The sequence below is a fragment of the Antechinus flavipes genome, chromosome 2 (genome assembly GCF_016432865.1).
Source record: "Antechinus flavipes isolate AdamAnt ecotype Samford, QLD, Australia chromosome 2, AdamAnt_v2, whole genome shotgun sequence".
NCBI lineage: Eukaryota > Metazoa > Chordata > Mammalia > Dasyuromorphia > Dasyuridae > Antechinus > Antechinus flavipes.
This window is the reverse complement of record NC_067399.1, coordinates 23,975,900-24,046,292: the sequence shown is the minus strand read 5'-3', so window position 1 is coordinate 24,046,292 and position 70,393 is coordinate 23,975,900. Positions and strand designations below refer to the sequence as shown.

The 70,393-nt window shown below is 46.6% G+C and overlaps 3 protein-coding genes across 6 annotated transcripts; all 3 read right to left on the bottom strand.

The window, feature by feature from the left end:
- Window positions 1–22,842: 22,842 nt before the first annotated feature.
- LOC127547416 (uncharacterized) lies at window positions 22,843–26,242 on the bottom strand. Of its 3 annotated transcripts, none has more exons than XR_007950172.1 (2): window positions 23,319–24,247; window positions 22,843–23,045 (listed from the first exon to the last, which is right to left on the bottom strand). XR_007950172.1 is itself a non-coding variant. In XM_051974330.1 (2 exons), exons 1-2 carry the CDS (start codon window positions 26,225–26,227, stop codon window positions 22,996–22,998), a joined length of 609 nt encoding a protein of 202 aa, XP_051830290.1. In that variant the 5' UTR covers window positions 26,228–26,242; the 3' UTR covers window positions 22,843–22,995. The 3 variants fall into 3 exon arrangements, 1 of the variants encoding a protein (XP_051830290.1); XR_007950173.1 differs by having other exon boundaries at window positions 23,362–24,247; XM_051974330.1 differs by lacking the exon at window positions 23,319–24,247 and adding an exon at window positions 25,669–26,242.
- A 1,252-nt stretch (window positions 26,243–27,494) lies between these two features.
- MAVS (mitochondrial antiviral signaling protein) lies at window positions 27,495–41,242 on the bottom strand. Of its 2 annotated transcripts, XM_051974327.1 has the most exons (8): window positions 41,139–41,242; window positions 40,238–40,348; window positions 38,703–38,832; window positions 38,321–38,495; window positions 37,288–37,556; window positions 36,294–36,447; window positions 30,599–30,837; window positions 27,495–29,876 (listed from the first exon to the last, which is right to left on the bottom strand). In XM_051974327.1, the coding sequence occupies exons 3-8, from the start codon at window positions 38,817–38,819 to the stop codon at window positions 29,319–29,321; spliced, it is 1,512 nt and encodes a 503-aa protein (XP_051830287.1). In that variant the 5' UTR covers window positions 38,820–38,832; window positions 40,238–40,348; window positions 41,139–41,242; the 3' UTR covers window positions 27,495–29,318. The 2 variants fall into 2 exon arrangements, with proteins under 2 accessions (XP_051830287.1, XP_051830288.1); XM_051974328.1 differs by lacking the exon at window positions 40,238–40,348 and having other exon boundaries at window positions 41,139–41,213.
- Window positions 41,243–45,049: 3,807 nt separating this feature from the next.
- On the bottom strand, window positions 45,050–51,081 carry AP5S1 (adaptor related protein complex 5 subunit sigma 1). The gene is made up of 3 exons (XM_051974329.1): window positions 50,075–51,081; window positions 46,739–46,933; window positions 45,050–46,125 (listed from the first exon to the last, which is right to left on the bottom strand). Exons 2-3 carry the CDS (start codon window positions 46,912–46,914, stop codon window positions 45,699–45,701), a joined length of 603 nt encoding a protein of 200 aa, XP_051830289.1. The 5' UTR covers window positions 46,915–46,933; window positions 50,075–51,081; the 3' UTR covers window positions 45,050–45,698.
- Window positions 51,082–70,393: the final 19,312 nt, after the last annotated feature.

Here is a 70,393-nt window from a genome sequence, read left to right as displayed (position 1 = left end):
AATTCAATACGTGTTTTTTATCTAGCAGTTCTCTATCTCGAGATGGATAGCATGTTTCATTGTGGATTCTCTGGAACCGCAATTGGTTCCATTTATCCAGATCAGAGATCCTAAGTCTTTCAAAGCTGTTTGTCTTTACAGTGTTGTTGTTTTTGCATAAATTGTTCTCTTGGGAATCTCTCTGGTCTGCTCATTTTACTCTGTAAATTTTACTCTGCTCACTTCACTTTGCATCAGTTCATATAAGTCTTCCCAAGTTTTTGCAAAGCTATCGTTTTCATCGATATTATTCCATCACATTCATCTACTATAACTTGTTCAACCATTTCCCAATTGAGGGATATCCTGCTTGTTCATATTTATATTCCTAGTGTTTAGTGCAGTACCCAAATGTTACTCAATTTATATATATATATATATATATGATATATATATATATATGATTTAGGAGTCCAACTAACTCCACAAGGCAATGGGAAGTTGCCATATATTGACTACAAAAAGTTCTGACCTTTCTCAAAGCCTATCTCCCGGAATGGATAATATTTCCATCAGTTGGCATAGCATAGCTTTCCCTTGTTCCACTGTTCTGTGTGTTCCCTATGGTTCTTTTATTCTGAACTTCATAAATAAAACAAACATTTCCATACACAGTAGGATAGAAAACTGCCGTTCTGTTAAATACAACTTGCTATTCCTTTTAACTACATAATAAAGTTATCACGTAACTTTCTCTCATTCCTTCTCCATCCTAGAGCTGGCTACCATTAGACACAAATATGTACAGGGATTTAAAGTTATTCTCCATGCTTCTGGGGATCAGCTCTCTCTCTGGATGCAGATAGCTTCTTCCTTCCTTGGCTGAAGTTCTTGGCAGTGAACTTAAGCATCATACAAAGCCTGCTCCTTCCTTTCCCTTCCCACTGTTGCCTTTTGGGAAGTTAAATAGACTCCCTAGTGAACAGGAAGATGAGAGAGATGGAAAAGGGACCGGGAATCTGCCAGAAGGGGCCCTTTTGGGGCAGCGATGACTGAGTTAACTCAAGGCGCTTCGGGAACAATAGGGATGCATGGAGCCAGATGAAACCGTTGCCGGAGGACCTGAAACAGGGCTTTATATGTAACTACAACATATGGAACGCATTACAAAGTGCGTCTGCGCTCTCCCGTACACTTTCTAGCTGAGTTATTCTTGGGCCTTGTGCTCACCAAGATGCTGATGCGATCCCCGTCTGTGGTGTGTTTTTCCACACGATCTACGCATCTGACACCCTGTAACATGTGTCCCTGTGTTCTATATGGGATGCGTGTTCCTGGGCTGCTGTTTGCAGTATTTTCACGCACGCTCTATGGTCCCAACTCAGCTTTGGCTGAGTTCCTTGGACCTGAATGCTAACATGTGTGCGCATGTTATGTGCTCTCTGTAGCGTAGATAATTTCCTAGGGCCGTTATGTGCTCATTTTTGATGTTTATATTGTACACTCAGTATCCTGTCTTTAAAAGATGTATGTTTTAACATTTCCACTCTTTCTGTTAATGTTTGTTTGCATTTTTGTTTTTTCTTCTCAGGTTATTTTTACCTTCTTTCTAAATCCAATCTTTCCTATGCAACAAGATAACTGTATAAATAGATATTTTATACATACATTGTACACAATATATTGTATTTAACATATACTTTAACATATTTAACATGTATAGGACCTGCCACCTAGGGGAGGGGGTGGGGGGAAGGAGGGGAAAAGTTGGAACAGAAGGTTTTGCAAGGGTCGATGCTGAAAAATTACCCATGCATATGTTTTGTCAATAAAAAGCTATGATAAAAAATAAAATTAAAAAAGATGTATGTTCATAAAATCAACACAGTAGATAGAGAGCTTACTACAAAGTCAGGAAAACCTGGTTCCAGTCTAGTCTTTGATTGATTTTCAGTAAGTTCCTCAACCTCTCAGGGCATCAGGTTCACACAGTCGTAGATTTAGAGCTGGAAAGGATCGTGGAAGTCTTCAATTCCAACCCCCTATTCTACAAAGAAATCACCAGTCTAGCCCAGAAATAAATAATATATGTTCCAGAGATAACATAGTTGTCACTCAGTCGTAACCTTATGGACCACAGCATGGCAATGCTGAATGTAGGGTTTTCTTGCCAGAGATACTCAAGTGGTTGCCATTTCCTTCTCCAGTGATTGACTTGTCCACGTAGCAAGTAAGTGTCTGGGGTTGCAGGGTGCAGGATAAGACATATTTTCCATGTCAATGTGGGAAATTGTTTTTGCTTGAATGTAAATTTTTATTATAAAAGCTTTGTTTTTCTTTTTCCTTTCCCAATGGAGATGAAGGGGATGTGTGAAGGGAGTATCATTAAGTAGCAACACAGACAAGAAAAGAGATTCATTGAGGCACCTTTTGAATATAAACTGGGGTTCAAGAAGCTGGATTCATTTACCATCATTGGTTGAAAGAATGATTGCCTGATAGTGTGAATTGGTGAGAGCTTGAGGAAAGAGAATCTCTTCTTGCTTGTAGATTTGTCAAAAGAGACAGGAGGGGAGGGCACGTAAGTGGTGCAGTAGATAGAGCACCCGCCCTAAAGTCTAAAGGACTTTAAGAGTCTAAAGTCCAAAGCCTAAAGAACTCAGGAGGACTGAGTTCAAATCTGGCTTCAGCTTCCTAACTGTGTGACCCTGGGCAATTCACTTAATCCCAATTGCCTCAACAAAATGAAACAACAACAACAACAAAAAAAAAAAAAAAAAAAAAAAAAACAGGTGGCTCCAGACTTTTTTTCAGGGAGAGAATCCTGGAGAGAGAAAAAACACTTCAAGAAGAAGCAGAGATATAAAGGAGTCAATACCTCAACCTCCCCCTATTTCCAGCTTTCCATACTGGGGAGATTTTGGACATTTCCCTTAGGATGAGATCAGGGCTCCCCTTTCACTCTGTCTCTGTTTCTCAATTCTCAAAAGGAGGTATCATTCAATCTAGGTATTTTTGGATTTGTTATACTCTGTATGATTTCTCTGATTTCTGTTTGCTGCCTTCTTGGATAAATTAAATTTATTTGCTATTCGCTCTTTGTGATTGGTTTTCTGAAACTAAAATTTGGTAGGAAAAGCTTCAAGCTTAGGGAATTCTTTCTCATACTGACCAGGAAATTGGTTTGAACCTAAAAACACTTTTCTCCTAGACCAGCAACATTAGAGGGGAAAGAAAGATATAATTCTAGTCTAGTCTTTTCTGAAAAGAACAGAACAGGTTAGTGATCCAAATCTCCTACTCCCCTCCAAGGCAGTAATCAAAGACTTTCTTGGAGAGGACTAGGGGAGGTTACAGGATTATCTATTAATGTCTCCTATGAACCACATTTAGCCAAACTCATATAGACATATATATATATATATAAAATCTTCACAGGCAACACAAATACATCCTACACGAGTCATCTTTTAAAAGAACAGAGAAGAAAAAGAAGGCTGAAAAGGAGCACAGATACATAGAACATTTTTTAAAACTCCAGGCTGGCATTCTGGAGAGCAATTTGGAACTCTGCCCAAAGGGCTATAAAAGTGCATGTGCTTTGATCCAGAAGTATCTCTGCTGGGTCTGTTTCCCAGAAAAGATCATAAAGGAGAGAAAGGGACCCACTTGTGCAAAAAATGTTTATAGCAGTTCTTTTTGTAGTGGCAAGGAACTGGAAACTGAGGGGAGGCCTATCAGTTGGGGGATGGCTAAGTTATGGTATATGAATGTTATGGAATATTATTGTTCTGTAAGAAACGATCAGCAGGATGGATATAGAGAGGCTTGGAGAGACTTACAGGAACTGATGCTGAGTGAAATGAGCAGAACCAGGAGATCATTGTACATGGCAACAGCAAGATTATGTGATGATCAATTCTGATGGACTTTTTTCAACAGTGAGGTGGTTCAAGGCAAGTCCAATAGATTTGCAAAGGAAAGTGCCATTCACATCCAGAGAAAGAACTATGGAGACTGAATGTGGATCAAAGTATAACATTTTTACCTTTTGTTGTTGTTGTTTCTTTGCTTGTTTTTTTTCTTTCTCGTGTTTTTTTTTCTTTTGATCTGATTTTTCTTTTTCTTTTATTTTATATATATGTGTGTGTGTGTGTGTGTGTGTGTGTGTGTGTGTGTGTGTATATATATATATATATATTTTTTTTTTTTTTGCTGAAGCAATTGGGTTAAGTAACTTGCCCAGAATCACACAGCTAGAAAATGTTAAGTGTCTGAAATCGGATTTGAACTCAGGTCCTCCTGTCTTCAGGACTGGTGCTCTATCCATTGCACCAACCAGCTACCCCTGACCCTATTTTTCTTGTGCAGCATGACTAACATGGAAATATATACAGAAGAATTACACGTTTAGCCTATCTCAAATTGATTGGTGGTTTGGGGGGAGAGAAGAAAAGGAAGAGAGAAAGAAAAATTCTAAACACAAGGTTTTGCAAAGGTGAATGTTGAAAACTATCTATGCATGTATTTGGAAAAATAAAACATTATTAGAAGAAAAAGAATACAATATACATTGGTAATTCAAATATTCTGTTAACTAAAACACAAGCATAAAATTGTTGGTTGATTACTTGTCCCTATAATAGTGGTCTTGGTCATTTAAAAATTCGTGCAATGTATAACACTTATTAACCTAATTTTAGAAGAGGGTCAAATCTAATTTCTAGCAGGTTGATGGGATGAATTAAAATGAAAGATGCTTATTAAAAAGAATTAAAGTTTTTGGTGTTTCTTTTTGGCTGGTGAAGATCAAAATGTCAACATTATATTTTCTGTGATATTTATACTCATAATTTTTAACATATTCTGACATCAGTCAATATTTACAGTTTTTAAAGAAGCCAATCTCTTTGATGCTAAATATTTTTTGCTTAATTTACTAACTATAATTTCACATCAGTGTGGAAAAAAATGTAGGAAAAAAAAGAAAACTACAGGCTGGATTTATTATATACTTGAAAAGAAAAGTAAGCTGTACATAAGAGAAATTACATTTCTCATTTCTGTTCTACTAATATGAAAATGCTCATTTTATTTGGTGTTTTATTACGATAAGAATAAAAATTTTAAAAAATTTTAAAGAAAGATTAAGCAACTTATCCAGCATCACACTGCCTTTGTGTAGATCCTTTTTGATCAGAATATAAGACAATGAAGGACAATTAGGTGGCATAGGAGATGAAATCCTGGTCCTGAAGTCAGGAAAACTCATCTTCCTGAGTCCAAATCCAGCCTCAGACTCATTTTCCTCATTTGTCAAATGAGCTGGAGAAGGGAATGGCAAACCACTTCAGGATATTTGCCAAGAAAACCCTGAACAGGGTCAGGAAGAGTTGGACATGACTGAAAAATAACTAAAGAAAAATGAAACAATTAACTTCTAGGTTAGCTCTCTCTACCATTTCCATGTTTTGAGTAGGAAACTAATGTGGTGGGAGGTGGTATCTGGCCTCAAAATGGTTTATACTCTAGCTTTGGCAATAAGAGTCGAGAAAGAGATTAAAGGAATAAGAATAGGCAATGAGGAAACCAAATTATCACTCTTTGCTGATGATATGATGGTATACCTAGAGAACCCCAGAGATTCTACTAAAAAGTTATTAGAAACAATTCACACCTTTAGCAAAGTTGCAAGATACAAAATGGTTTATATTGTGGAAGGGCCTCTGAAGGGTTACTCCTTCTGCAAGAAGGCAAAGGAATAGAAGAAAGATCATTCCTACGTGAAGTTTGATTCAATGATGCTAGTCGATAAAGTGAAAAACAGGAAATCTAGGTCTAGGTCTCAGTACTATCTTATGGCGTAGACGGAGGAAAATCTCCAAGTTGCCTGAATATCCTAGCTGGGAATGGATCACAGGGAGGGAACTCAAAAGCAGAGTCTAGCCAGGAGAGTCTACCATCCTTTTCCCCTGGAGTCCCCCTAATCCCCTTTTCAGTGTCTTCGAAATATGTCACATCTCAGTATTTAGTTCCCAGTATTACAGGAGGGACTGAACCAACATACAAAACTGTGAGAGGTTAATGGGTATTTTAGTCCTGGTTACATCATCAGGCGCCAAGTCACGCTGATTCTTTTTCCCTTTGATCTCTTCTTATCCATTCCTCCTGACCCTATCCTAATTGGACCTTCATCCCCTCAACCTAAACTATAGTAACAGACTCCAGATTCCCCTTCCTTCAGTGTACTCTCCCCATCCTGGCTGGATTAGATTGTGTCAGCCTCCCCCTCAAAAGCCTTCAGTGAATCCGGAACAAAATCCAAACCTGACAATTAAGACCATCTGGCCACAGTCCACATTTCCCACTGTGCTCTCCCTGCCTCACACACACACTTTGTACTCCAGCTAAAATGGTCCGCTCACTCTCTCCAATCATTCCTTGCACTTTCCCCACTTTTCCCTCTCCCTGGAACTTTCTCTGTAACTCTACCAGTAGAAATCGTATTCAACTTCAAGGCCCAGTTCAATTGGCACCGGTTCCATGGAGCCATCTCTATTTCTCCCTGAGCTCCTAACTTGTTTGTGCCAATTCTTGGCAAGATAGCACTGAACCCCATTCTGAACTCTATTGCACGAATTTCTCTAGCTTTTTGTCTCCAATTAGACTATTAGTTCCTTGAGAGCCGGTACCCTTTTCCATTCATCTTTGGGTAGCACGGGCTCTGGGATGACTACTCCACTTCCCACTTGCACTAACAAATTGAGTAATTTGTGTCTACTACATTTCCACTCAGGGCTCTAGGAATAATCCCAGAGCAGGTGTCTTTTCTAGTTTTATAGTTCATGTGCCCCTACCACGACACTGACTCAGCCATGATTATCACTTAATATCAATTAGTTAGCCAGAATTGATTCATTTTTAAAATTTTAATTTTAATTTAATTTAATTTAAAATTTTTAAAAAATTTAAAAAGGATATTTTTACATATTATATAGTAAGAAAAATTATTAAGAACTCCTCTCCCCCAAAAAATCTGTGATGAATTCTCCACAAATACATATAGATTCCAAGGGGACAAGGTTTCAAACTGTGTGTGGCCAAGGGAAGGAAGGAAATGATCATTAATTAAACAGGCACTATGATAGCTGCTAGTGTGGAATCTATGACCCCCTCTCATGAAAAGATTTGCTTTGGAAATGGAGAAATGAGAATTGGGTAAAGCAGAGAATGTTACTCTGTCAGCTGTTTCCACAACTTAATTAAATTTCTAAATCCCTATATTATGTGTGACTATAACTGTAAGGCATGTGCCCTTTCCCTTGCCTCGACAAGCTTAGCCAAATAACTCATTTAAGCATATGAAGTTTAGCCTAGACATAGTCACGGCCACTGGTTACATCCCAGTGGGCACAAGTTTCAGAAGATAAGCCTACGGGACCTCAGGGCACCGCCTGGGTTCACACTGTATGTGGACCTCGGATAAAACCTCCAACCTTTCCCATTCCACAGAGCTATATCCTTCTAAAACTGTATTTTAAAAATCCATGGGGACATCTAGGTGGCCCAGTGAGTAGGGCATTAGTCCTGAAGTCAGGAGGACCTGAGTTCAAATTTGACCTCAGACACTTAACACGTCCTGGCTGTGTGACCCTGGGCAAGGCACTTAACCCCAACTACCTCAGCAAAAAAAAAAAAAAAAAAAAATCATTTATTCAATGGTTATTCAGCCTTAGCCAGAACTGACCAGTTGGTTTGATCACTACGGCTGACTCTCTAGTGGGATGGATGGCCCAACTGACCCTGCCCAAAGAAAGTCACAATCTGGAGTCCTTAATGGGGTCATCACCAACCCGTGGAACAGGGACAGCTCCAGGCAGTCAGCTTCCATCAGTCTTGCCCCACACCTTCCCCGGCCCTAGGCTTTTACACCTGCTGTTATGTACTGGGCTCACTCGGACTGGACCTGAGTTATTAACACACCTCAGTCAAGTTTTGACTCTAGGGATACAAATGTAGGCAAAAAAGAGACCATCCCTGCCTTCAAGGAGCTTCTATTCTAATTAAGAGGGGCAACAAAAGAGTTGAAAGGTTTTGAAGGAGGAAAATAAATGGAGGCTCCAGGAAGAACTCACTGAGGAAAGGTGGGGTAGATCTTGCAGAAGAATGTTCCACGGCCAGCGGCCACAAGAATTTTCTGGGGAATGGGCCCAAGGCATTGGGAGGAATTCCAGAATGGGCCAGTAAGAGAGGACATGGCTTGGGAGTTCAGAGGGGGCCAAGAATGGCCCCCAGAAATCCTTTTGCTAGACTGTTCAAGATATTCTCTTGGGTATGGTGCAGCTTTTTTGATGGGCTTTTCCTGGAGGCTTAAGTAGTCACTGGCCAGTCTATCCTTGGTTCTTGCTGCAAACATCAACTATTCTCTGGGAATTGATAGGGCACCATGGGAAAAGTGGGAAGGGAAGTCCAAAATCCTCCAGAGCCTTCAAAACTCACACAATCCTCCTGTTCATCCTTCATTGTCCAAGAGCCCCAATGACACAAGGGTGATGTCTTGACTTACAGATGGCTTGGATTTAAGGGAAGTAAAGCTATGCAATTATCTGCCCCACTTTCTGCAGAGTTATTGGAGTCCAGTGACAAGATATTGGTCAAGACAAGTGGTGACAGCCCCAGAATAGTCCTCCTGGAATTGGGGACTAAAGGGAGTTGGGATAAGGGAGAGTGCGATGTTTTTATTCCTGTCCCAACAAGTCGTTCCTCCTTAGAGATTTGGTTATCACTCTTTCTTGATTTGATCGCTTTCTCTAATCCCCGGGGTCTTATTCAGGCCCTAGCAGTGGTGACCAAGTCACCTAGAGGAAAAAAAATGTTCTCATCCAATAAATGTGTGGCGCTAAATGGATAAAGTGATTTCAGTCCTATTTGCATTTGTATCATCTTCACCTTCTTACAGAGATCATCAATGTCTATTGAATGAATCTGATAACAATAATTGTCAATTTTGTTTTGCTGACAGAAAGTTGTATAAATTTTTAGATAAAATAACTATATCTGATGTTCTTTTTTTTTTTTTGTTATAAGAGTTCAAATTCAAGAGTGTGAAGAGGAAAGAAAAGGTATATTCAGGAATTAATGTTATGCAAAAACAAAAGATCTTTGTCAATCAATAAACATTGCTAAGCTCCTACTATGTGCCAGCTTTTTTGATGTTTTTTTCCCAGAGGTTAGGCAAAGATAATCACTTCTGCAGGTTTTTATATGGACAATATAGTAATGATAGGATTTGTGTGGAAAATGTCCAGATTACCTAAAATGAAGGCACTCTATTTCCCTGCGTTTCTCTACATGTCAATGGAAGTATTCTCCTTCAAGTTGCTATATAGCCAGAACAGACTCCTTTTCTCCCACAATAGTATTTTATTTTTCCAAATACATATAAAGATAGTTTCCATCATTCATTTTTGTAAAATTTTGTGTTCCTTATTTTTTCTCCAGACCAAAAGGGAAAATATTGCGAGAAAGAAAAAGTAATCAAACAAATAAGCAACAACAAAGGGTGAAAATATTAAATTTTGATCCATTCAATCTCCATAAGAACAAGGTCTTTTTAACTGGCAGCCTGGGAAAAACATCCTTGTCTTTCTTCCTGCTACATCCACAGGGTAAAGATTGCATCTAATTCATCTACAATTGATGAATTATTATTATTATTATTATTTTGCTGGGTTTTTTTTCATTATCCATTCAATAAGCCTTTGCTAAAAGCCTACTATGAGCCAGATCAGGTGTTAATTCCTAAGACACCATGAACTGAACTGGGAAGTAAGGAATACCTTTCTCTTCTTCTCTCCTTTTACCCTATGGCTCTGAGAAACGGGTCAGGGGTATTTTTGTTTCAGATGAAGGCAGCAATCCCTACCAGAGCAAGAGCTCACGTTGTAACAACCTTGGAGCCAGGATCCTAGGCGAAAGTCGCAGTTGGTCAGCCCAGGAGGAAAGCCCTGAGAAGTCAGGGTATCTGAGACTCCATAGGGGGCTTGGAACTGAGCTAAGCTGGTTGTATATTTATGTCTGTGAAGTAAATATTTCTTTGAAAGAGAATCTCACTGTTTAGTTAAATGAATTGGGGTTCAGGGCCTCCATATCCTTGAGGATTCAGGGCCTCTATATCCTTGAGGGTTCAGGGCCTCCATATCCTGAGGGCACACCATTGGAACCAATAAACAGGGCACTAGGCCACTAGAGAACCCTGGAGGAGGAGTGAAATGTAGCATACCTGGTCTTCAACCTGTGGGAGCCAGGGCAGTTACTGTTACAGCAGTAATATTAGAAAACGAAACATTAACAATAAAAAGCCCACTCATTGTATATTGTTAAAACTTCAAGCCTTCTAAAGGTTTTTTTTGCCTTCAAAGAGAAGAAAATGGGAATTATGTTTTGGTTCCAATTGTTCAGAGAATACTCTTTCTTTTGGACCTTGCTTGGAAATAAAAACAATGTCACTAGTTGCCGATTTTCAAATTCTTTAGAAAAGGATAATGGTTTGGGCCTAGAGAGTTCCCCATGAAATAGAACGCCATAGACATTTTAAGAGGAGTAACTAGAATCAGGGAGAACCCATCAGAAGTGAAATTAGAGAATTTTAGAAAGGATTTTAAAAATCATTTTCAAGTATGTTTGTAGGAGATTGAAATGAGTAGTTTTTAAATATTCATCCAGTAGAGGTTCTTAGGGAAACTGCTTCATTGAACAGACTTTTTTGTCCACTTGATGGTTCTAGGCTGATAGATGGAAAGGATTGAAAGAATTTTGTTCTTTTTAATCAGTCAGGTCCTATCACTTAATTGGTAGCATCCTCATAATTAATTGGTTTAACACAAGTTTAACTTTCTAGTGTGAAGAGAAAAGAAGCTTGGTTCCAAAATGAATTATTTGGAATTTTCAGATGTTCCAAAGTGGTTTCATTTCAACAAATATTTATAAAATACCTACTATGTGTCTTGTTTTCCATCTTTGGACTATACCCTTTCACATCCCTAACTTAGAAAATCCCTCCTCCAGTTTCAATGATCTTGTGATTTAGAGAGCCATTTGCACCCAGAGAGAGCACTATGGGAACTGTGTAGATCGCTACATGTTTTTCTTGTTGTTTGCTTGTATTTTGTTTTCTTTCTCACTTTTTTTTTTCTTTTTGATCTGACATTTCTGGTGTAGCATGATAATTGTGAAAATATGTATAGAAAAAATTGTTTTAACCTATATTAGACTACTTGCTATCTAGGGAGGGAGGGGGAGAAAGGGAGGGAAAAATTTGAAACACAAGGTTTTGCAAGGATGAATGTTGAAAACAATCCATGCATGTTTTGAAAATAAAAAACTTTGATTAAAAAAAAAATCCCTCCTTTCAGGCTCAACTTAAATTGTACTTCCTCTTGGAAGCTCACTCTGATTTCCTCAGTTACGGTTCATCCTCAGAAATTTTACCTTGATTATATTTTGTACTTTCATGTTGCATGTATGTGCTGTTCCCCCCAAAAGGATGAAAGTTCTGGCAGGCTTTTAATTTCATGTTTTGTCTCTATATTCCTAGGAATTAACATCTGATCTGGCTCATAGTAGGCTTTTAGCAAAGGCTTATTGAATGGATAATGAAAAAAAAACAGCAAAATAATAATAATAATAATAAAAATACCTACTGTGTACAAGGCATATCAAACCTGCTATCAGGGTATTTATTGTCTAACAGTGGGGGAAGCCAAGTCCATTCAGAACTATTATATAATGTCAACATGGGAATTTTGTTTGCCTGATATTGCATATTTGGTCTAAGAATTTTTTTTCTTTTTCTTTTTCCAGTGAGGAGGGAGGAGAAGAAGAAATTAATTTTTGTAGCCAAATGAGTAAACATTTATTAAGCACTTTTTACTTGCCAGATACTGTGCAGGGTGCTGAGAATACAAAGTACCTGCTTCCAGTCAGATAGGGGAGATAATGTGCGAACAAATATGTACAAATAAGATATAGTCAGAATAAGTCAGAGATTGTCAATAGAGGGAAGGCTCCCAGTGTGAAGGACTGGGAAGAACTTCTTGCAGAAGGTGAGACTTTCGCTGAAATGTGAAAGAAACCAGGGGATCTGGGAGGAAGAAAAGAGCGGGAACGGAGAGTTCAGGCTTGGGGACAACCAGTAAAAATGCCCCAAAATGGGAGACAGAATTTCTGGTTTAAGGAATATCAAGAAGCCCCATTTCGCTGGAGTGTAGAGTATTTAGAAGGGAGAATAGCGTAAGAAGGTTAGAAAACTAAGAAGAGGGAAAACATAAAGGGTTTTAAAAGTCAAACAGAAGAATTTATATCTGATCTTAGAGGTAATAGGGAGTCATAGGAGTTTATTGAATGAAGGGTATGGGGTTTGATATGACTACATCCGAATTTTAGGAAAATCAGTTTAGCAGCTGAGAGGAGGATGAACTATATAGTAAAGAAGAAAGGCAGAATTTAATTTTTAAAATGAAATAGTATATAAAGGCGTGGAAACAAGGTCTTAGGAAAATACTACAGGGAATTTGAGACGGGAGAGGTGAGCTTTACCTCAAGAGGGATATTGGAGATTGATCAATGATGGACAGAATCAGCTACACCCAGAGAAGGAACACTGGGAAATGAGTGTGAACTGTTTGCATTTTTGTTCCTATTCCCAGGTTATTTTTACCTTCTGAATCTAATTCTTTCTGTTCAATAAGAGAACTGTTTGGTTCTGCACACATATATTGTATCCAAGATATACTATAATCTATTTAACATGTATAGGACTGCTTGCCATCTGGGGGCGGGGGTGGAGGGAAGGAAGGGAAAAGTCGGAACAGAAGTGAGTGCAAGGGATAATGCTGTAAAGAAATTACACAGGCATATGTTCGGTCAATAAAAAATTATAATTAAAAAAAAAAGAGGGATATTGGAGGATGGACCTGTAAGGAAGTCGGTCTCCAGTTTCAAGGGAGACCAAATCAAGTGGTTTCTTCAAATCCCTTTGTGATATTAATAAAGGATCAGACTGAAATCCACTGGACTAAGCATGTGATCAGAATGGTAGAATCATTAAACAGCATTGTGGGAGGAACAGCTAAATTCATCACTGAAAAATACAAGAGTTGTTTTAAAGCTACCCTGAAATATGATGCGAAACAAGGATCTGAGAGGCTTTGGGGAAGATGTCTCTTTGAGTTTTCTCATCCCATTTTCAAAATCTCACTTAAAGATAAAGCAGAAACACCCCTAACAAAGGAAAATTACCCAAAGTCCTAATCAGAAAGTTTACTTCCGACTATGAAACTACAAAAAAGAATGAGCAAATGAAAGAGCCCTGAGAGAATGAAGAAATATAGAATAAAAGAAGAAAAAAATATATTCTTTGTAGAAACAGAGAAGTCTATATAATTACAGAGAAATTAATTCTTCCAAGCCATTTACTAACAATAGTAATACTTCCTAAATTTATTTTCCTATTCAGTGTCATATCAATCAAACTACCAAAGTTACTTTACAGAGCTAGGAAGAATCTCAAAGGAAAGAAAAGGGGGAAAGGGGAAAGGAAAGAGGACCAGGAATACTAGATCTCAAACTATTCTACAAAGCAATAGTTATCAAATACTATTTGGTGACTATTAAAAAGTAGAAAAATTGATCAGATATGATCAGATTAGGAACGTAAGATACAGAAACAAATGAACATAGTAGCATAGTGTTCAACAAACTTTCAAATCCTAATGACTAGGATAAAAACTCATTATTCAACAAAAACTGCTGGGAAAACTGGAAAATAATATGACAGAAATCAGATTTTTAAAAATCTCTTATCATAAGCACAATAAGCACCAAATGGATACATGACCTTGATATTAAAAATTATATAATTGCAGCAGATAAATGGCGAAGTGGATAGAGTACCAGCCCTGAAGTCAGGAGGACCTGAGTTCAAATCTGGTCTCAGACATTTAATACTTTCTAGCAGTGTGACTCTGGGCAAGTCACTTTACCCCAGTTGCTTCAGAGGGAAAAAAAAGTTCTATAATTAACAAATTCAAGGAAGTGGGAAAGATATATCTTTTGCAACTATAGCTGCCAAACTAGCAATAAAGAGAATCATAGAAACTAAAATGGACAGTTTTTACTTCATGAAATTTGAACATATAAGTGAAAAATACAAGGGTAATGTAGCATTTCAGAAAGAAAGCTGGACTTGGAGCCAGGGAAAAAGTGAGTTTAAATTCCACTTCTGGCAATCCCTGGTTGTGAGATAACCTTATGAAACTTCCTTAACATTTCAGTTCTCGGGGCAATTCTCTAAGATTAAATTACAGAGAAGGCATTGATGATTGGTAGAGGGAATTTCCTCTATCAATAAAGACAAATTTTCAGTTCCTCTCTTAAAACTGAAAAATTTTGCACCAAACAAAATCAATGTAGTTAAAACTAGAGGGGAAACAGTTAACTGGGGAAAGGGAGAAAGTTCTCCTGACAAAGGTCTGAAATCCAAAATATATGGGGGTATGATTCAACTATATATGAACAAGATGCAGTGCCCTATAAATAAAAGGTCAAAGGGTAGAAGAAGCATTTTATTTTTCTTTTTGTTGTTTGTTTGTTTGTTTTTAAGGGGTAAAGATTTATTATACAGCTTGACAGCAGGCTAAAGTTCTAAAAGAGTTTAGCAAAGGGACAGAAGCAAGAAGATAACTTTATGGGAAAGAGAAACAAAGATTAGGTTGATATGCTAATATTATGGTTTAGAGGTACAATTGAGGAATGGTAGGAGTGGGGTAATTTCCATCGAGCTCTATGCTTATTATAGACCAGTGGAATCAATATTGAATTATTGCTATTGGCCACCACAAACAAGCATTTTCAAGAAAAGAAATACAAGATATCAACAACAATATTTTAAAAAAACAACCTCAAATCACTAATTATAAGGAAAATGCTCAATTCAACAACACTGGGTTTCTAAAAAGGAAACTCGTATCTGATGAAGAGCATGTGAAAATCGATCATATTAATGGTAAAGCTGTGAGTTTATCCAGTTGTTCTAGAAATTTATGTAGAACTACAACCCAAAAGGTCACTGTTACACATACCTTGTATGAGAAATATCCCTTACAAATAAAAAAGAGAGAGAGAGAAAGGATCCATTTATACAAAAATATTCATTAGAACACTTTTTTGCAGCAAAGTCTTTGGAAACTAAGAGAGTGCCCATTAATTAGGAAATGACAATAAATTATGGCATGAGTGTGATGGAATACAATTCTGCAGTAAGAAATGATGCTGATAATGGGATCAGAGAAACTTGGGAAGAGTCGTATAAACTGATGAAAAGCAAACTCAGCAGAATCAGAATTTACACAATGACTACAACATTGTGAATGACTGAAAGACTTAAGAATTATGGCCGATGCAAGACCAGCTATGACTCCAGAGGACCAGTAACCGACAGACAGAGAAATAAATAAGCATTTAATTATGTACGGACGCTGTGCTAAGCACGTGGGACTACAAATGCCAGCCAAACAAAAGACTATGCTCTTCTTCAAGGACTTTATATTGGAAATGAAAAGGATACAGGGGAGAAGGTACCCTCCAGGAACATGGCGGCAAAATCGGGAGAGTGAGGTGCACAGCAGGAATCAAGGGATGGACTATAAGTCTAGGCGAAGACCCATTTTCTGATAAAGCCAACGTGTGGATTTTTGTTTGTTGATTGGTGGGTTGACTTTGTTTCTTTGGGTTGGGGTTAGGGAATTATATGGGTTTATATCTATAAGGGAGTTAGTCATCATGATGTAAAAATCAACAGGAAAAAGGAGTATAATTGGCACATTTTTTAAAAGCCCAGAATGCTTTGAATACTCTTTAAGGCAACCTCTCCTCAGAGAATGAGAATCCCTTTGGATTTACCAAACTTCCTGGGAAAGGGGAATGAAATACCTAGTGGGTGGTCCACATGCTTCGGCAAGTTACACTCTTATATTGTGCAGGGTTAGATTTCCCATCTTATCCTTTGCTGAGAATTAGTGACTTCACTTCTTGTCAGGAAAATGGGTATTTGATTCAATTCAATGCGCTTTAATTAAATACCCATTAGCCGGGCACTCCTGTACCTACAAAGACAGGACAGAAATCGGCTTGGTCCTCAAGAAGTATAAATTACGCTAGGGGAAAACTTGTGTGCAGATAAATTAATTTTAAAAATAAATGAAAAACAAAGAAAAATAAATGAAGTGATTTTACTATTTGGAGTAGGGAGTCCTGGGGGAGAGGAAGGGGATGAGTGAAGACCTTATGGAAGAGCCGAGTCATGAAGAGACCAAGAGTTTGCAAGGGCTGAAGCTGCCTAAACACTCACTCCCTGTGTGACCCTGGACAGGCCATTTAGCCCAATTTACCTCAGTTTCTCATCTGTGAAATAAGCTGAAGAACCTGACAAACCTCTCCAATATCTTTGCCAAGAAAAGCCCAAATGGGTCATAAAGAGTAAGATGCGATTGATAAATAACGGAATACCAACCGCAACAAGAAGGGCACGACGAGTCGGGGTGATAGTCCGTGAAAAGACCTGACATAGAATGTAATCAGTGTGGAACAGCAGCAAGGAGGCTAGTTGGGCGTGAGTGGGCCTGGGAGGATGTTGAGAAAGGTGAGAAATAAGAATAACTGCTCTACTGACTTAGGGAAGGAAGCCTTTTGAGGTCTCAGTTTCCTATTTTGCACGATGACCTCCAAATCCTTCCTGGTCTGATTTTTATGAGGGGTGTCTCCCCAAGGCAGGAAGGAAAGGAATGGCAACTCCCCCCCCTTCCTCCCACTCCTCTGTCTCACAAACTCTGGACCAAATGACCTTGAAGCAAGAATAGCATCCTTAAAGAGGGGCCCATCACTGGGCCTGACATAGGTGCCCAACCATTGGCTCCCAGGCTGCTGACGTCTCAGACCCAAAGCCAGTCAAATGGGTGACTTTTAAAAGCTATGATTTCAGCAATTACTGTAGTTTCTTTCTTAGTTTCCTCTTGTTTGGTCTCTGAGAAGATGCTGACTTCCAACCAAGCATAATGGGAGGGAGGATTTTTCCCCCTTCCCTTTTTTTCCTTTTTTCTTTTTCTTATGCTCAGTACAAGCAAATTGATTAAATAAAAGCCAGAGTGTGATTGCCAGGAAATTGACAATTCGGACTGCCGGGAGGTGACAGCTGGAGACTGAATGCTCTTCCCAACTCCCCCCTTTCCCCATCTCACAGGTTGAGAGCAGGATGCTGGGGGGGGGGGAGGGAGCTAGAACATCTCCCTGTGCTCAATACTTCACCCCCCACCCCTGAGCTAGTGCATCCGGGAACAGAAGAATCCTAGAACGGTCTCAGTGGCAAAGGACCTTAGGGATGATCGTTATCATTCTCTCACGTTCACCCAGCATTTTAAGGCTTGCAAAGCCCTTTATAAACATGATCTCATTTGATTATCGTGATACTCTCTTGTGAGAAGTGAGGGAGAATAGAAGTTGCCATAGTTACTGTTGCCTTCGTGTCTTCCTTCACTCTCATCAACTTTTTATATGTGACCATTTCATACGGGAAATTTCAGAGCATTTTCTCAGAGTGACTTTGGGGAGGTTTGAACTCCAGACTTGCTAACTCCAAAGTGGGCATTTTCTTCTCTCTGCCACGATGGCAGGAGCCCCGTGGTCCAGCCCCAGCTGGGGTGGGGGTGGGGGGATGCTGCATCAAATCCAGCTGTGTGACCCTGGGCAATGAGAGCGCCCACCTCCCGGCATTGTTGTGATGATCAGATGAGATCATATTTGGAAAGTGCATGAATACAAAGTCTGGCACCTATTATTGCCGGGTTTTTAATAAAATTGATTGAACCGAATCCCATTTGGGAGCATTTTGGGTATAGCGTTCCAGGGTCTTTTTCCCCCCTCAAATTTTGGAGAGAGAGAGAGAGAGGGAGAGAGAGAGAGAGAGAGAAAGAGACAGAGAGAGAGACAGAGACAGACAGACAGACAGAGACAGAGAAAGAGAGACAGAGAGAGAGAGAGAGAGAGAGACAGAGAGAAAGAGACAGAGAGAGAGAGAGAGAAGAGAGAGAGAGAGAGAGAGAGAAGAGACAGAGAGAGAGAGACAGAGAGACAGAGACAGAGACAGAGAGAGACAGAGAGAGACAGAGAGAGAGAGAGAAGAGAGAGAGAGAGAAAGAAAGAGACAGAGACAAAGAGACAGAGAGAGAGAGACAGAGAGACAGAGACAGAGACAGAGAGAGAGAGAGAGAGAGAGAGAGAGAGAAAATGAGGAACGTTTGGAGGATGAGGATTCTGTGTTCTCCTCTGCTTGCCTGTATTGGAAGCCTGGGGACAGACCCTCTTACCTGATCTGTGTCCCTACTCAGCACATAACAAAAGCTTGAGTATTTGGGCTTCAAATGGCACATATGGAAACTGAGGCTCCATAAGGAGCAATGATTTGTTCAGAACCCCTCAGTGATTTAATGCTAAAGGATCCCCCCCCCCAGTGCAAGGCTTCCTTTAGGGAATGGTTTAGGGAAAAGAGGAAGAAACACCTAGTTTTGACTCTGACACTTAGCTGCTGTGTGATCTTGGACCAGCTATGACTCCGTTGAGCCCCAGATCTCTTATTGGTGAGATGGAGATAACGTTTGCATTTATCTGCCTCCCTGCGGCTCCACTGAAAATCTTAAAAGTGTTTTACAACCTGCAATGTGCTTTACATCCGGCAATTCTATGGGGATGATTATCTACAAAGTATTCTTATTTTACAGGGAAAGAAACTGAGTCTGAGGGAGGCTGAGTGGCTCCCCAAGCTACACGACTAGTGTTAGAGATGGGTCTTCCTGATCCCAGAACTAGGGCTCCATCCACTAAGTCATGTTTCCTTTCAGTGAGTTATCATTACCATATTATGGGATATTGAATGAATTTGAGAATGGGAAAGGAAGGTGGGAACAGGGGTGAGCTGATGAATCAGGGAGAGCCGATTGTTAAATTACGAGCTGTGAGCATTCACACTTTGACTGTCTGAACTACATTTATTTTGTTGATTGCCTAGAGAAGAAAGCAATGGGAGGGGGGTGGGGGTACTTTAACAATGCAGACTAACTTTTTAAAATGTCCTGTGCTTTTACTATCCCCAAAAAGCTGATTGTTAAACACTAACCAGCACACAGTTGGAGCTCAGCCTTGCTTGGCAAAGGTGCTGCAGAGGCACTTCCCACCTCTCCTAAAATTCTGTTAATTGTCTAAAGTGGTAAAGAATAGAGATGAAATGCAGGAGGGAGTTAGCTGGGGGTGGGGGGTGCTATGTAGATCTGTTCCCACTCAGTGCTAGGAAGATCACATGATCCTGAAATCAGTTTTTTTTTATTTTTTTTCTAAACCAGTTCTTCCTTCTCCTCCCAGGGAAAGCCAGTCCATCTGTGAGACTCTGGAAATGCACTCCATGCTTAGGGACTCTGAGGAGGCTAGAAAGGAAAGGGGTCTGATGTTCTCTCACTTTTCTAATGCGAGAGACATGATCTTTGTCCTCAGGAAGTCCACTGTCCCTGTCAGGAATCAGAGAGCTGGAAAGAAACTGGGAAACTCTAATCCAATTCCCATTTCGCAGATCGGGAGACTGAATGTCTCATGGGGAAATGGATAGAAAACCTATTTGGCTTTGGGCAAGCTACTTCATGCCAAAAGGTGGATAGAGTGTTGGGCCTGAAGTCGGAGGACCTGAGTTCTAAGGTGAACTCAGACTATTACCAGCTGGGCCATGCCGGACAAGTCATCCTCTGTCTGCCTCAATTTCCTCAGCTAAAAAATTATAATAAAACTCACCTCCCAGGGCTATTGTGGGGATCATATGAGATAATATTTATAAAATGTAGCTCAGTGCCTGGTATGTAGTAGGTGCATAATAATTGTTTGCTCTCTTTTTCCTTCCCTTCATTGGGCCTGTGGTTACACATCTGTAGAATGGGTACGTTGGAAGAAATAACTTGTAAAGTCCTTTCAGCTCTAAATGTGTATGCATCTTGGGGGCTTCTGTGAGGTCTGGATAGAGCTTGTTCTGCATGTAAGAGGCCCCGGAGACGTGGAAGAACCAAAATGCAGAAACATGGGATTGGAAATGCGGTGGGAAAATGCAGGAGTGGATGTTCTTGGGGCTCACCGAGAGGCAGAGAATTGGAGGAAGTGGGTCCCTCTGCACAATGGAGTCTATGGGACTCCCTAAGAGGGCATGAATGGATTGCAATCTGCACCGAAGGGGATTTCCCAGGCCCAGAGAAGATCTTGGCCATCTGTTTCCAATGTTCCAGATGCCACGAGGCACAAATGGACAGAACGAGGGAGTGCGGCTGGCTCAGGGCAGGCCATCTCCACTGCTGGGGACATGAGAGCCCCCGTTCCGGGGCTGCAGGAAGGAGGGTCAAGGATGCCCTGCCTTGAGACAGCAGCCTAGGTGTGGGATCCTGCAGCATTCACCCTGATGAATCACCATGTGATTCCTCTCCCTGATTTCCACGGCCTTGCAGTTTGGAACCCTTATTTCTGTGCCAAATAAACGGAATCCTTCCATTTGGAGTCGTGGAAAAAGGGGAGACTTGATGTCAATCCCAACCCTGATACTTAGAGGCCACAGGACCGTGAGCAATCCCCACCCTCTGGAGCCCTGATTTCCCCAGTCTCTAAATTAGGGGCTGCGAGGCATTCTGAGGATGAAACCAGTTAATAGAAATAAATCTCTCCTACTAACCCTCCCACCACTCTGAGCCAGTGCTTTTATCTGGGAAGAGTGGGCTGTAGGGAGGCAATTCGAGCCACTTCCAAAGGACTTGTGATGGAGAGGGCCATCTGTACCCAGAAAGAGCACCATGGGGACTGAGTGTGGATCACAACGTGGAATTCTCACTTTTTTGTCGTTTGCTTGCATGTTGTTTTCTTTTTTTTCCCTTTTTGACTGGATTTTTCTTGTGCAGCCTGATAAATGTGGAAATGTGTATAGAAGATTGCACATGTTTAACTTATACTGGATTACTTGCTATCTAGGGAGGGAAGAAAAAATTAGGAATACAAGGTTTTGCAAGGGTGAATGCTGAAACCTATGTGTGTATTTTGAAATAAAAAGCTTTTATATATATATATATATATATAGACTGATCATTCAAAAAAGGGTTGGCTGTATCAGATGAAGGTTTTTGACCCATCTCAACTCCGACCTTCCATAGTGATCACCAACGACAGGGATTAGGGAATGCATAAGGTTGAGAGGTTTTTCAGAAGATTCAGCTCATCTTAGCAAAACTATTATTCTCCAACTCAACTCTGGGAAGCAATATCATACCTCCTAATCCTTTTCTGGCATCTGTTTCCCTTCCCTTTCCCCATCTCTGAGAGAGTAACAGCTGACACTGACAGAATATACTAAAGTTCTGAAGCTGTCAAACCATTTGATGCTCACATAAGTACTTACTGGCCTATATTGCAGATATAAAAACCGAGACTCGAGGAGACAGAAGCCCACAGTGCAGTAACCAGCAGGAGCAGGATTGGTCCTTAACTCCAAACCTTGCTTTCTTTTCTCTGGATCACACTGACCCCGTGACTTTTGGGGTTGCTCTCGGCACCCTGGGAATCCAGTGTCAACTTCCTCCTTAGGAATCCAGCCTCTACCTCCTCTCCGTCGCCTTTGTGGTCTCAAGGCCTTTTTATTGTGTTACAATTGTTTGCCACTATTACATCATTATTGCATCTCATTGCCCTATCGTATAACTAGACTGCATTACATGACTTACATTTTATCTCATTTTAGGGTCAGGCGTCAGGAAATACAGAGGAAGAGGTCCTTCTGAGCCCCCACCCCCCCCCATTCCACTGCTAGTGCCTCTTGTTTTTACACATATATACAGTAAACGCAAGCATATAGGATCTAAATCTCCGCTTTTTGCGTATTTTCTCTCATGACAACACAAGAGCTATGAAAACAAGGACTGCCCATTTCCTTCCCTTGCGTCTCTAGCCCTCAGAATCCCATCTGGTGAATAGTAAGTACTTAAAAGCCTTTTCACTGATGCACATTAAGTCATGAGTCCCCTTGGTGACTGGGACAGAGTTTTAATTCCCATCTCCCTCCCTCCAGGTTGCCTGACTAGCAGGTAGAAGAGGGATGGGACTGGCGTCTGGGTGGTTACAGCAAACCTTTGGGCCAACAACATATGGAGGGACAGGAGCAGAGAAGGGGAGGGCCAGCCGGGTCCGGTGTTGAGTGGTTCCCACAGAAAGCGAGGGCCTGTGACCCTTCTCCACCGGGTCAGCCTTTGCCCCTCATATTCTCTAGCTGCTACGTCTTTATTAATTCAACAAACCCTTATTAAATGTCTCTGCCGTGCCAGGCACTGAAGGTAAGACAAAAAAACAAAAATGAGATAATCCCTGTCCTCGAATTTACATTCTATTAGAGAATAAAACAAGCCCCAGGAAAATCAACATGATGTAATGTGTGGAGGGGAAAAGTTGCAGCAGCAAGAGCTCAGCATCTTGCCTGCGTTCACCTAAGTTGGGAATAGGGGCAGTTTCTGGCCACCAGGTGCTCAGAGCCACATGTGAGGATGGAGGCAGGAAAGAACGGGTTTATAACTGGGCGACACTTCTTTCCTCTCCTGGGCCTCCCTTTCATTGTCCTTCCTCCCTCCTAGCTGAGGGTTAGAGACAACAAAGATGGAAACCGTGTAGCGTTCAGATCTTTGCTAGTCCCTCGGGTTGTGTGGTTTTGGAACATGGGGACAAAGAAAGAGGTTATCCTTAAAAAGGGACAATTGTGCATCAAGTATTTATTAATGGTACAAGAAAAAAAAAACACGGCCGAGAAGTGATGGATGTGCTGTTGTGGGGGAAGAAGTGAGGCACAGGAAAAGATGTGGACGGTATTTTATTGGAATTGGCATGGGAAATAAGGCATTGAATGGTTTACCACAGGAACAACCAGCCCACTGAGAACAAGATATTGTCAGGTCCTCCTGAAAGACAATAATTATCAATATAATTATGGAAATTTTACAAAGCACTTTGTAGAATGTCAGTTTTAAAACCCTGTACTACAGATAGTATCATCCCCAATTCTAGATGAGCTGAGATTTAGCAAGGCTAAAAACTAATTTAAAACGAGTCCTAAGTTCCCAATTCCAAATCCACCACGCCAGCTATAACACAGCTCTTCTGACCCACTGACCCCAATTTTGGCCCCCTCTCCCTCCACGCAGTGGGTGGGATAACACATTCAAGCTCCCAACCTGCATCCAGTGCTGAGGAATGAGCAGAGACTAGGGGAAGCACCTTTAGGTGCTGGCCGTAACTTTCCAGGCGAGAGACTGGCCCCTTAGGTGGGATTCTTCCTCTTGCTCCTCCCTGCAGCTTGGAGGACTGTGGACTGCCATTTGCACCAATCAGAAAGCTGGGAGCGTAAGCAGCTTAACCATACTTAAGGGAGGGATTTTTGACCAGACCCCTTAAGGAGTCTATGGTTAGATTTCAGGGAAATCTATGAATTTGGTTCAAATTTTTTTTTAATAATTATTTCCTATCATTGATTTCCCTTGTCCTCCACTAGATTATAAAACACGACTTGGAGGTTCGTAGGCTTCCCTACTGCTAAAGGGGCCCAGTATATAACACAGGTTAAGCCTCCTTGCTTCTAGACTCTCAGGCCAGAAACCCGAGCCTTGTCTCCCGCCCGCCCATCCCAAAGCTTTGCGGTCCATGGTAGCGTAAGGAAGCAGCACAGGACTGGCGCGAGGGCCCCGGCCTCAACTCTCGGTCTCGGTCTCGGCTTCTCCCACAGCCTCAGACCTGGAAGGAGCCGCTCCCCTCAGGCTTCTCCTGCCCTCGAGGACTTAAGGAATCCAATTCTGTTCAGGACTGCTGGTACCGCTTGAAGCGAGAGGGTTGGACCAAATGACCTCTGATCCCTTTCAAACCAGTCACAGAAACTCAGAGTTGGAAGGAACCTCAGAGGCCACCCAGTCCAACCGACACCGGCGGTTATCTTCTTTCCAACGCACCCGAGCAGCGATCCTCCAGGACCTGTCCATTTCACTTTTCGCTAACAGGCTTTTCTCCCTCGGCCCCCCTTTGGGTGCCAGCCTCCTGGTAATTTCCACCCTTGATTGCTCATTCTCTGGGGCCAAGCGGACCAGCTCTATTCTCTTTTCCTCATGGCCCTTCAGGTACCTGGAGATAGCTTGGACGTGCACACGTGCCCCGGGCTGGCCTCTGCTGATCAGTCCCAGTTCCCTCCTGATGCACGTTTGAATGCGCCCATCCTGCAGACCCTACCCCGCTCTCATGGCCGCCCTCCCACCCCCCATGGAACCCAGGGTTGGGGCCAGGATTCCTCACATGGAGGGGGGCGCCAGAAAGCATGTGGGAGAATCTCTCAGTGCCTGAAATCCCACCATTTCCACTTCCCTCCTCCCCAGGGTCGTGTGAAATTCAACCTCCCCCCAGCGGGTCTAACAAAGTGTGAGTCCATCAGCTCTTGTTAGAGTTGGGGCCGGCTGCGAGGCCACATGCTCCGACCGAAGGGAGGGTCCTGGGACCACAGATTGGGGGAGGGGGAGCCCACCCCCCATCCTAGAGAGGCTCTCGCCTGCCGCTTAGGGAGCCCCGAAAGCCCCGGGTTTGAGCCCGGCTCTGCCTCAGGACTGTCCCTGGCCGCTGGTCTTCAGTTTGCTCCCCTGTAAGGTGAAAGGTCTGGCCTATGACCTTAAGAGATCTTTAAATCTAAGATCCTGCTCCAAGGCCCTGACTGGGGAAACCTCTGCGCATGGAGGCGGGGAAACGGGGAACCGGACAGTAATAGCCTTTCCAAGATCAAAGAATTAACGGCTGGAAGGAGCAGATTAGAAACCGAGGCCCGGGGCTAACAGGAACTGCCCCGGGTCCCCCAGGCACAGGAACTAGGCGGATCGGGCCAGCTGTGCTGCATCCAGCCGCTGGGGGCTGCCTGGAGGAGCCGGCAGCAGGCAGGGTGTCCGGAAGGCCCCTGGGCCCGCGTTTCCCCGGTCTCCTCGGCAAGGAGCAAGAAGGGGGCGTTCCGGGGAGCGCAGCTCCAGGGCTTCTATTCCCTGCCCCCCAGAAGGCCAGGTCCGTGGGTCCGGGGACCGGCTTCCTCCATCCTGCTCCTCTTCCTCCCTCTACCTCCCACGGTACCTCCCTCTGCCCAATGGAAAGGCTTGGGAATCATAGACTACGGGGACCGGAAGGTTTAGGGGGATTCATTGCGGTCCCGAGAGCACCAGGGGCTGGAGGCGGGGACCTTCCCTCCGCGGCCCCGGGATTATGTAAGGCAGGCCATCCGCACGCCTCCGGTGGGGGCCACAAAGAGTTAACCACGTGCGTCACCAGTGGCGTCACTAGTTACCAAGGAGGTCTGGCATCTGGTTTTTGCAGCCCCCGGGACCCCGGGGATGGACACCCTAGGGAGCCACAGAGGCGAAGTCCTAAGTCAGGAGGGCCCCTTCCCCCCTCCTTCCCCAAGAAGCTTCTAGAGAGACTGGAAAAGGGGGGAAGGTTCCGCGATTTCCCAAAGTCTTTCCCCCTCCATCTCCCTCTACTTTCCCCGCCCCGATCAACGGGACTTACCATTAGCAGGCACCCCGCAGGGCTGGGATCCAAGCCCCTTTCCCCGGTTCCCACGGAGGGCTCCAGGGAGGCGGCGGCTCGGAAAAAGCGGGTGGGGGTGGGGTGGAGCAGGAAAATTGGAGAAAATCCACGCCGAGGAAGGTGGAAGCGGGGAAGGGAGGAGGCTGGTGAAGAGACAGAGACAGCCAGCCAGAGGACCCCCCTCCCCCATCCCTCGAGACAGATGCAAGGAGGGGAGACGGGGGAGGCCGCGCGAGTGGAGGGGCGGGAGGACAATGAATGGGGAGCCGCGGAGGCAGGGCGGCCACGGGGAAAGGGAGAGAGCGGCTCGGCGGGTGGGAAAGGGAGCGAGACGTGGGCGCAGGCGGCGGCAGCCCACGAGGCAGCGCGCAGGCCGGGCAGGCACCAGAGCGAAGGCAGCAAGATGCCGATGGAGAGGAAGCAGCGAGAAAAAGGGGAGGCGAAGGCGAGAGCGCTGGACAGAGAGGGGGCGGAGGCAGCGCCGACTGCGGGCCAGGGGCGGGGGGCTCCCGTCACTCAGCCGGGCGGCCCCGCTCATTGGCTCAGGCCAGCGCCCGCCTCCGGCCCGCGGAGGGGAGCGGGGGAGGCTCCGGCCCCGCCCCGCCCCGCATCCCCGGAGAGCGCAGCCTCCCGCAGTGCGGGCCAGCCTCGCTTTCCGCAGCCTCGTGCCGCCTGCAGGCCCGGGGCAGCCTCGCTTTCCCAGCGTTCCTTGGCTTAGGGGTGAGCGGCCCGCCTCGGGCTGGCATTTGGACGGAGGGGAACAACTCCCGGGAGTTTTTTTGTAACGCGATCTGCTCCCAAATCCCCACCCCCTCCCGGTCGCCCCCCCCACCAGCTTGAGGAATCCAGCCCCGCCCCCTCAACCTTTGGTGGGGCCCGGGTCAGTTCCCCGGGAGGGCGGGGCCTTCCTCTACACGCAACAGGGCGGAGGAGGCGGAGCGGCCCAAGCCGAGTCCTTGGGATCTTGGCTCCCACGCTGCCCAGGCGCGCGGACGCAAGGCGGGGTAGTGGGACCAGGCCCGCCGCCTCTGTCCTCGGCACCCCCTCCTCTGACGCAGGGACAGTAGGGTGAAAAAACTGCCACAGAAGCAACTGCCCCCTCGCAGCCCACCAAAAACCCTCGTGGCCTTTCTCGAGGTGGGGAGGGGAGACAGGCAGGTTGGAGGCTGAGCCCCTTCGGGGGAAATATCTGCCAGGGCAATGATGGGGGGCACACGGGAACATGGAGACCGAGGGGATGCTCAGGGGAGAGGATGAGCGTGGAGGCGGAATGGAGGAAGGAATAAGCGGTTAGGCGGGCTGTGCTTTCCAAATAAAGAATGGGGAGAAACTTGGAGCTGGGACTCCGCTCCCAACCCGGGGAACAGAGGCACAAGGTCATACTAGGAGGAAGTACCAGGGCGGGCTCGGAGCCCGGCTTCCTGGATTACAAACCTTCCACTAAGTTCCCTCTCCTGGATGGCAGGGGTGACCGTGGCTACGTCCCTGCCCTGCAGTGCCTCAGTTTCTTCATGTGTAAAATGGGAAGGCTGGATCTGAGGGTCTGTGCTACAGTCTAGGCCTTGACTCCTAAATGACTCCAGAACTTCGGTGGAGACGGGGACCAAGGGACCCCAGCCTTCGCAGGCCGATGCAGCCAGGAAAATGACCCGAGCCCAGGGAAGCTCTGAAAAATGGAGCCTGGAACACACTGCTCACCCTCTTTTTCCCGGGCCTCTCCCTCTGTCCTTCCCACTCCCCCCCCCGGGGTGTTCTGCGGCCTCCCCTGAAGTCCTGGCAGCCAGTGACAGGAGCACCCCTTGCTGTCCATTTCTCCAAACAGCTTTATTGTAGATACTGGCAAGCAATCGCAGGGTTCCGGGGCGTGGCAGTGGGCACAAGAGACCGACTTCCTATCAACCTTGCTCTAAGCAGTGCAGAAAATAGGCCCAGAGCAGGAGCCCGTGCTCCCCACTCTCCAACTAAAGGGGTTAGAGGGGAAGGAGGGCCGGGCGAGGAGCCGGGTTTGACGGGTCACCTGAAGCTAGGCCATGGCCTGGCCGGCAAGGAGACAGTACCAAAGTCCTCCTTAACCTTCGCCATGGCCCTTTTTCAGCCCCTCAGTCGGGTCATCCCTTCCTTCCTCTCTAGACCAAGTGCCCCTTCATCTACCAGGATTGTACAGTGCGAGTCCCCCTCTAACTGGATAAAAGCTCCCAGACCCAGGGCTGCCTCGGCCCAAGGCGAGCTTCCTGAGGTAGGAAACGAGCCGGCCTCAGAGGCAGGGAGGGAGTGACAGGCCGACCACCCGAGGGAAGGGAAGCTGCGGGCGGCCGGGGGATCCTTCCCAGCACGCGCCTGGCAGAGCAGACGCACAAGAAGCTGCTTGTTCTCCATCTATTCCTCACTGCAGTGTGGCCCTGGGTGTCACGCGCCTCGCTCATTCTGATCCCCGGGGGCCGGGCCGGGGGATCCCTAAGAAACAGGGTGAGGGGGAGATGGCACGGTGGGCTGCATAACCCCTCTAGGAAGAGGGAGCTAGCACCAAACACCAGCTGGCCACGTGGGTCCCATGGGGACCTGAGCCAGGCAAACACTGGAGGGGCTAAAGCTGCCCAGCCTGAGCTGAAGGGCAGTGAGGGCCTCAGTCCTTAGTATTGAAAGTATAGAAGAGACTGGGAAGATTATCTAATCCCCATTTTACAGCTGAAGAAACTGAGGCTCAGAGAAAGTGCCTCAGCCAAGGACATGGAAAAGTTGCCGAGCCTGAATCCGACCCCAAGAACTCTCATTCCCTCTCCAGGGGCCGTGGGACTGGGAAAGGGATGGCTGTGGACCAGATGTGAATGAGTGGGATGGTGAGGAGAGGACGATGACAGGGGAGCTTTGGGGGCGGCTGAGGAGTCCTGGCTGGCAGAGGGGGCTGGCTCCTGGGGCAGGGCTCACTCGCAGAGACGGGCTCTCTGGGAAGGCACAGGAACAGGGACTAAGCCCCTGGCCCGATGGCACTTGAGGGTTCATTTTCTGCAGGGGGCGGGATCCAGGCCTGACACCTCCTGTTTCCCACCAGGTTCCTCCAGGACCGGGATCCCCTCCCACTTCCTGGGCAGGTCTAGCACAGGGGGTCTCACCGAGAGACCCAAGCACCTGTGGGGGGCGCTCCACCAGCAGGCAGAGGGGTGGTCACCGAGACTGGGCCGGGTACCTCCGGTGCCAGAGAAGTCTTTCCTTCCCCTGGCAGCCCACAGCTCGTGTCCGGGGGCGCCCCCGTCCCCTCTGCCTCCTCTACTAGCTGGACAAACGAATGTTAGAGCTGGACCGGAGAGGGCCGGCTAGCAGGCCACGGTCCTGAGGACCGAGCGAGAGTGGGGCGAGCCACTGCAGAAGCTACAGCTGGCACAAAGCATGGGGCTAGGATGGATGCGGGCAGCCTGGACTCGGGGCTCCCTAGGCCTAGGGCCCTTAGAGCAGCTCCTCTGACTGCCTCCTTTTTACAGAGGAAGCCAGTTCAGGTGCCTCTAGCACCTTTGGCCCAAGGGGCCACCCCAGGAGCCCAGAGAGCGCAGGGGCTGCTCCCTCCACCCCAGACAGGGCACAGGCCGCAGGCTGCGATGCTTAAAGGGAAGGGAGGGAGGGGCCCTGGGAGGCCCCTACTTCGGGATGCGTTTGTAAAAGATGGCCACGGCCACGGAGAAGAGCACCACGGCCACTGCAGAGCCCACCCACACTCCCCAGGAGCTGCCCCCACAGAGATGTTCTCCGGGCTGGGCTGCAGTACCGGGTGTCTGGCCCGATCCAGACCCACTCTCGAGGGGGCTCTCACTGGGCCTCTCATCGACATGGAGCTTGAGGGTTTCCTGGAAGGGGCTCTTGGAGCCCTCGAGCTGTTTCGGGGGGCCGCTGGCTTCCGGCTTCCCCGGGGAAGGCCCATTGGTGACCGAAAAGTAGTCATTCTCCTCGGGGAGATTGCCAGGAGTGGAGCTGATGTGGAGGGAGCCCATGCTCCCCGAGGAGCTGCTGAGGAGCAGGCGCTCAGAGCCGCCGGAGTAAGGCTGTTCATCGCATGACTGAAGCACCCCAGGTTTGCTCATCTCCACCTCTTCCGCATGGGGAGGGGGCGCCTGCCTGGAGGCGGCTGGCCCAGGGGACGCCTGGGGTGGCTGAGCAGGGCGGGGAGAGCTGGGGAACTTCGTAGCCAATGGCGGCACCTGCATGGAAACAGAAGCTGGGCTGTCACTGGGACGCCGGGGCCTGAGGCTGCTGCGGCCAGAGGCCGAGGGGCACACTGCGGCAGCGGGCCTGGAAGGCCCCCCAACGAGCCCAGCCTGGCGGATCAGATCGATCCTCCGGGGCTGGGTGAGGGAGGGGAGAGGACCGGCCCAGGGTCCCAGGGGGTCTGTCCCCCTTCCCCTCACGCAGGGTAAAGAATCCTGCTCAGACTCCAGGCCAAATCCTGTCCTGGAAGTCAGGAACTACGAGACCCAAAGGGACAAAGGTTGTCCTGGGCCCGTCCCGGAGACTGCTCCTGGTCTCGAGGCTCCCCCTTCCCCAGAGCTCTGGCACCCAAGACAAGGCAGAGCCGAGATGGCCAGAGGCTGAGAGGTGGGACAAAGGGAGAGGGGCAGGGCCTTCTGAGAGAACTTGGGGGAGCAGCCAGCCTTGTCCCCCAGACCCAAGCCAGGTGCTGCAGGAGGCCACTGCCCAGCAGGGAGGGATCCCGGGGACCCATTCCACGAGGGCCCAGATGAGGGGACAAACAGGTGAGGATGGATCCCTCCCTCGGGAAGCTTGGGGCCAGCCCTGCTCTGCAAGTCCAGGGTCAAGGGCGACAGTCAGAGCTTGCTGGGGCACCGGTTAGAAGGCTGAGCCCAGAACCACTGACCCCCCTCCAAGAACGAGAGGCAGCCTCACTATGGGGAGGAGAGCTTACCTTCTGGGGCCTGGGGATCCTGGTGGCGGGCACGTTGCCCTCAGGCAGCTCCGCGGCCTGGATGGGAGAGGCAGCCCGGAGCCGGTTTTCATTTCCCCCTGAGCTTGTGGGGGAGGTGGCTTCACGTGGGGAAGGGGGAGGCTGCGGTCCCGATGCTGGGCCCACCTTCTTAGTGTAATGGGGTACAAAGGAGACAGATGGAGAGAGGGGGCCTCTGGATGCTGGCAGAGACGCAGACCCTGGGGGGGAAACACAAATGCCCAACACTTGTCATCGCTGATCTTCTCCACCATAGCTCCCTCTTCCCGGGCCAGCCCCCTCCGTTCTCCAGACTGCACCCCCGTTCCCCAGCTGCCTCCTCCCCCCGAGGGCTGCTCCTCCCGGACCTCCCTTTGCACACGACGCCCCCTGAGAAATGCTCCCTGGCTGGTCGCCTGGGAAGAGGATGTGGGGATTCTCCAGTGGGATGAGGGGCAGTGGCTCAGGCTCAGGCGTGGCTTCAGAGGCCTAACAGCCGACCCCTCTCTCTCGGAGCTCTTTGGGCCCAAGGCCACAAGAGGAAGCTGGCCACCACCACTGCCACCCACCCACCGACAATTCAGCCTGTCCAGTCTCCCTAGAGGGAGGCCCTGCCTGGGAGACCCCAATGCTTATCAGCCAAGAGCCCACTCTGCTCAGGGACCGCCTCCCCCTGGGCTCCCAGCTTTGCCTCTGGCATAGAATCAGCCCAGTCCCTCTGCCCTGAGCCAGCCGGCCTGTCATCCACTCCAAGAAGGCTCCTGTGCCTAGCATGGAGGTCAACCCCCATAACCCTCCTATCTTGGAGCTAGCAAGTCCCAAGCTGCAATGGGCCAAGCCGACGCCGACTGGGAATCCAGAGTCCAGCACCAGTATGGCGAACCCCCGTCGGGGAGGGAAGAGGAAGGAGGGTCTCTGGGAAGGGCACACCAGCCTAAGTCAGAAGAAATGGGGCAGGCTGACCTCCCGTGCTCCCATAAGGGGCTGCCGTGCTCCCTGCCAGCTCTGCTATTCCCCAAGGTTTTCCTGACCATTCTGGCCATCCTGCTCTGAGAGGTGAGTGTCCCCCTTAAAAGGAGATGAGCCAGACTAAACGCCACACTCCGGCGTAGTCCAAGCAGAGCAGAGGAGGTTGGGATGGTTTGGGAGCGCTGCCTCTTCTGCGTGCTCCCCATCCCACTGCTGAGCCAGGGAAAGCTCATAATCTATTCAGACTTCCTACTGCTTCCTCCCCGACCTTATATTTGTAAAGCTGGGCTTTGGAACCCCTGGTTAAACCTTTACCTTTATCCCTATTGGACTTTATCAGCCTGTCACTGGGAATTCTGGGAATCCCGTCTTTTACGCTAGCCTTGTGTCATCTTCAGATTTGATAATTACACATCTGTGCTACCATTGATTGACCCGTCACTAATTAAAAATGCTCAAGTACGCTAGAATCAAATACCTCCCCATCCCCCCCCCCTAACCCCAGCACTCCACTGGACACTTCTGACCAAGCTAACGTGGAACCACTGACCACTAAAGTCCCACCATTCAACCATCTGTCCGGTTCTCAATGCACTCTCTAATTGCATTATCATCTAGTCTGGGGCTTCTTGAACTCGAGACCCCTTGCTAGTCAAGAAACTTGGAAATGACCGCAGGGACGTAAAATAGGCATACAAATCGAACATTTGCTGATAATAAATCATAATTTTGTGACCCCTCCCCCCACAAGAGGTTGCGACCCAGTTTAAGAAGTTTTGATCCAGTCCACAAGAATTCACCCAGGGCGCTTTCAAAAACCTCCGTATTTATCTTGAATATTCATTGCTTATTAGCTATAGCAGTTTGCATTTTCCAATGCAAAGCCATTCTGGGCAGAGAAAGCACATGCAAAAAGAATGGAGTAGTTGAATCATCTCCATCTCCATTAGCAGGAGCAATGATGGGTTGTTTTATTGACTCCTCCACTCTGTTAAAGGGAATTCCTCCTGAGCAAACTCTCTCTACCAATGTGTGAAGTGTGGAGAGCTGCCCGGAGCACTAAGGGTTAAGTGCCAGGATCAAACTTAGACCCCAATTCCGGCCTCCTGGCCCTCTGACCACCTTGTCCTTTCCTTTCCTTGCCAGCCTCGGACTGCGTCGGGCCCACATCCACCTTCTTCCCTGCCTTTGCCAGCGTCTTTGGGGCCCGTCCTCTCACAATCTATGGCGGTCGGCAAGTTTCCTGGCGATCCACATCAATCTCTTCCAATACTGGGAGCTCTTTCTCTTTGTGTCTTCTGAGATTTGCCATCCTTCCGGGCCTGATTTTATAGAATTTTAGTCCAAGGATTCTATTTATACTTCCTCCGAATCGTATGAAACTTAATTCTCCCCAAATCTAGGATACGGGTCAGTCTACAGCTTGTCCTCTTCTGCTCTATCACAAACTGGAGGAAGCGATCACTTCCCTTTAATGTGTCCATCAATTCTATCCCTACAGGTTCTTTCCTGTGAGAACTGCATTTCCCCTTTTTGTTTACTTTTTATTCTCCTCCTTTCAAAGAATGAAATTATCATTAAGTTTAAAAGACCCACTGTTCAGCTTTGGAGAAAGATCTCCAGGGGATGCCGAAGCTCTCCCATTCCCCATTGTGTTGTCTCAGGGCCAGGATCGTGGCCTGAAGCCTAATGTCCTGCTCTATCTCTTTCATCAACAGGTCAAGTCCACTTCTGTTTCTCCCCTCGCTGATCTGCGCCCCTTTCACCGTGCTTCTCTCCCCAACCCCCTGGCTCTTAGATTTCCTCATCGATTTACTTTCTTCATACGATACATTCATGTTCTCCATCCACTTTTACTTAGGGGGTTCTTCTGAATAAGGTGTTGCCTTCTAGAACTGCATTCAGTTTCATCCCCTATATCTTTTGCTTCCTGGGTCAGGATCTCGCCTTGCCTGTTCCCTAGGCACCTATGCCCTGACATCTGAGACCTGAATTGTAATTGAATTGTACGGCTCCTTCCTTGAATTTCATCTCCAGGAAACTCCTGGGCGTCTCACCTGCTCGTCTCTATGGTGTCGACCTTGGGGAAGGTGCTGAGGCAGTTTTCAAGCTGTTTGTTTTGGATTAGACTTCCGAGACACTGGCAGAGTTCATTTCTTATGACCAGAGTCTGCCGGCCCCATCTCTGACCCAGGAGTCTTGTTACTTTAAGCTACGGTTCAGGATTCCAAACACCATCCTCCTGATGCCATCCTCCTCCCATCCTTGTCTCCAGACAGTACCAAGAAGGAAGCTCCACCTGCATTCTGAGCCTTCAGCTCCTTGTCCGAGGTTCGGACACTTTGGCCCATGAACACATGAACACATGGATGTATTCACTCTGCACTTACATTATATCTTCACACATATCCCACACACAAAAACTGCGGCAATGGAACAGTGCGCAGAGCTCAGAAGATCTGAATTTAAATCCAGCTTCAGACCCTTTCTAGCCGTGGGACCCTGAGCAAGTCACTTATGCTGGGCTCAGTTTCCTCATCTGTATAAAGGAAATAATAGCACCCACTTCCAAGAGCTCTGGTGCTTGGGACACAGCGCTTAACAAATGCTTGTTCCTAACTGGAAAATGAATGGATACCCATCAATTGGAGAATGGTTGAGTAAATTGTGGTATATGAATGTTATGGAATATTATTGTTCTGTAAGAAATGACCAGCAGGCTGAATACAGAGAGGACTGGCGAGACTTACATGAACTGATGCTGAATGAAATGAGCAGAACCAGGAGATCATTATATACCTCAACAATGATACTGTATGAGGATGTATTCTGATGGAAGTGGATCTCTTTGATAAAGAGAGCTAATTCTGTTTCAATTGATCAAAGATGGACAGAAGCAGCTACACCCAAAGAAAGAACTGGGAAATGAATGTAAACTGCTTGCATTTTTGTTTTTCTTCCCGGGTTATTTATACCTTCTGAATCCAATTCTCCCTGTGCAACAAGAGAACTGTTCGGTTCTGCACACATATATTGTATCTAGGATATACTGTAACCTATTCAACATGTAAAGGACTGCTTGTCATCTGGGGGAGGGGGTGAAGGGAGGCAGGGGAAAAATTGGAAAAGAAGTGAGGGCAAGGGATAATGTTGTAAAAAATTACCCTGGCATGGGTTCTATCAATAAAAAGTTATTTTAAAAAGCAAATAAATAAATAAATGCTTGTTCCTGTTCTGATACATGTGGGCCCTAACCAACCAGGCTCTGTTAGTCTCCTTGTGGCTGCCTTTGAAAGCCTTCCCAAAGGCTGAGTTTTCTTCCAGGCCTTCGGTCTGTCCCTAAAAGGCTCCCGACCATCCTCTTATCAGAGGCAGCTGCTGTTTCCGTCGTTCTTCTGAGGACTTGGGCTTCCTCTCCTTGGGCTCCTCTGTTTCACACGTGGGGAGGCTCTGGGTCCCAGAGGGGAAGTTTGCAAGAGAAGGCCTGCAGCTGTTTCGTCCTTCCATTTTTATCTTTAAATGCCCGTGGAATGACTTTGATGAACCTCTCATAGGCCTTCTTAAACTAGACTGGCCTTCTGTTGCTTTATGAAGAGATAGTTTTTATTCATCTTTTAAAATTTTTTTACAAGTTTTATGATCAAAACCTGCTCTGGGAACAAATTTTTAAATAAATTTATATTCTAAACTGCTACATCTTTGTTCTCCATCTTTGCCCTGCAAGTAAATCAAAGCTCTGCTACTTTGGGCACTTTGATGCTCATTTGATCTCCTTGTTAGAGCAACTGATTTACATTGGTTGATTTTCTTTTTACCATTTTATGCCCATTACCCATTTTTCAGTTTCAATAACTTGTTTGAAGGAATTGGGTTTGGATTGATTTCATTATTTGTGCTTATAGTTTTCTGATTTTTATTTTTTCTAGGGTTTTTTTTTTTTTTTTTTTTTTTTAGTATTTTGGATCTTTTCTCTGACGAGTCAGCAATCTGATTGTATACACAGAGCTGAGAGGAATGACAGTCAATAAATAAACCTTTAGTAAGTGCCTACTGTGTGCCAGGTACTGTACTAAGCACTGTCAGAATAATCAGCATGGTAATACTATGAGGAAGACCTAACTGGGAGGTTCTGATGACACAAGTTTCAAGGAGAAACAGAAATCCCCACATTGAAAAAAAAAAGTCAAAATATGCTGGAGATGTTGCTCAAAAAACTCTTCTGGAACTGACCCATTTCACAAACTGAATTGTTACATTTAGCCAAAAAACTTTATGAGCAGGAGGAGAGAAGACCCAAGCCTGACTGGTCAGAACCACTGGCTTCTCTGACGGCGGAACCATGGCTTTTCCAAATGACATAATCGACACGGAATGGATAACAATGCAAAGCATGCTGGGTTTGCTGCGGTGGCCGGGCCCGGTCATGACTCTGCAGCACATTTCTGTACTCGTCATTTGGGAAAGGGGACTCTCTTCTTCCATCCTCCAATCTAGGACCCCAGGATGCTGCCAGAATACAGACAGCATTCCCACCATGGTAATGGACAGAGCTGTTGGGGATCCCAGGCCAGGAAATCATGGTGGTTAAATCCACCATAAAGTGATACATTCAACTCTGGGAGAATCCTAGTGCTACTCCCTCCCTCCAGAAAGGCTATTTGGCCCCAAGTTTGGGGTCCCAACCTCCAGGACCGAATGGCTACCCTACCTGGAGGGCTGTCACCAGATCCTCCACTCGCTTTGCGATGTTTTTTAGTGACTGTGGGGGCAGGAGCTGAGAAAGGAGAAGAGTGTCCAGAGGAGCTCTGGGGGCTCCTGGATGTGTCCCCAGAATGCACAGGATTCAGGACCGCCCCTGAGACCTAAGAAAAGGAACATATTAATAATGAGTCCAATTCTTTCAGAAGCAAACAACGTGAGACAGTGGAAAACTTCGGAACCGGGACCTCGGAGCCCACCCCTGCTGCTTTCTAGAGCCATGTCATTTCACCTGGGTCACTTTCTTCATCTGTAAGGTGGGGAAAGGAGTTGTACCACCGACCCAGCAGTTTTGTGGTGACATCAGCATTTTAGAAAACCATCAAGTTCTGGTAAAAGTGAATTTTGATCATTAAGAGACTCTAGGGAGTGCGGTCACATACATGTGTAACCCTCAGCCTTCCAAGGAAACCAAGGAAACCAGCCACTTCCCTAGAACCCACTCCAGGTCCTCCCCGCTTCTGGAATGACCATTTCTCTAATTTCTAAGCCTCTTTAAACAAGGATCAATCTAGTGTCTGGTCTAACTTTTTGTCCTGGTGAATAAAAACATGCATGCCCTTTCCCTCAACCACTGCAGGAATAAATGGGGAAGTGGTTTTCCCCCATTCTTTCTGTCTCCCTCAGTCTCTCTGACCTTCTGGAGGCCGTTCTGACGGAGTCTTCCCCGGCCATTCCCAGCCACACTCATGTCTCCTTCTGGGAGCTCCCAGCTCTCAGCGAGTCTGGACCCCAAGTCTGGCCCTCACATTGTCCTTCCCAGACTGCCGGTCTCAGTTCAGCGCCCCAACCTCACACAGCACCTATTTTTGGCAGACTCCCAACTGCTCCTCTCAAGGCCCCAGAGCTCTGCTCTTCATAGAAATGTGAGAGCAGAGCAAAGACCTGCAGGCCACTTGGGGGGTCTGGAAGCCCTCCTCCAGATGGGGAAGGAAAAGGCGTACCTCTGCCTTAGACTCCGGTGGCTGCGTGTCCTGGATGGGGGCAGTGTGGCCGGCCTCGGCTTCCCCGCTCTCCAATTCTTCTGGGTAACCATTGTAGACGGTGTCAGGCAAAGAACTGGCTGCTTCGGTGGGTGGGCTCCCGCTGGCAGGTGGAAGGGCCCCCGGGACCCCAGAAGGTCGTGGGGGAGTGTTCAGGGACACTGGCTGGTTTCTGGCAGCCCGGCCAGCTGGAGCAGGGGCAGCAGCGCCTCTGGGATGGTTCTGGAACCCTGCAGAGGTTGGGGAGTGGGAAGGGAAGAACAGAGACAAAGAGGCTATTGAGGTTAGGCTGAAAAGATCCCAGAAGTCATGTACATCATGGAGCCCAATGGAGAGGTCCGGTGTTTCATTCTGGAAAAAAAAAAAAAAGGCCCAGGGTAGGATGGGGGAGCTGTTCACGTGGAGGCCCCAGCCCGTTCCAGGCTCTCTCCCTCCCTTGTAGCACCTAGTCCTTTCCTAGGACTCCTCCCCCAGCCTCAGCGCCCCTGCTGGACCCTTCTCTGCCTCACCTGGACCTCCTGGAATCTCCTCTGGAGGAGCCCTCTCCCTTCCCCCCCCCCCCCCCTTTATAGCTATTTCTATTTACTCCTCTTCGAGCTTCATTTCCCCAACAGAATCCCTTGAAGGAGGGGATTTTTAAGTGGCAAGTCTGGCCCATTGGCCGTGGCTGTTCAGTTGTTTTCAGTCTGGTCCCACTTGGCAGAGATACAGGAGGGTTTTGCCATTTCCTTCCCCAGCTCATTTTACAGCCTGAGGCCGGCTGGGTAAGTGCCCTGCCCAGGGTCACACGGCTAGCGAGGGTCCGAGGGCGACCTGGAACTCAGCACAACTCCTGACTCCAGGCACTGGGGCGCCCCCTCCTCCCCCGCGGCCACAGCTGGGATACAGAAGGTACTTAATAGATGCTTGTAGAATGAACAGCCAGAAGACAAATAAAGGCTGTTGTGGAAGGGAGGGCAAGGGGGCGAGGCCTCGAGGGCGGGAAGGGACTCACGGTTCAGGTTGGAGGTGTAGACGTTCTCAATTTGTTCTGCGAGTTCCCAGTGCTCGCACTCCCTCAGGGCGGTGATGAGACAGGTCACCCAGCCCGTGCGCTTCCGGAGGTGGTCAAAGAGCTTCCACACGCTGTCCCGGTTCCCATAGCGCTCAATGTAGGCCCGGAGCTTGTCCTGGAAGAAAAGGTTGTGCCCACAGTCTGTGACTCCCTCCCAAGGGCAACCACCAGCCCAGGGCGCAGCGATCCCCGGCCCCAGGACGCAGCGATCCCCGGCCCCAGGACTCAGTGATGCCCGGGCCCAGGACGCAGCGATGCCCGGGCCCAGGACTCAGTGATGCCCGGGCCCAGGACTCAGCGATCCCTAGGCGCCCTCACCTACCTGGTCGGCTGCGGTGAGGCAGGGCAGGTGGGACAGGATCTCCAGGACATCGAGGCAGAAGAAGTGACTGAGGTGCATCCGAATGTACTGCTCCGTCCGGTCCTCCGCCAGAGTCATCTTCACTCAGGTCCTGAAGCAGAGAGGAAGGCCAGATTCGGACCCTGCCTCTGGCTATCTGGGCAGCCTGGGGAAGCCCATGCGGGTGGGACTGACTAAGGAGCTAAAGCCCTGCCATGTTCGAAACCCTAGATCTTAAGGAAGGTGAGCGAGGAAGGGGGCCACCGATGGGAGCTCCAGCAGAGACGGAGGAACACCCGGGGAGGCTCCCCGAGATTGGAAGGCTTGCCCCCATTGGGTGACAGATGCCGGTGGGACACCCAAAGCCCAGCCGCCCCTTTCCAAAGAGTGAGGGCGGATGCTCAGGGAGACTCCAGTATTCTCTTCCCCTGAGGACCTTCCACAATCCAATGTGGTCCAGGTGGTCTGGGAAGTCTGGTTTGGAGGCAGAGGGATGGACCAAATGACCTCTGATCCCTTTCAAACCAATTACAGAATGTCGAGTTGGAAGGAACCTCAGAGGCCACTTAGTCCAACCAACACCTGAGAGTAAGAGTCCGGACAAGGCATCTTGCAGCCTTCCCCTGGAGACTCACCACGGCCCAGGAGCTTCCTCCGGAGCTTTTCCCCACACCGAAACTGAAAAATCGCTTCTTTGCCACACCTGCCCCTCACCCAGCTCTTCCTTCCAGGATCAAACAGGGTAGAAGAAAGCCCAGGTGCCCAGAAAGTGCCCTCTGAGTCTTCTCTTCACAGCGGGGACCCCATCCTTCAAAAGGTACTCATGGCAGCTGGGGGGTGCAGTGGATAGAGCACCAGCCCTGAAGTCAGGAGGACCTGAGCTCAAATGCGGCCTCAGACACTTAACACTTCCTAGCTGTGTGACCCTGGGCAAGTCACTTACCCCAAACTGTCTCAGAAAAAAACCTACTCATGTACCATGACCTTGAGGCTGGTGCCATCCTCTGGATACTCCCATTGACCATTATACTTCATAAAACAGGTCCCCAGATAACCCCCCCCCTTCCAGTGGTCCCACCAGGGACCTCCCCTTCTTATTCTGGAAGTCCACATGAGCGTCCCTGGCTGACGTACTCTGCCCGTGAAACCCCCCAGATATTTTATCAATTAAACCCTTGGCCAGTCTTCTCCCTTCATCTTGTTTTATTGCTTTTTTAATCCAAGCGTGAAATTTTCCATTTATCGACTAGGTCTAATGTTCGGCCCCATCCCAAAGGCGCCCCCGCTATCCCTTCTACCCCCCTCACGTGTCCCCTGCACATCGGAACCTCACCGATCCCTCGTCCAAGCCAGGGGCAAAGACGTTCCGGGCACAGGGTCGGGTGGAGACCCGGGTCCCTCCCCACTCTATTCCTTGTGCCCAGCTCTGAATTCTGGCGCCGGATCAGCATCTAATCCCTAATTCCCCTTCCAGAAGAACAGAGAATGTGCCAAATGCTGGGATTCAGGGGGCTTACAATTTCACCAGGAGAGCTTCATTCCTTTGGGGGTAAAATCCTTTCCCGAAGTCCCAGTTCCCCTGACCCACAGGAGCACAGCAGAATGGGCCCGGAGGGGACCACGGAGGCCTAAGGGAGGACAGAAGAGGGGTGACTTCTGGGAGGCCCCAGAACCACAGCACAGCAGGGCAAAGCAACCGTGGGGTACACCAGACGTAGGGTTGGGGGTGCAATTTCTGGGGAATAACCAAGATTGCTCGGGACCTCCCCCAGCCCGGGAGAAGGGTCACTGTCAGAGATCCCGGTCGGCCCGGGAAGGTCTGAGCCTCAGTTTCCTGGTCTGTAACACGGGGCTAGCATTTGTAGGGAGGGCCGGGGGAGCTGACCAGGAACCCCCCAGGCCCTCTCCAGGTCATCTCAGAGACCAGGAAGGTCACGTCACCAGGAGACAGAGAAAACAAACAGCTGCGGGGACGGGCCGGGGCCAGCCTGGCAGGTGCCCATCCCAGGGCACAAGGAGGGCGGCAGCTGCGCGGGGGCACCGGCCAGCATTGGCGCTGTCAGCCCGCGCCCCGCCCCACCTCCCAAGGCCACGGCCGCAAGAGGGAAGGGAGAAGGGACGGGCAGGAGGCTCCCCTTCTCGGCGGGCTGGGAGGGAGGAGGAGGGCACGTGGGGGAGACCGGGCAGCAGAGGCCCCCTTTGCCTCGCTTTCCTCCTCCTCCCACCTGCTGCACTCCGCAGCTTCTCTTCTCCCATTCAAGGACCTCGGTCAAGGACAGAGGTGTCGCCCCAGTTTCAATCCGGGGGTGCAGGTAACAAGTTTCCCACATGCCCTGGGTGCCCCCCCCGCCGCTGCGCGCATGCCTCGGACCCCCCGCAGGGGGCGTGGCGGGGACCCCGAGCCGCCACCCCGCTTACCTGCGGGCAGAGCCCGGGTCCCGTGCGGATGCCAGCGGAGGCCGGCGATGGCGCAGCGGCCCAGCCGCCTAGGACGGGGCCCGCGGGCGGGGCCAGATAGAGCCTCGCGCCCGCCCTCTCAGCACGCGCCCGCCCTCGCGGCACGCGCCCATTGGCTGATGGCGAGGGGGCGGGGCCACCGGGAGAGGAGGAAGGAGAGATTGAGGGAAAGGGGCAAGACCGTAGCAATTTGACACAAATCAGGAAACTCAGGCGCCAGAACCCCTTCTCCCTAACCCCCCTCTCCGCGCTCTCCAGTGCACTCAAACGGCTGCGGGGAGGAGAGGCACTGAGGGGGAGTCCGGAACACAGAACACGATACGTGGGGGGAGGAAGAGAGGGTCCCTGGGGCACAGAACACAAGTGGAGGGGGGTGGGGTGCCTGAGCTACAGAGCACGGCCTGGAGTCGGAGTCCGCCAGGGGTCGTCCCTGAAGTTACTGCCTCCCGATTACAAAGTCCGGGGAGGAGGAAGGGCAGGGTGGCGAGTCTCAGTTTGGGAGTGCGCCCCGCCCTGGCTAGGGACAGGCAGGAACAGGAGGGCCCGGCTCGGCGGGCGGGAAAGGGTCGCTGCTCCAGCCCCGCCCCTCTGAGGGCGACCTCCCGGATCCGGGGCGGGTGTACCAGGCCAGTCTGTCCTCGCGCCGCTAGGGGGCGCCAGGGTGTACGTGGCTGGGCTGAGGTCTGGAAGCCCCTGAGACTTCCTCCAGTGCCCTCCCGGGCAAAGTCCCCCCCTCTTGGTTTACTTTAACTGTAAAATAGGAACAAGGCTGGCCCCCATTTCCCAGAATTGGGATGAGGATCAAAGGAGAACTTTCCAAAAGTGCTTAGCACGGCCTCTGATGGACACAGATGGCGACCATAAATGCTGCTTTCCCCCTTCTTCCCTTAGATCAGTTTTCAGACATTTTGTTTCTCGGGACATATTTACTCTCTTAAAAATCACCAAGGAGCCCAAAGTGTTTTTGTTAAAGGGGGTTATAGTTATGGACTTCACCCCTCAAATATAGAAATGTCTGACAAAATAATTATCTTGATAGGATAAAAATAGGGGTGCGGGGGACTCAAACCTATACCCAAGAACTCACAACTCTTATTTTTTTATATGAGAAAAAAAAAGTTACCTTTTTAAAACATTCATTTAAAAACAATATAAGTCCATGACATCTTAATATAAATGACACGTGTGAAAAAAGACTATTTTCCAAAACAAGAATTTAGTGAGAAGTGGCTTTTTTTTAACCAACTGTTGCCATCTCTTTAATACCTGCTGAATAGTCGGGAGTTGGCAACATTTGGCGGGCTGTGCCGTGATACATTGTTTTGGCTGAAGTATATGAAGACAATCAGAGATGATGTTGCACAGGGAGAAGGATGTTAGTAGGCAAATAACGTCTCTGGGGATCCAGTGGGCTTGTCTGCTGCACTGAGTATCAAATTTCAATAAACCAAGAGCATCAAAAAATGGTGGAACCAGAAGAAATCAGCGAGCTCAGCCCTTTCCTTCTCTTTTATTGATCACAGAGAGGTGCCTTGTTCAGTCATTATGTCTGCTTTTTAGTGACCCCATCCAGGGTTTCCTTGGCAAAGATACATTTCCTTCTCTGCTTCATTTGACAAATAAAGAAACTGAGGCAACAGTGTGAACTGCGCAGTGTCACACAGTAAGTGTCTGTGACTGGATTTGAGTCTTCCTGAGCTGTAATTCAAACCTAGGTCTACTTCGGGTAGTGAAGGATGTGGCCTGCCGACCTCTCTCTCAGCTAATCCACTGCCCTCTGACACTGGATACCAAGAGGGAAGGTCGTAAGTGATGGCAGCTTAGCCCCTGACCCCTTTCCCGTGGCCTGCTGTCCAAATCTCCTAAGTGGTCTCTGTGCATCAAGCCATCCTCCCTCAGGGGACAAAGGATATCCTCTAGCACAGGGGCTATTCCCCTGCACCAACGCCAATAATCCACGATCGTGAGGACCGAATACAGACTCCTCTGCTGGCCATTACGAGCCTTCCACAAACTGGCCCCGTTCCCTCATCAACTCCCAACCGAGAACGGACTCATCGGTGATCGCTACTAACACCAGGGAGCATTTTATCCATCCCTTTAAGGTTGCAAAGTGCTTTGCATGGTCTCTCACAGGATCTCACAGAATTCTGCCAATCCCTGGAGATTCAAAGACTCAAGGGCAGCTTCTCTGCTCATGAGGAAGATAGATCTATTGAGGGGAAAGAACAGAGGAAATGGAAAAGACAATACCAAGCAATTTGGGAGGAAAGGCCTTCAGGTCTGAGGGGGTACAGGGCTGCTTCCTGTACGTTTCATGTAAACCAAGGCTCTGAGGTTGAGGAAGGACGGAAAGCCGGTACAAAGGCAAGCGGACGGAAGGCCACATACCGGAGTAGCCAGCAGCCCAGTGCGGCTGGAATGGCTCTGGAATCAAAAGCAGGAGAGCTGGACGGTTAAGTGGAGGGCAAGGTGAGAAAGGCTTTAAAACACAAAGGATAAATTCATTTTTCTACCTGGAAGTAAGGGGGAGTCACTATGCCTTAAGAAGATCACTTTCAAAGGACTGTTGGGGAGGCTGGAGGTAAGGCGGCCAATTAGGAGGCCATGAGGGATGAGAAACTAAATTGGGGGTAGGGGTAGCTGCGTGAGCAGATGGAGACATGCGAGAGATCTGGCAGTTGTTTGGAAGGTCACACAGCAGGAGTGGCTCGGGTCTTCCCGAATCCCCCCCCCATCCACTGCCCCTAGCGGCCCTCAGGGATGAGCTGCTTAGGATGTTTGGGATCAGAATACCTAGAGGCCAGGCACCTGAGAAAGTCCTCAGAAGTGGCCATATGGGGTCTGTCAAGGGCCAAGGACATCCAGGGAGGGAGAGGAGAGGGCTCTGGCTGACTTCCTCCTCTCCCCACGTGTCTTGGAGGGCCAGGCTGGCCAGGGGAGGCCCAATGCGGGCACAGCCCGACAGGCTGGAGAGTCGCCCCTGGGCGCTCAGCACTGGCCGGCCTCTGCTGGCTGAGGACTTGCTGGGCTGAACCTGGTGGCACTCCTCTGGGACAGGCTCCATGCAGACCCGTGCTTATGGTCACTGGAGAGAGAGCCCCGATGTGGGGGAGGGACAGATGATGCACCCCCACCGATGAAGTCCCAGGCCTTCAAGGTTCAGGAGATCGCACTACTAGCAAAGCAGGGGGTACCCCAGGCTGCCCTTGTGGCCCACACACCCTGGAGTCGACATCTGCTCCAAGGCACCCAGGTCCTTGGCAGTGACCCTTTCCTGTTCAACTCCCTTTGTTCCTCCTGCTCTAACTCTGGGGGTCTTTTCTTCTCCTGATTCGGTCCTTCCCCCTTTGGTCTAAAGGTCAGATCTCTGGGGGAGGCTGCCCAGCCTACCCTAAAATCCCATTTCGGCCAACTCAGCAGTTCCTGAAGCTAAAATTCCTCCCTCCTCCCCTTAAGGGAGCCGTGAGGCAAACAACAAACGGGGCTGGTGATCATGCCGGGAAGCACGGCCCTGCTGAGGAGAGGAGGCTGCGCAGGGGCCAGAACCGAGGGGGAGCTGGGGGCTCATGGTGAACCCCACCGCTAGTTAGCAACTCTGGATCTGGCCAAGTCACTCATCTTTGTGAGCTGCAGTTCCCTCATCCGGGAAATGAAGGCAGGAACCCATGGGAGCGGTCTGCCCAGCTCTGTGGGGCTGTCAGTCTGGGAACGCAACCCTTTTTCAGAAAGATACTCAAACCCAGAGGGTCCCCAAGGGAATCGATGATGACAAACAGGGTAATAAACATCCCCCATACCAGGTTAATGACATCCGGGCCCTGTGATCCTATTCGGGCAGGAGCACCCAGTTTCTCCATGAGGACGCCCAATCCAGGAATAAGCTTTTATTAAGCACCACGAGGTGCCGGCTCTAAGCTAAGTGCCCAGGATGCAATCCTGCCCTTAGGGAGCTTTCATTTGATCAGAACATGGACACAAGAAGTATAAACCAAAGACAAGCAAATACAAACTCAAGGGGTACAAGCTCTGGCCCCGACCTACCTCCCTGCTCCCCCTGACCAGACCTTTATCCTCAGCCGTCTACGGCCTGAAAGAGGGGCAGGAGGTCAGCTGGGGCCACATCCCAGTGCACCTCTTCCATGGGAGGCACAAGGTGGGACACATTAGCCAGCAATGGCCCAGAGCTTCAAACCCCAGAACCCTGCACTGTCCACAAGCCACAACTGGGGGTGATTCGGAGCCATAGCAAGGCATGCGGTGGGGAGACTGGAGCCCGTGGCCCATGAGCACCTGCACGGCAGAAGGGCCTACGAGCCATCCCACACGCTGGGTTGTAACAGGAGGCGGCCTGAGCATCCTGCCAGCATCTGTGTTTGTCGCCCCAAGCCAGGAAAGGGAGCCCTGGGTGGCTGGGATCTCCGCGACCAATGGCGGAACCAGAGTGGAGAAGCCTGAGTGAGAAGGTGCCGAAGCTGGGGGCCGTGGAGGGCCGGAAGGGAGGTCGCCGGCACGGGGCCCTCACCGGTACAAGCTGGCGCTCAGCTCCTTCTCCAGGCCCTGGACAAACTGGTCATTGAGAAAGAGCAGCTGGCCCTGCGGCAGGAAGTGGCCGAGGATGAGCTCGATGCGGTCCCCTCGGAGCAGGAGGTCGCTGCCCGACGACAGCAGCTTCAGGTGCTCCAGGAGCAGGCGGCCGAGCAGGCGCAGCGTGCTCTCCGCCAGCAGCAGGTTCTCGTGGGGCTCACAGACCAGGACGCAGCTCAGCGACAGGACCCGGAGCCACACGGCCACCTTGGCTTCCTGGAAAGGGTCCCCGGGTCGAAGGCGGAAGACCCCCACGGGGGCATCGTGCAGGGGAATGGGCTCATCGGAGGACTGGGGGAGGACGTCCACGGGAGGCCGGCCCGAGGCCTGCTGCACCAGCTTCCATGCCGACTCTGCCTGTCTGGGGGAGAACAGAATTCAGGCCCGTGGCAGGGGGTCCGACTTTGGGCAGGCCGAGCCCCCCTCACCTTGGGCCGAGAGCCGTCACTGCCCCATTACCTCGGAACCAGTCCCTTGGAGCACCCGAGACTCAGTCTCCACATTTGTAAAATGGAGCCCGGGGGCTCTTTTAAAGCTAAAAGGGGGCGGTCATTGCAAAAATAAACAGGAAGGCCACAGCTCTGCTCCAACAAGCGGCCCACAGGCCTGGACCTTCCCGTCTGTGCTGGACTCTGAGAGGCCAGCAGGGGGAGACCTCGGCCCATCCCTGCCCAAGCCCGGCTGCCAAGCTCTGGGATCCTCAGAGTTTGGGGCCGTGGCCCTGCCCTGGCGGGCTTCCAGGAGAGGTCCACTCATCCCACAAAGACTGCTTTCCAGCCTCCACTGTAAAGTGGGCACAGCGATGCCTACAGGGTCCCTGGAAGTCAAGGGATGGACGAGCAAACTCGAGAGGACTCTATCAGCGTGGAGTGCTCCTCTCACAACGCTGAGGGGGTCTTGATGTAAATGGGGGGACCCAGAAAAGCGCAGCGGCACAGGCGAGGCCTCCGGGCTGAGCTGGGCTTTCCATTTACCTCGCGACCGCCAACAGCTGCTCCTTCCTGAGCAGTCTGTCCCTCTCTAGACCGTGCGGCCTGGGGTCATCTGGCGACCTCTCGGACCCAAAGACTCTCGAGTACAGCACTCGGCAGAACGCAGCGTCCCCCGTGGCCGCGACGCTCTGCGTGTGGATCAGGAAGGCGTGGACCATGGTGGCCGGCAGCTCTGTCCTACAAGGGGAAGCCAGGACAATCAGAAGGGGAAGAGAGGAAGAAGAGGGGGGGCAGCGGGAGGCCCTGGAAGGTGCGCTCGGCCCACGCCAACCTCATGTGTACCATGATGAGCTAACAGAGCCTTCGGCCGCACCGGTCGGTGGGAAAGCGAGTGGTTAGGGCCCAGTTCTCATGGGACCCAAACTACACGCCAGAAGCACTCGAAAAAGATCTGGGGGGAACCCGCTTGGGACAGCTCATTCGCACCGTCCAATATTCTGTAGATCCCACTGAAATATAACCTAGCTCAGAGGACATCAGAGGTCCTGCAATCGTATCCCACCACGGACACTTACCACCTGACTGTCGGGGCCTCCATAGGGGGCTGCACAGAATGGCCTCCAAGGCCCCTTCCAGCTCTGCACCCAGGACCTTAAGAACTTGGGCAGAGCTGGGGTCACTCCAAAGCTGAGATCAGCCCTGCCCTCCATCCCTGCAAGCGAGAAGGCCAGAACAGGCCCTACTTTTGTGAAGGCCTCGGCAGGGCCCACCCCCCTTCCCCAAGAAGGGGAGGGGGAGTTCCCTGGCTGCAGAAGGATGCTCTCTGTGGCTCATCTCCCTCCTCAGAGAAACAAGGGAAGTCAATTCAAAAGGGAACCAAAAGCCAGCCTGGGAGCCACTGAAGAACCAGTTCCAGCCGACACAGAGCGAACCGCACGCTTTCCCACTAATCTTTGAGAGTTGGTTTTCTGGTTGCAAAGGGGTCTGATTATGGAGCAGTCACTATAGGGACTGTTTTTGCTGAACCGCTTTATTTGTTACCTAGAAGAGCTCAATTTGGGGGCAAGTGAAGGAAAACAGAGAGGGATGATATATGAAAAAGGATTCAAAGAGATAGAGGTTTCTTAACTTCTTTTTTTTTGGGGGGGGAGGGAATCATGGAACTCTACTGTCGGGTGAAATGTGTGGAATGATCAGAATAATTTTTTTAGGGGCAGCTAGGTGGCTCAGTGGATAGAGCACCAGCCCTGAGTCAGGAGGACCCTAGTTCAAATCTGGCCTCAGACACTTAACATTTCCTAGCTGTGTGACCTTAGACAAATCACTTAACCCCAATTGCCTCAGCAAAAAAAAAAAAAAAAAAAAAAAAATATATATATATATATGTATATATATATATATATCATATATATATAAATATATATATATATGATATATATATATAAAATGGATAACAATTTTAAAATTCCTAAATGGATGAAATATGGCATCCCAAAAGAAACAAAAACTGGTGAGGAAAAAAGATGTAATTTTTTCCCCATCTAAGTCCATTGAACCTGCAGGTCTGTGAACCCCAGGTAAAGAATCCTTGAACTACACAAGAAGTAAAATGGACAATTTTGTTTATTTAAAACTTTAAAAGTTTCCCACAAAACCAATTTAGCCAAAATTAGAAAGGGCGTGTAAATGGGGGGGAGGGGAATCTTTACAGTAAATTTCTCTGATGAATATCTCATACACAGGGATCTGATTCCAATTTTTGGAAATAAGGGGAAAAGAAAGGAGGGGAAGGCACATTCGCTCTGAGATAAGCCAAGCCAGGGGCAGGTAGGTGGTACAGTGGGTAGAGCACCAGCCCTGAAGTCAGGAGGAGCTGAGTTCAAATCTAGTCTCAGACACTTAACATTTCCTAGCTGTGTGACCCTGGGCAAGTCACTTAGCCCCAGTTGCCTCAGGAAAAAATGAAAAAAAAAAAAGGGCCTAGGACCAGGGGAATAGCTTCTCCCAAATAAGTGTCTCCATTTCCAGAAAATAAATAAATTAAATAAGAAAAAATAAAAAATAAGATGTGCCAAGCTTAAAGGAAACTGGCGGGAAGTAGGGGAATGAAGATGTGATCGCATCTCATTCACTTCCAAATAGACCTGGCCATCCCTAGCTAGCAAACTTTCCGGGGTAACAAAAGGGAAAAAACCAAATTATGGGGCAGATAACGAGCCACATTCTGGGGCCCTCCCTGCGGCAGACACAGGGGGAAAGCACATTTCTTCATCTCTGGCCCGGTCGGCGATGTGGAGGACGATCTGGGGTGCTCAGAACTAGCAGAAGTTGAACTCCCCCAAGTAGTCACCAACGGCCCCCAAGCCACGGGGACAGGGAGCCAGGGCACAGGGAGACCCGACCCGGGCCTGCCTGCCTCCATTTCCTCATCTGTAAAATGAGCTTTAGTGGGGAACGGCCAACCTCCAATCTCTCTGCCCAGGGAGAGGCGCAGGGTCCTCGGAGTCAGGCCGGAGACTGGCAGCTCGGCAGTCTCCCTCTCTCTCTCTGTACATGTACTGCATGGACAGGCCTTTCTGAGCGGTGATGTGGATAAGGGGCAAGGCCTGCACTTCCTGACCAAGTGATAAATGTCCCCTCTCCTCCACAGCCCGGCTGTCGTGGGGGCGCCAAAGGCCCCGGCGGGCTGGGGGACCTTGGTCCAGGCACTTAACGGCACCTGACTCCACTTCCCCATCTGTGCAATGGGGATGGTAAAAGAGATGGTCTGGGGAAAACTGAAATGCTCTTCTAGCTTTAGTATTACTTGTTTACTCGGTGCCAGGGAGTTTCGGGGCGATAAACTGCCCTTGCGGGTGGCGGACTCCTCCTCCTGCAAAGCCAGAGGTACAGGATCTAACTTTGGAACCCCAGGTCCTGAGTTCGAATTCATATTCTATCACGTTCTACCCACGTACCCCTTTCACTTTGCTGGGCCTCAGTTCTTTATTTATAAAATGACAGGCCTCCGATATACCTCCCTTCTAACTCTCTTGATTATACAATCCTACAGTTTTGACTGATAGCAGAGGGATGGCTAGGATGACCCGATGAGAGGCTTCCGGGGTCAGATGATCACCCCGACTCTCTAGCTCCGCCCTCCCCTGCCTTGCAGATCACTGGCTGGAGGACTCGAATCGCTAACGTCACTTCCGCACATGCGCTCTTCGGCCTCAAAGTGCATCCTGGTTATTGTGGTCCCTCCTACAACCGGGCAAGCACAGAGAGGTATCTCCCCTTCACCCATCCCCCTCCTCGCCAGATCGCCCCCCTCCTCCCTCTCCCCCCCCGGTCCCCGGCGCCGTCCAAGAGAGACCCTGCCTCCCGTCCCCCTCTTACCGGGCCGGGCAGCTTCGTGGTGCAAAACCCTGACGCAGCGGTGCCAGGACTCAATGGAGGATGCTTACGTCAGCGCGTGCGCGCCACATTGTCGGCCTCGAGCACGAGCGCGCACTACGCACGGCGACACGGGGCGAGTCGGGAGAGGACTTTTAAAAGGACTTTGCCTGGAAAGTGGGGGCAGGGCTGCAAAGCCTGGAGGGGAGGAAGTTAGAGTGGGACCTCGGGGTTGGGAAACTGGGTCTCGGGGTGTTGCTCATGTCCTTCCAGTTTCACCAGGAAATAATTTTACAAAGGCATGATTCCTGCTCCCGATCCTGCCTTGGCTCTGATACCCGTAGGATCACAACACAAACTCCAGTCCTCCACGTTACTCCGCAAACCCCGAGCGGCTCTTGGGAGGCTCCGGCCCCAAGCGCTCCTGCCCTGTCCCTAACCTGAGAACCTCGACTCCATCCCGTCCCTCCCTCCCTCCGTCACCACGCTTCTCCAGGTCTCAGCTGGGTTGTACAATGGAAGCCTTGGCCTCCAGCACTGGGAAGGAAGGTCCCTTCCGGGGAAAAGGCCCAGGGGGACCTCGCTGCACGTGTCGGGGTCTCCCGTTAGGCTCCTCCTCCAAATGCAATGATTTCTGCCCGTCTTGTTCCACCATCGATCAACAATGAAGGCAGGGGCTCTTTCTTGGCCCGAATTAGGCGCAGTCCATGTGTGCTGGAGTTAACTGAATCTTTTATGATATGGCAATATTTATTATCCTTTTTTTAAAAAATAGTATTTATTTCCAATTACATGTAAAAACAATGATTTTTTTTTTTTAAATTGTAAGTTCCACATTCACTCCCTTCCTTTCCTTCTGCCCTCCCTGAGATTTTAGGCAGTGGCAGGTGAATTATTTGATAACCTAGGTTTGCAAAGTATAATCCCTTATTAGTCCTGTTGTGGGGGGAAAAAAATCCCCACATTCTTTGCCCTTCTCTCCCCCCCAGAAAACACAATAAAAAACAGTAGAAAAATACTCCGCTGTGATCTATATTCAGCCTTTATCGGTTCTTTTTCTGGAGGCAGATCGCATTTTTCTTCAAGAGTCCTTTGGAATTGAACTAGATCACTATTGCTGAGACTAGAGGATCACGTGACTGTATACAGTGGTTCGCTCACTTCATTTTGCTTCACTCCTGTGAGCCTTTCCAAGTGTTTCTGAATTCTCTGCCACTGAGTGTCCATCGCTGGGTAGTGCAGTGGAGGGAGCATCAGGCTGGAACTAGAAAGACTCCTCTTTGTGAGTCCAATCCAAACACATTATGTTTGAGTAAGTCACCTAACCCCGTTTGCTCCTCAGTTCGCTCATCTGTAAAACAGGCTGGAGAAGGAAAAGGCAAACCGCTCCAGCACCTTTGCCAAGAAAAGGAGTCAGAAAGATGGAGACACAATTGAGACAAGTCAACAACAAATTTCATTCCAATTACATACCGCACACAACTTGTTTAATCATTCTCTAATCGATAGACATCCTCTGAGTTTTCCAATTCTTTTCTGTACCACAAAAAGAACTGCTATAAATATTCTTCTACAATAAGTCCTCTTCCTTTAAAAAAAAAATCTCTTTGGAGATATTAAGGAAGGGAAAGGGACCCACATGTGCAAAAATGTTTGTGGCAGGCAACTGGAAACAGAGTGGGTGCCCATCAGTGGGAGAATGGCTAAGTTATGGTATATGAATGATACAGAACATTATTGTTCTATAAGAAATAGTCGGGAGGATGGTTTCAGAGAAGCTTAGAGAATTTTACATGAACTGATGCTGAGTGAAATGAGCAGGACCAGGAGATCCTTATACACTTCAACAACAATACTATGATGATCAGTTCTGATGGATGTGGCCATCTTCAGCAATGAGAGGATCCAAATCAGTTCCAATTGATCAGTGATGAACAGAACCGGCTACACCCAGCAAAAGAACACTGGGAGATGAGTGTGGACCACGACATAGCATTTCCACTCTTTGTGTTGTTGTTTGTTTGCTTTTTTGTTTTTTTTTCCCAGGTTATTTTTACCTTCTTTCTAAATCCAATTTTTCTTGTGCAACAAGATAACTGTATAAATATGTACACATATATTGTATTTGACATATACTTTAACATATTTAACATGTATTGGACTATTTGCCATCTGGGGGAGGGGGTGGGGAGGAGGGGAAAAATTGGAACAAAAAGTTTGGCAATTGTCAATGCTGTAAAATTACTCATGCATATAACTTGTAAATAAAAAGCTATTAAAAAAATAAAATAAAATAGGAATAATAAAAATAAAAAAATAGTGATTGATAGCATTTTTATAGGACTACAATAGTCTTCTGTACTTGATTTTTTTTTTAAACACAGAACTTCAGAAATTTAAGAACCTTCCTAAATTTCTTCTCACTGGATTTAGCCCATTGTTCCAGCCTGCTGAGATTCTGTTAGCTAACATATTAGCTATTGTCTCATCTTTTTGATCAAATGGGTGCTAGAATGCTAGCTTAGAGTGCTAGACAGAGAATAGCTATTATTATCAACTTGAAAATCTGATCATCATGATCTTTGTGCTTTGATCTGAGTCATTAATCAAAAATATTGAACAGAACTGGAGCAGCTAGATAGCTTAGTAGATAGTGCATTGGACTAGAAACTGGAAGATTCATCTGAGTTCAAATCTGGCCTCACTCACTCACTGGCTGTGTGACCTTGGAAAAGTCATTTAAACCTGTTTGCCTCAGTTTCCTCATCTGTAAATCAGCCTAGAGAAGGGAACAACAACCCACAAGAAAAATCCCAAACGGGGTCATGAAAAACAAGGGAGAAGACTGAGTCAGCCTCTACATCTCCTCCTGGCTTCCTTGGCTTTCTTCATGTCTCAGCTAAAGTCTTACAAGATTTCTTACAAGATGTGCAAAGTGTCTGCACAAAGAGGCTGGATTTGAATGTTTTCCTGATTCTGGGGCCTGTGCTGTCTTCATTACACAAATTAGCTGAAAGTCTTTGGAAGGGGTTTCTGGATCCATTTAGATTTTCTGTACCCTTACATGCAAAGATCAGAACTAAACAGCATTTACAATATGGAAACTTCCTTTAGTTTAGACATGCGGTTTTGTTAGCTTGTAAAACAGGCCCAGTCATCTTAGCTTGTTGCTCAAATAAACACACCTTTATTATTATTATTATTATTATTATTATTATTATAGCTTTTTATTTACAAAACATATGCAAGGGTAATTTTTCAACATTGACCCTTGCAAAACCTTCTGTTTCAAATTTTCCCCTCCTTCTCCCCATCCCCTCCCCTAGATGGTAGGTAGTCCAATACATGTTAAATATGTTAAAATATATATTAAATCCAACATATGTATACATATTTATACAGTTATCTTGTTGCACAAGAAAAATCAGATCTAGAAAGAAAGAAGAAAAACCTGAGAAGGAAAACAAAAATGCAAACAAACAATAACAGAAAGCATGGAAATGCTATGCTGTGGTCCACATTCATTTCCCATAGTCCTTTCTCTGGGTGTAGATGACGCTCTTCATACTGAACAATTGGAACTGGACAAACACACCTTCTAGTGGTTTAATAAATATTTTGTCCCCTACACGGATATTAGATTTTTTCCCCCTCCAAATATATATTAGCTAGTAAAATATCAGTTCATTTACTGATTTCAATTTACTGAATTCATGCTAATTTATAATATGACATGATCTCTATATTCTCAAAAATCAGATAACCCTTATATGAACAGACAATTTTCAGATGAAGAAATTGAAACTATTACCACTCACATGAAAGAGTGTTCCAAATCACTATTGATCAGAGAAATGCAAATTAAGACAACTCTGAGATATCACTACACACCTGTCAGATTGGCTAAGATGACAGGAAAAAATAATGATGAATGTTGGAGGGGATGCGGGAAAACGGGGACACTGAGTTGTGGACGAATCCAGCCATTCTGGAGAGCGATCTGGAATTATGCCCAAAAAGTTATCAAACTGTGCATACCCTTTGATCCAGCAGTGTTTCTATTGGGCTTATACCCCAAAGAGATACTAAAAAAGGGAAGGGGACCTGTATGTGCCAAAATGTTTGTAGCAGCCCTGTTTGTAGTGGCTAGAAACTGGAAAATGAATGGATGCCCATCAATTGGAGAATGGCTGGGTAAATTGTGGTATATGAATGTTATGGAATATTATTGCTCTGTAAGGAATGACCAGCAGGATGAATACAGAGAGGCTTGGAGAGACCTACATGGACTGATGCTAAGTGAGATGACCAGAACCAGGAGATCATTATACACTTCGACAACGATATTGTATGAGGATGTATTCTGATGGAAGTGGATTTCTCTGACAGAGAGACTTAACTGAGTTTCATTGGAGAAATGATGGACAGAAACAGCTACACCCAAAGAAGGAATACTGGGAAATGAATGTGAACTATTTGCATTTTTGATTTTCTTCCCGAGTTATTTTTACCTTCTGAATCCAATTCTCCCTGTGCAGCGGGAGAACTGTTCGGTTCTGCAAATATGTATTGTATCTAGGATATACTGCAATATATTTAACATATATAGGACTGCTTGCCATCCTGGGGGGGGGAGGAGGGAGGGAGGGGAAAAAACGAAACATAAGTGACTGCAAGGGATAATGTCGTGTAAATATTATCCTGGCATGGATTCTGTCAATACAAAGTTATTATTAAATAAAATAAAAGTAAAAAAAAAAATCAGATAACCCTTGATTCAATTTAATACAAGAAGAAGCAGTTTTCTTCAAGGGAAAAAAAGCTCTGGTTTAGGAGCCTCGAGATCTGGTGTAAGAATAGTTAAAATCATGCCATTTGACCCTGATGATTAAATTAGGAAAAAAGACCTTCTGACTGACTCAAACAAAAGCAACAGAATATAAACAGGACCTGTATACCACCCAGAATCAACCAAAGCCACTTTGGCAGACACTGGATCATACCCTAAGTAATTTGTTTAAGAGGCAGAAGCTATCTCAGAAGGAAGAAAATTGGAGTGGAGAGATCTAAGAATCTGTACTCCTGAGAGTGGAACACACAGGAAGCCATGGAATGTCCAAACTGTGCCAAACAAAATAATTAAAACAACAACAACAAAAAACAACCCTTAAGGAGAATCTTTTGTTCTCAGATGGAATGTCATGGAGGGAAGTCTCAAGAAAAGAGCAGCTCTTTCCCATGTCCCTTCCCAATGCCCGTCTATTCCTAGATACTATAATATAATTTGCTGTCTGGTCACCAAAATTATTGCCTCAATTACAAAGAGACTGGGGGTTAATTAGAGAAGATGGAAATGAAAATTAGGCTGATAATCCATTAGGAACTTGCAAATAATGAGCTCATTTTGAGCCTGGGGAGCAATGAAATATCCTGCTTAGATCCCCTTGGCTCTCTCTTTTTTCCACCTTAGGCAATTCAAATTTAATTTTAGGTGAAAAGTTCTGTGTTAAATCACAATCACCTTAAACCTTTAATGAGGAAAAGTCCTATCATATTGGGAGAAATTGGATTCTCTGCTAAATCTTACATTTGTATATATCTCTACTTAAGCCAGTTCTGAGGCAAAATTCAGTTTACTGGGAAATATTTCCCAAAATATTCCCAAAATAGCAGATTATATTATAATGTTTGTGAATATGCAGGTATTGGGGAAATACAAATTTCCTTGTATCCTCTGTGAAACTATATAAAATCAATGACTCCCTCATCCCTATCAGATTGGTTAAAATGATAAAAGGAGAAAATAACAAATGTGTGAGGGGATATAGAAAAACTGGGACATTAATTCATTCTTGATGGAATTGTGAACTAATTCAACCTCTCTGGAGAGCAATCTGGGATTATACCCAAATAGTTATAAAACTCTTTATATTATTATATAGTATATCATACTATAGTATGAAACATATATATGTACATACATATATATAGTATATATACACACACACATATATAGTGTGTGTGTGTGTGTATGTGTAGTGTTTCTTAGGGGAAAAAAGAAACGAATTTTCATGTTCTAAAATATTGACAGAACTCTCTTTGTAGTGACAAAATCTGGAAATTGAGGGGATACTCATCAATTAGGAAATGGCTAAACAAGTTGCAGTATATGGATTGTGATGGAATACTACTGTGCTATAAGAAATGAGGAGCAGTTTGATTTTTTTTTTAACTTTATTTTTTTTTTTAATTATATTTTTTTATGGACAGAACCCACGCCAGGGTAATTTTTTACAACATTATCCCTTGCACTCATTTCTGTTCTGACTTTTCCCCTCTCTCCCTCCACCCCCTCCCCCACATGGCAAGCAGTCCTATACATGTTAAATATGTCACAGTATATCCTAGATACAATATATGTGTGCAGAACTGAACAGTTCTCTTGTTGTACAGGGAGAATTGGATTCAGAAGGTATAAATAACCCGGGAAGAAAAACAAAAATCCAAGTAGTCCACATTCATTTCCCAGTGTTCCTTCTCTGGGTATAGCTGATTCTGTCCATCATTGATCAACTGGAACTGAATTAAATCTTCTCTTTGTCGAAGAGATCCACTTCCATCAGAATACATCCTCATACAGTATCCTTGTTGAGGTATATAATGAAATCCTGGTTCTGCTCATTTCACTCAGCATCAGTTCATATAAGTCTCTCCAGGCCTCTCTGTAATCATTCTGCTGGTCATTGAGCAGTTTTATTTTAGAAAAACCTAGAAAAACTTGCACGAAATATTGTAGAATGAAATGAGCAGAACCAAAGGAAATGTTATGTACAGTGACAAGTCATTCTGAGTATTATGAATACTCACATCAACTACAAAGGACCCATGAAGGAAGATGCTATCCTTCCTGAGAAAGAACCGATAAATAGAAGTATATCAGGTATGGTTTTACATGTACATACATATATACGTGTGTGTGTGTGTGTGTGTGTGTGTGTGTGTGTGTGTGTGTGTGTGTGAAATGGTGGCTTTCACTAGTGTGAAGTAGGGAGGGACACAGTTTGAAACTTAAAATGTAACCCAAAAAATCAATAAAATTAAAAAGAATCAATGACCTTCCTAAATATCTCCCATTTCCTTGACAGCACTTCCTGTGCCTATTGGATAGTTTGACCTATATCTGAAACTCAAGTTAACCAAGACTGAATATCTTTCCCTCCAGCCCTCCCCTCTTCCCAATTCCTTTATTACTATCAGGGTTCCACCACCCTCCCAGGTACCAGTTCTCACAAAACCAGGCAGCATCCTGGATTCAAATCTCTCTCACCAGGATACGCAATCTGTTCTACCTTCATAGCATCCCTAGTCAATCCCGCCCCCCTCCTCTGACATCCATCATCTCCACCCAGGCCCTCAGCATCTCAATCCTGGACTGTTACAATAGCTCGCCCGTTGCTCTCCCTCCTTCAAGTCTCTCCCCACTTCCATCCATCGTGTCCCAGCAGCCAAAATGGTCTTTGTAAAGTCCAGCCCTGACCGTGTCCCCTTCTATGTCATAACCTCCTATAGCTTCTTATTATCCCTAAGATCAACTAGAAAATCCTATGTGGCTTTTAAAGGCCTGCATCCTTCCCACCTTCCCAATTTTCTTACATCTCATTCGCCTCCAGAACCCCTGGGAAGCCATACGCTGGCTGTTTCCCAAACAAGACACTCCGTCTCCCAACCCTGAGGATTTTCGCTGGCTGGCTGCCACGTCTAGAACTCTCTTCCTGCTTATTTGGTCATTGTTTGGACTCTGACGGTTCACAATGAGTGTAAGCAGCCATTTCTGTTTTGGCCAGAAACCCGGAGAATCTTCCCTTCCCAGACTGAATATTTTTCAGTCTAGGTGAAACAGGCCATTCTCTGCCCAGTCTTAATCGCAGACAAACTGAGACCTGGGGAAGAACTTGGCTTAAAAAGGCTGAGGTCTCCTACTGCATCCAGGCCCTTCTCCCAGTGTCCTGATCTACATCCAGCCACTGGGCCCAGATGAGGAGAACTGAGACAGCTCACTTTGCACAGCCCTCGCCTCAGTCCCATTCACTCCCTGATGTCCTGGTGCTCTTTGAGAAAGAAGGACAAGCAATAATAATAACAAATATATAATAATAAATAATAATAAAAAATCTCCTTCCTCTTCTGTTTCCTGTTTCCAAAGGTTACTTCAAGTCTTAGTTAAAATTCTACCTAAAATTCTCAGATTCCCTTAAAGTTAGTCGATTGTTGTTATTGATTATTAGTCAGTTATTGACTGACTAATAAGCATCGATTAGGCACCTTCTCTGTGCCAGGCACTGACACTGCCAAGAAATCCAGTCCCTGCCCACGAGGAACTAACTCATCCACTAAAAGGGGAAGACAACCTGTAAAAAGAAGCTGAAAAGGGGGGAGGGGGGAGGGTAGGAAGGGAAGGTTGCCCACCAAAGGGCATAAGAAAGTTCTGCAGCCAGGTGGGAACTGGTGGGGTGTCGGCCCTGGACCTCCTCCCTAAATAAAGGGTCAGGGGGAGCTCTCCGATGTCCACCCCCCACTCTCTCCAACCACAGAGAGGGAAGGACCCTAAAGATAGCGTCCTGAGACCTGTGAATTTTAGAGTTCATTTTACCTCACAGGAAGATGAGTTTCTAGAGACAATGGCAGAGATCAAGCCAGTAGCCATCTGGGACGTGGTGAGACCTGACACTAAAGCCCTCCTCTGTGATTATGTTCAGTTTGTCTTGTGTCAATCATATATATATATATATATATAGTGCTTTCTAAAATATACATTATATAGCCATCTACGCATGTGTTTTACATAATACATATTTATTTGTGTGTAGTTGTTTCCATGTTGTGTCTGCCTCTAGACTGGCTGCTCCTTAAAGGCAGGGATCGTTTTTTGCCTTTCTTTATATCCCTGGTGTTTAGCACAGTCCCACAGAAGGTAAATGCTTAATAAATTCTTGTTGGGACAGCTGGGTGGCGTAGTGCATAGAGCACCAATCCTGAAGTCTGGAGGATCTGAGTTCAAATCTAACCTCAGCTACTTAACACTTCCTGGCTGTGTGACCCTGGGCAAGTCACTTAACTCCAATTACCTCAGCAAAAATGAATTATTTAAAAAAAAAAAAAGATATAGGAATACGTTCTTGTTGACTTGCCTTGCCTTTCCAAAGCTCCATCCTTTCTCCATCCTCTCCCATCCAAACACTTGGATTTTCTCCCCCTATTCTAAGAAAGGCCCCTCTTTTATTCCAATAGTTTCAGGCAAAGCTCAGCCTGGCACACAATGATTTTGATTCCCTTGAGGTAGACAGGCCCGTTCATTCTGGATCAAAAAAGTTTTCTCCTACTTAAAGCAGGAGCCACTGAAAGCATCCCGGCCAAAGTCGTCTCCTTGGGTTTAAATCTTGGCGGGCCTTATTAATCTGGGTAATCTCCAACAGTCTCAAGCTCTAGACCTTAGCTTCCATGGCTGCAAAATGCAAAAGTTGGACTATCTCACCTGTGAGATCTTTTCAAGAAGGAGTCACTGTGGCTTAAACAGCAACAGGGACAACAAAGAGCCTAAGCTGATGGTGTTAAGTGCTTTCCCCTGGAAAGGTTCTGTGGATAGAAGAAGTCTCAGCCCGGACAGAACTCCAATTCTTCGGAAGGCTATAAAGCCTGCACAGATAAGCAGATGTCCCTGAATGAGGGAGAAGAATGAAGGGATCTGGGAGGGGGCATCCGAGGAAAGCTGCCCCGAGGAGGAGGAGGAGGAGGAGGAGGAGGAGGAGGAGGAGGAGGAGGAGGAGGAGGCCCCTGAAGATAAGGAGGGGAGGTCTGGGGAAGGGGCGATACAAGCTCTTCAAGTTGGGGGGAAGCCCGGAAGTGTACAACTGTTCTCATGTTTTTAGACCTCAAAAAGGGGACTTCAGGGTGGAGGTGGGCAGTGAGGAAGCTCTGTCTCCGGCCACCAGGGGGAGCTCCCGCATTGAGCCAAAGGATGCTTAACCTGGGACCAAGTCCCCCCAGACACTCCCTGGTGCTTCCATTAACAACAGCTCCCATCTCTTTAACAGGAGCCTTATCCCCATTGTACAGATGAGGAGAGTCAGGGCCAGGGCCTTATACCGGGTCACGACTGGTATATAGCAGAGCTGGGCTATGGACGCAGGGCTTCTGGTCTCCCGGGTCTGCTAACCAGCAGAGCACCCATTTGTTACCCGGAGCCACAACTAGGTCCTCGTGATCAGTCTTCAGGGCAGGTTCAAGCCTAAATTCAATCTTCAATTTATCTCCCCACAACAAACGGGGAGAGGATGAGAGCTCTCTTGAAAGATTATAAGAGAGTAATTAGATAAGGAACCAAAGGTAGAAATTGTACAGTCTTGATTTACAAAAAACAACAAAGACAAAAAACTTCTTAACTCAAGTGGAATGAATTGCCTCCCGAGGGAGGGGTCATGGAATCCCAGGATCATAGGTTTAGAGGCCGAAGAAACCGCCCAAATCATCCAATCCAGTGGAGATAAGGAACCTGAGGCCCAGGGGATGTTGCATATCTTGTCCAGAGCCTCCGAGATGAGATCCAAACTCAGGTTCTGGGACTTCAAAGCCCTCCCAGGAGATTTTCAAACAAAAGCTAGATGGGTGTTTGCTAAGTGGGATTCCCAGAAGGGTTTCTAGAGGTGAGATTTGCCGAGTGCTTTACTTATGTTAAACCCTGAGGTTAGGTGCTAGTATTATCCCATTTTACAGATCTAGAGAAGGAGGCTGAGAGAGGTTATATGCCTTGTCCAGGGTCACAAAGCTTTTACTAAAACAAACTTTAATTTGTTTTCTCTCATCAATGAGCCCCTTAGCTGCTTCATAAAGCGGCTTATTATCTGTATTATAATTATATATAATTTCTATTCTATTATATATTATAAATCATATTGTTTATTATAATAAATAACAATATGTATATTTTTATAATAAAGACATATTATCATAGCCATGGACAAACTATAAACACTGTTGACTCTGTGCATCCAGATGTTAGGTTTATAAGGTAAGTGCCAGCGTAAACAATCACATAGTAGGTTATTGGCTGCAAGGAAATCCACCCAGGGAGAGAGCAGTATAACCTGAAAAAGGGAGGAGAAAGGGGGCACCGAGTCAGAAGCACCTGAATTCAAATTCAGCCTCAGAAACTTGATATTTACTACCTGAGGATCTTGGGCAAGTCACTCATCTCCTCCAATAGTAATAACAAATCAATTTTTAATAGAAGTAAGGCGGCGGGGTGGTCCCACCTCGAGGTGATCCCCAGCCTTGAGTGCTCTCCTCCTCTACCTCCTGGCTTCCTTCACACTTTCTCAGTCTGCCTTCCCCTTAGTGCCCTCCCTCGTGGATTCTCTCCCATGATCCCTGCCTCTATCTTGTGCCCTCAGAGTTGTTTGCATATGCATCTCCCAGCAGATGGGACTTGGTCTCTGTGCCTTTATCCCCATAATGCCTGGCGCAGAGTAGGCGCTTTCTGAATGTTTATGGGCGTCCCCCAGAAGGAAAGTGGGAACCGGGTCAAGTAGATGGAGTGACCCCAGCCAGAAGTTCGGACTCTCCTAGGCCTGATTGAGTAAACTCCTTGTGCTCCTGATAACAAGGCAAAGAGATAAAATCTTAAGGGAATGGGGGGAATGATTCCCTGTAATTGCAAATTCTAATGACAGAAAGCTCCCCTAGAGTTAGGTAAGAACTCTGGGAAATGCCCGAACCTCACGTGCCCACAGGGCCTGAGCAGGGTCTCAGCTAGAATTTGGACGTGGCCACTCTCACCGCCCCGACCTGTGCCACGGGCCTGTGGAGGAATCAGTCCGAACCATGCCTCGAGTGCCTGAGATGTGCCCCATACAGAAGCACAAATATGGCCATTCCTGCCCTCCAGGAGTTTACAGCTGGAATTAGGCTCCTAAATCCGAGATAAACCCCTAGTCTAGCCTTAACTCTAATCTCTGCAATCCAGGGGACTTCAAGGCGGCTTAGCTCCTGACTTATCTCTGTGAAAACAAGGATTCCCTTTCCTCTCCTTTCTTCTTCCTCCAGCAGAGCCCAGTAGGTGCTGTGGGTAGCCTGATTTATTGGACTTTGGGGTCAGGAAGACTCAAATCCCAACTCCTAAGTCACTTGACCTCCCAGATCTTGCAGAGGAAGAGCGTGACCTTCGTCTCCTGCTGAGATGGAAAAGCTCTGCCTCCCCGCCGGGCACCGGGATGCCCTCTTGGAGCTGGCGGAGACATTGGAAGGGGCAGTCCCCTCTCCCACAAGCTGCCATCCTCCCTCTGGCGACGGGAAAGGAAATGCCAGCTGGGACAAAGGGCCTCTGGGACTGATCCCACTTCCTCCACTGGAGAAGCAGAGGGTTGGATTCCAAAGTCCCTTCAGACTAAATTCCGCAGTGCTTCCAGCAGAGCCAGGCCCGACTGGATCAGCAGGGACCTGGAGCAGGGAAAGTTGTAGGAACTCTTCATTTTAATTTTAAATGACCCCCACCCCACCCCCCTGCAAGAATGTGTAAATCTCCCAGCCTGGTCTTTGCAGGAATTTGGAGGCCCTGGTTAAGTCAGCTCTTCCTCCGGGGGAATGGGGAGGATAGGAGCAATTTTGGTTGGTGGGGGCAGAATGTTCTCCCCAGGTTCCCAGACATTGGGTGTTCCCCAATATCTCTCAGGGCCAGAGCGAGTGGCAGGAGGCAGATTAGGAGGCAGAGAGAGCAGATGGTCCAAGTCTTCTCTGATGTCTCCAGGCAGATGGGGAGCTCCACCCCAACATACCAGCCCAGAGATCAAAAGTGCAGGAGAGAAAGGGGGGGAGTGTCTGCCCCTGGCAGCTGTCCTGGGAAGAGAATCATTAACCCTGGAGAACTTTCAGCAGCCAGAGGAACTCAGCACCATAGAAGCCTCCAGGAATTAAGCCTGGGATTTGGGCCTAGAGGAGACCCCAGAGATCGGCCCATGTTGTGGAAGAGGAATCTGTGACCCAGTCCCCCAGCATGGCCCGGAACACTGGACACAGTCTGCTGGGCTTGAGTTCTCTCTCTGTTACTTAGAATCTGGCGAGCTTTGTCCTTTCTGGGCCACCACGTCTGTAAAAAGACCTAGCTGACTCTCCTTCCCACCCTTGATCTAAGACTGAATGGGGCCCAGGGGTCCTCAAACTTTTTAACTAGGGGGCCAGTTCACTGTCCCTCAGACTGTTGGAGGGCCGGACTATAGTAAAAACAAAAACTCTGTTTTGTGGGCCTTTAAATAAAGAAACTTCATAGCCCTGAGTGAGGGGGATAATCGTCCTCAGCTGCCGCACCTGTCAGTCGGGCCATAGTTTGAGGACCCCTATAAATAGCTAGGCCATAAGCCCCCAAGCTGGGATTTTAAATTCTCTGATTCCAAATCCTGGTTTCATTCCAACACACCAACTGAAATAATGTCACATTGGGTTAGAGAGTTGGGGCTAATATCAGTTTAGAATTAAACACTCATCATTAAAGAGAATTAAAGAGAAGAACATACCAGAATTTATGGGATATAGCCAAAGCGATACATTAGGGAAATTTTGTATCTCTAATTGCTTACATCAATGAAATAGAGAGAAAAAAAACACATCAATGAATTGGGCATGCAACAAGAAAAACAACAATATTAAAAATCCCCAATTAAACACCAAATTGGAAATCCTGAGAATCAAAGGAGAGATTAATAAAATTGAAAGTAGAAAACCACTGAACTGGTAAATAAAACTAGGAACTGGTTTTATGAAAAGCAACAACAAAATAGAGAAGCCATAGGTTAATTTGATTTTTTCTTAAAAGAAGAAAACCAAATTAACAATATTAAAAATGAAAAGGGTGAATTCATCATCAATGAAGATGAAAGCAAAGCAATTATTAGAAGCTATTTTGTCCACTTGTATGTCAACAAATCTGAGAATCTAAGGGAAATGGAGACTAGATTAACAGGGGTAAGATATTTAAATAACTCCATCTTAGAAAAAGAAATTGAACAAGGCATCAATGAACTCTCTAAGAAAAAAATCTCTAGAGCCAGAGTGGTTCACAAGCAAATTTTACCAAACATTTAAAGAACAATTAATCCAATACTATATAATAGTATATTATAAAATAATATGATAATACTATATAAAGCATTTGTAAATAATAGGCCAAAAAGGAATCCTACCAAATTCCATTTTTTGTTTGTTTGTTTGTTTGTTTTCTTTCTTTTTTTTTTTTTTTAAATTAAAGCTTTTTTATTTTTAAAACATATCCATGGACAATTTTTCAGCATTGACCTTTGCAAAACTGTTTCTTCCAAATTTTTCCCTCCTTTCCCCTACCTCTTCCCCTAGATGGCAGGTACTCCAACACATGTTAAATATGTTAAAATATATGTTAAATCCAATATATGTATACATATTTATACAGTTATCTTGCTTGAACAAGAAAAATCCGATCTAAAAAGAAAAAAAAAAACCTGGCAAAGAAAACAAAAATTAAAACATACATAACAGAAAGAGTGGAAATGCTATGTTGTGGTTCACACTCAAGTTCCCACAGGCCTTTCTCTGGATGTACATAGCTCTCTTCATCACTGAACAATTGGATCTCCAAACATAGAACCCAAATTCCTTTTATGACACAAATATGGTGCTGATACCTAAACCCTAAAGACCAAAAACAGAAAAGAAAAATTATAGATCAATTTCCCTAATAAATAATGATACAAAAGTTTTAAATAAAATGCTAGCAAGGAGAATGAAGCAATATATCTATCACAAGGATTGTATACTATGACCAGGTGGGATTTATACCAGGAACGCAGAGATAGTTCAATATTAAAAAAACTGTTAGAATAATCGACCAACTCAATAATAAAATCAATATAAATCATATAGTTATCTCAATAGATATAGAAAAAGCCTGAGGCAAAATATAATACCCATTCCTGTTGAAAATACTAAAGAACATAGGAATAAATGGAGCTTACCCTAAAATAAAAAGTAATATTTATCTAGAACCATCAGCAAGCATTATTCTTGATAGAGATAAACTAGAAGCATTCCCAGTAAGATCATGGAGGAAGCAAAGATGTACCAATATCATCACAATTATTATTATGAGATGATCAACTATGATAGACAGCTCTTCTCAGCAATACAGTGATCCAAAACAATTCCAATTGATTGGGCTGGAAAACACCATCCATGATCAGAGAGAGAACGATAGAGACTGAATGTGGATTAAAACATACTACTTTCATCTGTTTTTTGTTTGCTTTTTCTTGTCTGTGGTTTTTCTCCCTTTTATTCTGATTATTCATTCATAAAATGACTAACATGGAAATATGTTTTAAATGATTGTACATATATAACCTATATTAGATTGCTTGCAGTCTTGGGGAAGGGAGAGGTAAGGGAGGGGAAGGAGAAAAAACATTTGGAACTCAAAATCATATAAAAATGAATGTTGAAAACTATCTTTACACATAATTGGAAAAGTAAAATACTATTAAGGAGGGAAAAGAGAAAGTATAAAAAAAAAAAAGAAATGTCAAATAGATAGTTTTAGAAAAACCTGGAAGAACTTATATGAACGGATGCAAAGTGAAGTGAACAGAACTAGCAGAACCAGTAACAGCAAGATTATGTGAGTTTCAGCTCTGATGGACTTAAACTCTTTGCAACAGTAGACAGGTTCAACAGACTTGAGATGGAAAATGCCCTCCACACCTAGAGAAAGAACTATGGAGTCTAAGAGCAACTGCTCAGTGCTGATGGATATCGTCAAGACCAAAATACGCCGTACTGTTGTGGTAGCCTATATTAGTGATCCTTGCTAGGGTAGGCTGGAGCTTCCCTGGTAGATCCTTGAGCTCAGGAGTTCTGAGACACAGGGGGGCTAAATCTGCTACCAATGAAAGGGGGGAAGGAGGGACCCCCAGGCTGCCTGAGGAGGGGAGAACCAGCCTAGACCAGATGAAGTCAAAACTCCTGAGCCTGCAGCAGAGGGGCTGGGCTATGAAGGGTCGTTGCCTTTCTAACTTGGACAAGATAGAGAGACCTAGCCTAAGAAAAATTACATTAAATTGTTGATTCTCCCCCCCCCCACATATTTGGATCAATATTTGTAAATCTGAATGTACATATATCACACATATACAAAATACACATATGTGTAAATTTGCATGTGTGATTGTAAATATGTGCATATATACATGCATAAACATATAAACACACACATATACCCACTTGGCTCTTTCCACATTCAATACTATTTTGGGTTAGTAATTATTCAACTTATCACCTAAATTCACATTCAGTATTATTTTTTTGCTGGAAATACATAAATCCAGGATCCTGTAACCAATCAAAACAGCTCCCATCCTCTGGGGAAATAAATGGTCCTCATTGCTATGGCAACCCTGTGCTATCAGCTCTATTAAATAAAACTGGTCCTATTCCATGGCCTCCAAGGTCCCCTCCAGTTCTAAATCAGTAATCCTAGCATCAGTTCTACAACCATACGATCCCAGCCTTTGGAAGATTTTGAACAAGCTTCCTTTTTTTTTTTTTTTTCCTCTTTCTTTTTTTTTTTTTTTTTCTTAATAACTTTTTATTGACAGAATCCATGCCAGGGTAATTTTTTACAGCATTATCCCTTGCACTCACTTCTGTTCCGATTTTTTCCTCCCTCCCTCCACCCCCTCCCCCAGATGGCAAGCAGTCCTTTACATGTTAAATAGGTTACAGTATATTGAACAAGCTTCCAAAAGCTTCTTTTTTTTTTCCCAAAAAGCTTTCAAATCAAAAGAGACCATCTCTGTTAAACTTGCATTGCAGACCTTCAAATTCTATGCTATTAGCACCTTTTAAAAGAATTTGCATGTTGTCATTAGTTTTAACTATAACTGTTGAAAAATAGTAATAAATAATAAATAAATCATTTTAAATTGTAGATTTTTTCACCATTTGATCAATGTCTGTAGATCTGCATGTACATATATCACACACACAATATACACATGGATTTATATAGACATGGAATGATATGTGTATATATGTTCCTGTTGTAAATGTATGTGTGAATATATGTATTGTGTGTATATATGTGTTGTGTATATGTTCCCTTATAGAATAAAATGAAATAAACTATCTTGTTTTAGCATCTGTAGCTCATGGGAGAGCTGCGCACTTTTAACTTTTTTGTGGATTGATGTCAGACGTTCCATTGAAGGTGTGAACCAGACAAATTTGTGTGAGAAAGCCCCTGATAGAGCCCCCACTGTGGGAGACCAGCCTTAAGGATCCAAGCCATGAAATATACTGAGTCTACAAGGGAAGGGAGGACACAGATGGATGCCCTCTTAATTCTACTCTACTGAACCTTTTCATTTATCTTGTAATAGTTCTTATTTACACATCATTGTTTGCATGTCTTCCCATGAGATGAGGAACTATTTGAGAAAATGTATATGATCTTCTGCCTTTTTTGTAGCCATGTGTGTGTGTGTGTGTACATATATACACAAACATGTATCTGTCTATACACACACACATATATACATATACATAGAGCATCCAACACATAGTAGGTACTTAATAAATATTTGCTGACTGCCTGACAAAAGAGAACAAAAGAATTAAAAAGAGATACAAAATCTTTGTCAGTGTAGACCTGGAAATGATCAATGAACCCTTCCTGAAGATTGAATCAGAGCTGGACCTTGAAGGAGATGTAGGATATTGAACAGGGAAAATGGGAAAAGCTGGTTAGGTAGGAAGGACTGTGTGCTCCACGGCATGGAAGGAGGGAAAACCATAGAGTATGTTCCAAAAATGTAATTCAGCTGGAGGGTCGTCTGTGGAGAGTAGTTAGGGACATGATAGGGAAATGAGGATTGGAATCCCTAGGAGGTCAGCTAATCCAATCCCCACCTTTTACAAGGAAGAAGTCTTGTCAGAATAGAGAGAGCAGGTACTGGGTTCAAATCCTGCCTCAGACACTTCCTAGCTGTGTCACAGAACCTCTCACTCAGTTTTCTCAATTCCAAATGAGGGGTTGTATTCAAAGACCCTGAAGAACGGTCCAAGCTCAGAATCTATGATCTGTGATTCTAAGTGGTTTTTTGGAGGTAAATTAGCAGATGAACTGGGTTTTGAACCCAGATCCTCTGTTTACATTTGATCATGTTGATTGCCGACATTTGAAAAGAAAACCAAAGAACATCTGAATGGAAGTGAGAAATGGAGTGGATGGAATTAGGGTTACCATGAAGCTGAAAATTTCCCCTATGACAGGTGAGAAGGGCACCATGGCAGGAGCCCGAATCTCCAGTCTGGTAACTCCTGGCTCCCAGACTGAGGGATCGACAAGAGCCTGAGGACCAAAACTAGTCACTCAGTGACTTATTTTTAAACGATGGCGATCGGTCAAGGTCATAAGAACATCGGCTCATAAATTTGGAGTGGAAAGGATCTTAGAGGTGGTCCAGTCTAACCTCCTCATTTGACAGATGAGGAAACTGAGGTCCAGATGTGTGAAATAATTTGCTCAGAGTCAAACAGCTGGTAAATATATGAGGCAGAATTTGGTCTTCCTGAACTCAAGTCTATGGATCTGTATTTTCCCCTCCAGTCCTGAATAGAGCCTTCTATGAGTCCAAAATGACTCCCCAAATTCCCTTCTGATGAGTCCTAAACCCGGAGGAAAAAAAATCTCTGAGTAAACTGAGGTAAAAAAGCAGAATAATAATATTATTTGGTTGTGTGAGTATGATAGAGAAAAAAGGAGGGAAATAGAAGCCAAAAATAAAAATAAATAAAAATAAAAAGGTCTATCAATGCAGAACAGTTCAGTGAATTTGCTGGCGGGCTCTGCTATCTCCCAGGGCTTGGTCTGACTCTGTGCTCCCCTCCTCTCCCTGGCTGGGTGGCAGCCAGACCGTACTGTGGGCAAAGGTCCAGCTGAGCTAAGCGGATCTGGTCATGGGAAAATCCAGAGGCCGAGGGGCTGGTCCCAATGACATCTGAAGACATGACAGATGAAGACCCTCCCCTTTTCCCAGTGTGGGAACTGGGTTGAAGAGGCAAAAAGATGGGGGCTCAACACCCATTTTGATATCCAGTAGTTGTCATTTTCCCCCTCCTGGGTCTATTTCTTCCTCTGTAAAAACAAGGGTTTAGACAAGATGGTCTCTAAGGTTCCTTCAAGCAGCAGAATAATAATACTAATGAAAGCATTTATGTAGTCCATTAAGACTTGCGATGCATTTTATTTTTGCTATCTCAACTTATTCTCTGAACAACTTGGAGAGGCAGGGGCTGTTCTCATTCCTATTTTACGACATTCAAGAGAGAATAAGTGATTTGCCAGGTTTATACAACTGAGCGAAAATCTAGATGGGGATTTGGTCCCACATCTATCCCAGCTGGATGCTGTAGGAAATTGAGCACAGTGAGGAGGAAATGAGTTCATGTTGTAAAATGACTAACATAGTACCTGGTACACAGGAGGTGCTTAATAAATGCTCATTTCTTTCCTTCCTTCCTTCTCTCCTTCCTTCCTTCCTTCCTCCTTCCTTCCTTTTTTCCTTCCTTCCTTCTATCCACTGACCCATCCTGCTGCCTCTAGAAAAGTCTGTTCTTCTGATACTCTAAAAAATCCTCCCTCACCACTATATCGTGGTGTGAATTTTGTTGGGCTGTAAGAAATGAATAATAGGATGAATTCAGAGAAACATGGAAAAAACAAGGATGAACTGAGGCAGAGTGAAGCAAGCAGAACCAGCAGAACAATAACAAGGTAACGAAGAGGGAAGACCATAATCATGAACAATAATAAAGAGCAGAAATGACCAAAACCTTCCAACCAAAGCATCATCAGTCAGTCACCCTTCCAAACATTGAGCCGAAAAGCATTTCTCCCGACTTGGGAGGGACCGCTGGTGCAGAAGCAGACATACGTTCTTGGATGTACCAGTAGCTGCTTTTGCTTTGTGCGACATGTTTGTTGTAATCAGGAGCGTTTCTACCTGGAGGAAGAAAAAAAGAGGGGGTTGGTAAGCATCAATAAATATGGGAGGGAGATAGCAAAGGTAAAGTCTTTAAAAAATTAAGGATGGAAAGAGAATATTCCTCAGTCAAAATAAGCGAAACCAGATGTTGGATGGATAGAATATAGGATCTAGAGTCAGGAAGAGCTGAATTTGAATTCAACCTCAGATACTTACTAGCTGCCTGCTCTTGGGCATTTAACTTCTGTCTACCTCACTTTTC

Bases quoted from the DNA above. Each gene is read 5' to 3' on its own strand.
- LOC127547416 (XM_051974330.1), bottom strand. From the start codon at position 26,227: ATGAGCGGGGCCGCCCGGCTGAGTGACGGGAGCCCCCCGCCCCTGGCC. The intron at 23,046-25,668 runs GTAAGTCCCGTT...ATTGTCTTTCAG, and splicing joins CTGCGGGGTGCCTGCTAATG to GAGGACCTGACAATATCTTG.
- MAVS (XM_051974327.1), bottom strand. From the start codon at position 38,819: ATGACTCTGGCGGAGGACCGGACGGAGCAGTACATTCGGATGCACCTC. The intron at 38,496-38,702 runs GTAGGTGAGGGC...CTTTTCTTCCAG, and splicing joins GCCTCACCGCAGCCGACCAG to GACAAGCTCCGGGCCTACAT. The intron at 36,448-37,287 runs GTACGCCTTTTC...TCCTTTTCTTAG, and splicing joins CACCGGAGTCTAAGGCAGAG to GTCTCAGGGGCGGTCCTGAA.
- AP5S1 (XM_051974329.1), bottom strand. From the start codon at position 46,914: ATGGTCCACGCCTTCCTGATCCACACGCAGAGCGTCGCGGCCACGGGG. The intron at 46,126-46,738 runs GTAAATGGAAAG...GTTCTCCCCCAG, and splicing joins CAGCTGTTGGCGGTCGCGAG to ACAGGCAGAGTCGGCATGGA.